The sequence below is a fragment of the Mustela nigripes genome, chromosome 6 (assembly GCF_022355385.1).
Source record: "Mustela nigripes isolate SB6536 chromosome 6, MUSNIG.SB6536, whole genome shotgun sequence".
NCBI lineage: Eukaryota > Metazoa > Chordata > Mammalia > Carnivora > Mustelidae > Mustela > Mustela nigripes.
In genome coordinates, this window is record NC_081562.1 from 6,192,893 (window position 1) to 6,259,474 (window position 66,582).

At 50.1% G+C, this 66,582-nt stretch overlaps 1 long non-coding RNA gene across 2 annotated transcripts; it reads left to right on the forward strand.

The window, feature by feature from the left end:
- Positions 1-6,743: 6,743 nt before the first annotated feature.
- LOC132020447 (uncharacterized) lies at positions 6,744-57,950 on the forward strand. 2 transcript variants are annotated; one of them, XR_009404970.1, is made up of 5 exons: positions 6,744-7,320; positions 15,945-16,392; positions 34,714-35,014; positions 35,935-36,062; positions 57,778-57,950. It is a non-coding gene; the product is annotated as an uncharacterized LOC132020447 (long non-coding RNA). The 2 variants fall into 2 exon arrangements; XR_009404969.1 differs by lacking the exon at positions 57,778-57,950 and adding an exon at positions 36,543-37,719.
- The last annotated feature ends 8,632 nt before the right edge of the window (positions 57,951-66,582 follow it).

Sequence of the window (66,582 nt, forward strand, 5' to 3'; positions counted from 1 at the left end):
TTCTGGAAGTTAGGCTATTGAAAAGAATTTTTTTTTTTTTTCATGTCAATTGCTAAGACAATTTGTAGACTAGGGAGACTCAAGTCTTACTGGACGTGATCTCTATCAGTGAACCATTTGGTGTTTTTGGTTTTTTCCCTTGCCTTAGTTTTAAGGCAACCGGGGGTGCCTGAGGAATGTCACACAGATCCCACCTGGGATTACGGGCGGGGGGACTGCTGCGTGTCAGCTTCTGCTCTGTCCTCCACTTGCCTTCTGCTCAGGGTCCATCCACCATATTTCTTTAGTCTCTTCTGCAACAACTCCCGGCCTGACGTAGGAAAGACATTGGAGTTTGGAGCTGACGGCCGAGAAAGGATTCCTGAGATGTCTTGGATGCAAAGACGCGTTTTCTTAAAGCCTGCGGACAGGACTGGTGGGCAGAAAGAGCGGCACGGGGGTTGTGAGGAGGGGCTGATGATCCGCTTTCAGGTTGGGAGGGGGTTAGCGATAGCCTAAGTCTCTAAGGAATTTGGAAGCAAGGTTTCCAGGACCTTGAGGAGTGAGCTGTTATTAGGAAAAGATCATTTACTGCTGTAAAACCCCAGTCCATGAGACCCTTCCGAAATATATCAGTGGGTCATATGCTTGGGGGATGATGGCCAACAGATATCTTGTGTGAGGGGAGCTAGAGATAAAGGAAGTTTCCAAAGGGAATTCTGCCTGTTAAAGTAGACTCCTAGGATCCCGGAGGTTGGGAGGTTAAGTCAAGGTCAAGTTGCCCTTGGCCCTTAGCAAAGTGTTAACATCGAAGTAGCTGAACTCCCAGAGGAAGGTCACTCTGCCGGTTTCAAGGACTTGTCAGTGGGCTGTAGGCAATAAGGAAACTTAAATTTTTTTCTTTTGCTTTTATTTCCCACTTCCCAGCCCACCCTCCTATCCCACAGAAAGCCCAAGGGCTGCCCACAGCGCTCAAGGTCACGTGGGATCTGGCCCTGCCCCGTGGTGACCCCATTCCTCCCCTCCAGCCCCACTCCCAGTGTGGCAGCGCTTCTGCCCCACCTCAGGCACACCAGGGCCACTCCCTGCCCCCCGCTCCAGTGTTTGTTCAAAAGTGAAGGTGACACCTGTAGAAAGAGCAGCCCCCATGCTCACCTGCCCTGGCCAGTGATCTCTTTCTGGCTTTGCGTATCTCTGTGGGACTTCTTCTTCTTTTTTTTTTTTTTAAAGATTTTATTTATATATTTGACAGAGAGATCATAAGTAGGCAGAGAGGCAGGCAGAGAGAGAGAGGGAAGCAGGCTCCCCGCTGAGCAGAGAGCCCAAGGCGGGGCTCGACTTGAGCTGAAGGCAGAGGCTTAACCCACTGAGCCACCCAGGCACCCCTCTGTGGGACTTCTGACCACCTCAGGCACCTGCATGTTTGTTCAGGGCCTGTCCTCTTCCCTCAGAATGTCAGCCCCATCATGGCGGGAGCTGTTTTCCTCACAGTTGTAACTAGCAGGTGCTTAGTCAATATTTATTGAATAAACAAGTGTGCGAATTTCCACAAATGTCACACTTTCGCCCTCCCAAGCCCAAACCTCTGTTATGACATCGGTGCAAAGGCTCTTACTCATTGTAGGAGCTCCTAATTTTAGGCCTGACATAGTAATTCTCCTTGGGGGGAATCCGTCCCTCTCCCCACCATGCAGTCACAGGGTAGGCTGTCGGCAGCTATATTTGTATTTTGGACTCTGTTCCCAGGCCAGAATCAATAACTGGTCTGGGCAATCTGACCCAAGGGGGGCCACGGTCTCTACTCCAGAAATTTGGAATTACATTTGACACTTTAGCCTTACTCTGGGCTCGTCTTTAGAATGCAACGTTCTTATTACTATTGTTGTTTTAAATTAGGCGCTGTGGTATGACCATCACCCACCCCTGCAGCCTAGGTGGCGGGAGAAAGAGAAGAGGTACAGAGAGCAGGGGGAGTCCATCAGGCTGCTCTCAGGGAGGGTAGCGGGTGTTATGGTGTGCCACCCACAATCCCAAGGGCGCAGAGGCACCAACCTCCACCTGCTCCAGTCCCATGTTGGCTGTGATGGCTCAGCTAGCTGAGTTCTTCTCTGAGACTTGCCCTCCCCAGGGCAGTTCAGGGCCAGTGACTGGTCCACACAGGGTTACAAAGGGCACCCCCCACCCTTACCTTATTCAGGACCAGCTCTAAAGGACTATCTTGGCTCCTGAGTTCCCTACAGAATTGGGTAAGCCCTGCCCCCCTCCCACTGCAGAACAGCTCCCCTTCGGCCCAGGCCCAGGCCCAGGCCCAGGCCCTGCCCTGCCCTGCCTCCTGGGAGCACTGCCCCATAGGGCTTGCTGGATGCACATCTCAGACATGCAGATTCCCTTTCGCAGGAAGCCTATAGCCCAAGACAAGAGGCGCACAGCAGAAAGGTGCTGGTGGTTTAACAGCCATGGTCATTGTGGATGTGGTTTGAAGGGGTGGGGTTCACAACAAATGGTCAAAAAATGGTCTTTGGTGCAAAAAAGTGGTTTTATTAAAGTACTGGGACAGGACCCATGGGCAGGAAAAGTGGCACTGGGGTCATGAGTAGTGGCCCGTTATATACTTCCAAGTTGGCAGGGGGTTAGGGAGAGTGTAAGTCTCTAAGGAACTTTGGAAGCAAGGTTTCTAGGACCTTGAGGGACCTAGCTATCATTAGGAAAAGGTCATTCATTATTGTCTTAAAAAACCTTAGGACACCCTTCAGATGTATATTGGTGGGACATATGATTTCCAACATATATCTTGGGAGGTTTAGAGATAAATTTTTTAAAGGAATTTTTATATTTTCATTTTTTAAAAAAGATTTTGCTTATTTGACAGAGAGCAAGAGAGCACAAGCAGGGGGAGCTGCAGAGGGAGAGGGAGAAGTAGGCTCCCCGCTAAGCAGGGAACCTGATGTGGGGTCTATCCCAGGATGCCAAGATCATGACCTGAGCTAAGGCAGACACTTAACTGACTGAGCCACCCAGCTGCCCTCCAAAGGAGTTTTTTTTTTGTTTTTTTTTTTTAAAGATTTATTTATTTCACAGAGAGACAAATCACAAGTAGGCAGAGAGGCAGAGAGAGAGGGGGAAGCAGGCTCCCCGCCGAGCAGAGAGCCCCACACGGGACTTGATCCCAGGACCCTAGGATCACGACCTGAGCCAAAGGCAGAGGCTTGAACTCACTGAGCCACCTAGGTGCCCTCCAAAGGAGTTTTTATATGTTGAAGTGGACTCACAGGATCCTGGGGGCTGGGCTAAGGTTGCCTTTTGCCCTTAAACTTTATTATTATGGTCAGTTAGCCAAAGTATAGTACATCATAGGTCATTGTTGTAACGTCCACTGATTGATTAGTTGCGTATGAGACCCAGTGCTCATTCCAACATATGACCTCCTTAATACCCCTCAGCCAGTTACCCCAGCAACCCGCCCACCTCCCTTCTGTAACTCTCAGTTTGTTCCCCTCCCTGATTTCTTCCCATTCACTTTTCCCTCCCTTGCCCTGGGGTCTTCCACGCTATTCCTTATGTTCCACACAGGAGTGAAACCACATGAGAACTGTCTTTCTCTGCTTAACTTACTTCATTTAGCATAATCCCCTCTAGCTCTGTTCATGCCGATGCAAATGGGCGGGCATTCATCCTTTCTGAGGGCTGAGTCATATTCCATTGTATATATTGATGAAGTTCTAGAACCTAGGTGAGGTTCGGTGGGCTGAGGTCCAGAACCGATGACCAAGAAAGAATTCTTGAGACATCTTTGGTGCAAAATGGTGGTTTATTAAAGCACGGGGATAGGACCCATGGGCAGAAGAGCTGCTGCCCCGCGTTGTGAGGGATGGCGGGTTCTGTACCCTGCGGTTATGGAAGGTGAGAGGAGGGGAGGGTTCAACGGAGTTTTCATATGTTAAGGAGGGCCTACAAGGTGCCAAGATACCGAAGGCCTTCCCCGTGTGGCTTGATCAATATTGTCTTTAGACCAGCCATTAACATCAAGATAGTTGGGAGGTTTTTGGTGGGATGTCACAATCCTGTTATCAATCATCTTTATTAGTGAGATTTAGGTTTAGAAGAGATTTAACTTTATTTAGGGCTGAGGAACTGAGTTTATTTGCCTCTAGACATTTGTGCTATTGATAAGGTCAGGGGTGCCTGAGGAATGCTACACATATTACTGAGGGGGAGCAGATGGAGAGGGGGTGCAAGGTACCAGCTTTTGCTTTGTCCTCAGCCAGCCTCCTGCTCCCTCATCATTCCCCCCTGAACAATTTTGACCCTTAAATCTTTAAGGTGGTTGAAGGTGGAAGGTCTCATCTTCTGTAACTTCTTCCTGCTAAATAGGGGCGTAGAGCTGTCCCTACCTACTGGGGTCAACATTGATCAGTGGAGGAACATATAGGGGAGTTACAAAAGGTGGAGGCAGCTGAATCCAGCGCTTGACAGTGAAGAAGTGTCTCTGCGTGATCAGGATCATCTGTCATGGTGAAAGTCATTGCTGCAATGAGTCTTTACCAAGTAGAGAAACATTGAACAAAGCAACATATTAAGATTAATAAGGCAATAAGAATGAGAATCCTGAAAAGGAGATTTTTAATCGTTGGCCATAGTCCTCCTCCAAACCAGGAGGCTAACCAATCACTGAGAGAGAGAAGGATCTTATAGAGCCTTAATCTGGGTATTCGTATCTTTTGTTAGTCCTGTGACATTTTTTTTTTAAGATTTTATTTATTTGACAGACAGAAATCACAAGTAGACAGAGAGGCAGGCAGAGAGAGAGGAGGAAGCAGGCTCCCCGCTGAGCAGAGAGCCCGATGCGGGACTCGATCCCAGGATGCTGGAATCATGACCTGAGCCGAAGGCAGCGGCCCAACCCACTGAGCCACCCAGGCGCCCCGTCCTGTGACATTTTTGTGAGAGTCTGGGATGTACACGCAACATTCTGTTTTGTTAATTGCGCATGTGCCAACCTGTGCTGCTGTCAGGACACCTAAGGCCATCCTAGATGTCATGTGTTATTTGCCCAAGTATCATATATTTGATTTCTTTGTTCCCAGCAAAAACTGCCTTTTGACTGAGCTGTCCAATAGTGGGTGTGAGCCACAAATATGTATCCCAGATTTGATATATATCATCCTTAGTATAGCGATAAAGAGGGTTTTGTAACTTAGGCCAATATTTGATTGGGGAGTTATGGCTTGACAGCAATCCCCTTTCCTTCCAAATAGCTCCATGGGCATGTAGTACCAGGAAGGCATATTTGGAGTCAGTGTTAATGTTTATTTTGGGGCTTTGGCAATTGCAAAGTGCTAGTGAGCACTATCGCATACCTAGCTTTTCTTATTCTTTTTATGAAAACTACTGTCATCAGTAAACCAACTGTCATTTGTATTTTTAACAGGGGCATCTTAAATCTGGCCATATCGAGTAAGCAAGATCGATAACCTCTGAACAGTTTTTGCTCTATAGAGAAAGAAGCACAGTGGTCAGGTTCAGGCATACAGGTAACTAGGTTTAAAGTTTGCCAAGTTTTAAGTATTATTTCTGGCATATCTGTAAGTATGACCCAATATTTAATTAGTTGGCCTCCATCATCCATTAATGGCCTTTGGCTTCTAAGACCAATCTGGACCTGATGTGAAGTGATTACATCAGGGACTGTCCCATAGTGAGATTTAAGGTTCTTTTTTTTTTTTTTTTAAAGGCTCTTTTTATGAGGAGGGCTGTTCTATGCTTAGCTAAAGCATCTATTTGCAATTGTACTTCAACAGAAGTGGCTTCTAGCATAAATTTGACTAAGGGATGAAACCATTAAGTAGCCCTTTGAGTGGTACAGCAAGTGGGAGAAACTTGTCAAGAGGCATGGGGAGTCCCCCATGCATCATCCGATCCAATCATGAAGAAAGTGGGGTCATCCATTATCTCCACAAGTCCATAGTTAATCCTATAGAGTGCGGTATGCTGGCTGTTAGGCAATTTCATTATCCCAGCCACACACAGGGTGTTAGTTAAGTTATACAATTGTTGGGGAATCAATCCCATTTTTCCAGTTGTTTAATCATGTGCCATGGGGTTCTAATATCCCCACAAAATAATAAGATCGACTAAAGAGGCTATTGTGCAACTTCTCTGAAGTTTACCTCAAATCGTTTAGCTTAGGTAAACAAACATTTAAAGACCATCAAATCTAGAATTTAACATCCATAAAGGTGTGTTACTAAAACCAATTTTTCTCTCTAAAATAACCCTCATTTCCAGAGATAACCAAGTCAGGACTAATTCACTTGAGAAACAAGTCCAGTTTTAACAAACTTTGCCTATTATTTACATAAGCTCAGCAAGAACAGTGAGTGTGATCATACAGATCTTTTAGAATCTGCTTTGCTGGAACTTCTTAGAAGGAATTTCTAGGTTGAAGGCAGAGGTCCAACCCACTGAGCCACCCAGGCACCCCCAAGTTTGTTTGTTTTTTTTAAGACTTAAAAAATTTATTTGACACAGAGAGAGCACACAAGCAGGGGGAGCAGCAGAGGGAGGGAAGGAAGCAGGCTCTCCACTGAGCAGAGCAGAGCCCTGGGATCAGGACCTGAGCTGAAGGCAGTTGCTTAAGCAACTGACCGCCCCAGGCGTCCCTTGTTAGCTAAATATTAACATCCAGGCCGCTGAGTTCCTAGAGGAATGTCACTCTGCCTGTTTCAAGGATTTGTCAATGGGCTGTAGGGAGTAAAGAAATTTAATTCTTCTTCGGCCTCTGTTTCCCACGTCACTGTGAGGGCCGCAGCAGGAACTACCAGGGCGCACATCTCAGCTTCCTGGACGGTCCTAGCCATGGTCCTCGCTAAACTGACATTTACTGAGTGAACAGTTGGGCTGAGGTCAGGGTGGTGACCACCTCCGCCTCCCAAAGCCGGTGAGGGGGCAGGAACCTGGAGAGGGAGGTAGTTCTTCGGCCCTAGCACGCGGTCCTTTCTTGGACTCTCCCAAACGCAGAGGTCCGGCCTGCCCCCACTGTCCCGCAGCGGAGACGGGAGGGACCCCTGCCAGCCCACCAGGTGCAGGCTTGGTTTCCTCGTGGGTCTCCGGCCACACGGCTCTGAACTGGGTCCAACCCGGCCGCGTCACATACGTGCATTAACTACCACCGGCTGCATGCTCGCCAAGGACCATTACCTCCCCTGCGGAGACTGCGGCTCCGTCGCCACGCAGTCGGCCAAAGCCCCAGGCTCAAGGCGGTCTGGACACTTAGAAGCCCTCAGCTGGGCCCCAGGAAAAAACCGCCCCCAAGGCCCTCAGGTTGCAGCGGAGGAAGCAGGGGTGAGTATTTTAACCTCATCCCGCAGCCCGGGGCGGGCTGGTGGGGGAGAGGCTTTCCCCCTGGCAGAGGTCCGATTCAAGGCGGTTCAGTTCGATTTGATTTTCCCCGCCACTTGCCACCACCCGCCTCCCGCCCTTTGGTTGGTTTTGTGGCGCTGATTTGCTTTCAAGGGATCCGGGAAGGCGTGGGGGGGGGGGGCGAGGTTACCGCGGATGCGCGCGCGGGGAAGCGTGGCGAGAGCGCGCGGGCGGGCACGCGCCCCGGGGGTCGATGGGGGCGGCGACGGGGGAGGAGAGCGCGCGGGCGGGCGGGGGTGGGGGATCGTTGGAAGAGGCGAGCGGCGAGAGCGCGCGGGCAGACTGGGGGTGCGAGAGCTGGGGGTGCGGGGTCCGTGGTGCGCGCGCGCGCGCGTGTGTTGGCGCCCTCACTGCGCCGCCCCCGGGGTGTGTGTGTGTGCGGGGGCGTGTGTGTGTGTCTTTCTTGTTGGCGAAGGAGAACTTCTGAAAGTTGCCCTTGGCGGGTGGGTGGTAGGTAGAGGGAGACCCGCTCCTGAAGACCCCGATTCGGTCCTATTAAGCGGCTCGGGCAGGGCAGGCGGTTCAGGAGGGCAAGGACGGAAGCGGGCGCTGCGGAGTTGAGGGTGACCGGGAGCCAAAGGGGGAAGGACGCAGGTGCAAGGGGCCGCTGGATGGCCCGTACCGGCTTGGGGGCACCGCGCGGAGCTCGGGCGGCGGGGACCCAGGGCGCTGGGTTTGACCCCCGCCCCAGGCAGACCAACACCTCCGCCCGGGCCTCCCACCTTACTGCAGCCCCTGCGGGTCTTGGGATCGGGTCATTCTAGAGCTATGACCAAGTGGGATAAATAGTTGCTAGATGAAACTTCATCAGGATAATGGAAGACAGAATGGGACCCTTTTAGCGGTAAAACCCACCTTACGTTACCTGTGTGAGAACACAGTTGCTGGTTGATCCATAAAGGGCTGGATAGAAATAGATTCCTATTTCCTTGGCTTCGCGCATCCAGTCTGTTGTTATGCAAAGTGCCAGATAGAAAAGGAGAGTATATAGCTTCTCTTGCCCGTAGGACTTGATTATATGACATTTAATAGGAAAACTCTAAGAAACTGCTTTCGGCACATCTGAAGTTGTAACTCTAGTCCCTGGCTCAGCACCTTGTCAGTTTTCTTCACTTACCCCAGTTTGCCTTACTTTGTACTGTCAGGTGTCTGTTATGTTAGCTCTTCAGGGCAGTCCCCAACCCCTCAGATCTCCAGCCGCCCGTACTGTGCCTGCTGCAGGCTCTGAGCAAATAGGGAGGCGCAAGCCCTCTTGGAGGCTGTGTGCAAGGTAGGGTCGGTGTTCATGGGTTTTCTGGCAGTCTCTGCACCCCGTGTCCCCCGTCCCCTATCACTTCCCAATTCCCAGAGGGAATGAGTTCTTCAGACCTCATGGGATCTACATTGTGTCATGTGTCTGAACGAGACTTAAATGTATGTATTTTAAGGATATTTTATTGTCAGAGAGAGAGAGAAGGAAGATGCACAAACAGGGCGAGCGGCAGGCAGACAGAGAAGCAGGCTCCCCACTGAGCAAGGAGCCTGATGTAGTACTTGGTCCCAGGACCCTGGGATCATGACCTGAGCCGAAGGCTGACGCTTAACCAACTGAGCCAGCCAGGTGTCCTGGCTGGACTTATATTTAATGCATACATTTCTTGATGCACCAGCAAGTGTAAGAACAGACAAACCTGACTTCTGCTGGGCTCTGCCATTGACCAGCTGGGTCAGTCTGGACACAGCACCAGGCCCTCCTTTGTGGTGGGGCATAATAATCCTTCCCTCATTAGGAATTAGTAGGCATGGGAAGACTGAGATCACAGCAGCCAACAGGTACCGAGCTCGCGCTAGGTCCAGCACGGTTCTTAGAACTTTTTATGTACTGAATTGTTAAATCAATGTAATAAGGTCAGTAGGGTGCCTGGCTCGGTGTCCAACATAGAATAAATGATAGATACAAATAGATTTTCTAAAAAATTACTCAATGAGGGGCGCCTGGGTGGCTTAGTCAGTTAAACGTCTGACTTTGGCTCAAATCATGATCTCAGGGTCCTGGGATCGAGCCCCACATCTGGCTCCGGATTCAGTGGGAACCTGTTTCTCCCTTTCCCTCTGCTGCTCCCCCTGCTTGTGCTTTCTCTCTGTCAGATAAATGAAAAATCTTATTTTTTTAAGATTTTGTTTATGTATTTGACAGACAGCTAAGGAGGGAATGCAAATGGGGGGAGGGGAAGAGAGGAAGCAGGCACCCCGCTGAGCAAGGAGCCCAACAGGTGCTTGATAACTCCCGGAATCATGACCTGAGCCCAAGGCAGACACGAACAACTGAACTACCCAGGTGCCCCATCAATGAAAAATCTTTTTTTTTTTTTAATATTTTAAAGATTTTATTTATTTGTCAGAGAGATAGAGAGAGTACAGGCAGGCAGAGAAGCAGGCAGAGAGAGGGGTGGGGGGAAGCAGGCTCCCCGCAGAGTAAGGATCCGAATGTGGGACTCCATTCCAGGACGCTGGGATCATGTCCTGAGCCGAAGGAAGGCAGCCTCTCAACTGACTGAGCCACCCAGGCATCCCTGAAAAATCTTTTTTCCTTTTTTTTTTTTTTTTAAGATTTTATTTATTTATTTGACAGACAGAGATCACAAGTAGGCAGAGAGGCAGGCAGAGAGAGAGAGAGAGAGAGAGGAGGAAGCAGGCTCCCCGCCGAGCAGAGAGCCCGACGCGGGGCTGGATCCCAAGACCCTGGGATCATGACCTGAGCTGAAGGCAGAGGCTTTAACCCACTGAGCCACCCAGGCGCCCCCTTGAAAAATCTTTTTAAAAAGTTGTTCAATGAGAAAGATTTCAGATAGAAAACTTTTTTATTGCACTTAAGCCTATCGGCAGCACTACATCTATGCAGGGTCAAAACACTCCTGTTCTACTATGTAGATGAAAACTGGCTTAAGTGTTCAAAATGCATTTTTAACTGCTTTTTGAGTGTCTTGGTGTGATGTATTTTAAGAATGTCAAGTTTTTAAGCTGTATACCTTTCATTTAAATATTTATATTTTGGTGTAATTGATTTAAATGCATAGGTATTTTCCTTTTTTTTTTTTAAGGTTTTATTTATTTGTTTTTTAAAAGATTTTATTTATTTATTTGACAGAGAGAGAGATATCACAAGTAGACAGAGGCAAGCAGGGGGAGGGGGAAGCAGGCTCCCTGCTGAGCAGAAAGCCCGACGCGGGGCTCGATCCAAGGACCCCCCCCCCAGATCATGACCTGAGCCAAAGGCAGAGGCTTAACCCACTGAACCACCCAGGCGCTCCTACAATACATAGGTATTTTCTTTTTTTTTTTTAAGATTTTATTTATTTATTTGACAGAGAGAAATTACAAGTACACTGAGAGGCAGGCAGAGAGAGAGAGAAGGAAGCAGGCTCCCTGCTGAGCAGAGAGCCCGATGTGGGACTCGATCCCAGGACTCTGAGATCATGACCTGAGCCGAAGGCAGCGGCTTAACCCACTGAGCCACCCAGGCGCCCACATAGGTATTTTCTAAATAAAGCTAAATACCAGGGCTGGTTGACTCGGTCAGTAGAGCATGTGATTTTTTAAATTTTTATTTTTTAAGATTTATTTATTTAACAGAGAGAGAGAGGGAACGCAAGCAGGGGGAGCTGGAGAAGCAGGCTTCCCGCTGAGCAGAGAGCCTGATGTGGGGCTTGATCCCAGAACCCCAGGATCATGACTTGAGCTGAAGGCAGGCGCCTAAGGACTGAGCCACCCAGGCACCCCAGCATGGGACTCTCAATTTCAGGGTTGGGCGTTTAAGCCCCATGTTGGGTGTGGAGTCAACTCTAAAAAGATAATAATATGCTACCTACTTAAAACCTGTTGTGGGATTAAATAAAGTACTTACTTAATTTGTATTGATTTATTTTAATATGCAGTAATTTTCATATATATGTATATATTTACATACACAATATTTAGCAGTTTTGCTGTCCTATGTGCTCACTATGTGGCAGCTGTTATTAGTGATCAATTATTAGTTTGACTTCTGAACTAAACAGTCGAAATAAAAATACCTATGAGAGAGACCGCTTTCTCAGAAATAGTCTTGAGTTACGCAAGGCCCGAAGTCAGTGGTGAAACATGAACTAGGAGTCACTGGCTTGCTGGGCATTCAGGCTAAGACTTCTGAGGGAGGGGCTTCTGGGTCGTTCAGTGGGTTAAAGCCTCTGCCTTCGCCTCAGGTCATGATCTCAGGGTCCTGGGATGGAGTCCCACATGGCATCTCGCATCTGGGGCTTTCTGCTCAGCAGGGAGCCTCCTTCCTCCTCTCTCTCTGCTTGCCTCTCTGCCTACTTGTGATCTGTCTGTCAAATAAATAAGTAAAATCTTAAAAAGAAAAAAGGACTATTCTGAGAGAGGTGCGTCTAACTGCTTTATAAAGGCAATAGGGTCCAGCTGGGCATGTGGGCAGAGACCCTCTGTAACTCCGATGCCCCTTGGGAAGGGTTTGCGTGTTTCATCTTGGTCCAGGTTCTATGAAATAAAGTTTGTTTTGGAGGCTGGAGTGACTTGGGTTTATGGCTGCTTTACTTACATTAATAAATACGTTTCATCCACAAAGAGAAACCCACTTCGGACAAAGGAAACATGGTTCCTTAAATACCAAGTGCATCCAGTTTCCATGAATTTGGGTTTTTGTTTCACTTTCTTTTGGTAGAACAAGAAATTGAAATCTTCCAGCAGGAAGCGGGTGAGGGAAAAACCTTTGTGTGGTTTGGCTGTCTGCCTCCTCCCACTTCCTTATCTTTTTGTTTGTTCTCTTTGTTTGAAATGTTTCTAGAGAAGCTTAAGCAATGGAAGTTTTTACATTTGGTTTAAAATTACAATGCACTTGGGCACCTGGATGGCTCCGTTGTTCAGTGTCTGCCTTTGCGTCTCTCTCTGTGTGTCCAAAAAAAAAAAAACAAAAAACTTAAAAAAATAATAAATACAATAAAATTACTATGCGCTCCTTACTTTATTTTTTCAAACATAACAGATTTGTTACCAAGTGGATGTAGATGCTTATCCATGTCCTTAGAACAGACTTGCTCTGCTAGAGACAACGTGGGGTGTGGCTCAGCCTCTCACTAGTTTTGTGATTTTTTTTTTAAGATTTTATTTATTTATTTGAGGGATAGAGAGTGCCCGCCCCCGCAGAAGCTGGGAGAGGGACAGAGTAGGAGCTAGATTCTGACCCTGGGGCTTAATCCCAGGACCCTGAGATCATGACGTGAGCTGAAACCAAGAGTTGGAGGCTCAACTTACTTTGCCACTTAGGCACCCCTCTGTGGCTTTGAGTCTTATCTGTAAAATGGGTTTGATAAAAGTAGCACTTTATGGGAGCCATGAAAATGGGATGAATTAAACTGGTTGAACCTAACATTCAATAAATATTACCTAAATTAAAAAAATTTTTTTTAAGATTTTATTTTTATTTATTTGACAGAAAGGGACACAGCGAGAGAGGGAGCATAAGCTGGGGGAGGGGGAGAGGGAGACGCAGGCTCCTCGCGGACTGAAGAGCCCGATGTGGGGCTCCATCCCAGGACCTTGAGATCATGACCTGAGCTGAAGGCAGAGGCTTAACCCACTGAGCCACCCAGGTGCCCAATATTACCTAAAATTATTGTAGGGTTTGTGCCTTGACTTTGAAAACCATGACTAAGCATGATGCTTTAAAATTGACAAGGAAGAGGGGGCGCTTGGGGAGGTGTGGCCTCGCCCACGCTGTCCCGGGTCACCATCCCACACCTTGCGCTTTCCAGTCAACAGCGTATCTTGGTGATCCCTTATAAAGCCAGACTGCCAGGGAGGGAAGAGCCAAGCTGCATTCCAACTTGTGCAAGGCTGGTGGGGTGTTTCAAAGGGAGAATAAGGGGGCGGGGCGCCTGGGTGGCTCAGTCAGTTAAGGGTCTGCCTTTGGCTTGGGTCATGATCCCAGAGTCCTGGGATCAAGCCCTGCTTTGGGCTCCCTGCTCAATGGGGAGTCTGCTTCTCACTCGGCCTCTGCCCCTCCCCTCTGCTCATGCTGTCTCTCACTCTCTCAAAATAAATAAAATCTTTTAAAAATAAATAAATAAAATCTTTTTAAAAAATTGAGAATGAGGGAGTAGAGCGAGGGGGAGAGTCAGATACATGGAAAATTACACAGTGAGTACGAGGGTCGGTCAGTGTCAAGGCCAGCAGGCCCGATGACCAGTGACTGTCCAAGTGGGGCTCCTGCCCTCCCACAGAGACCAGGAGACAGGGGGCCTGTCCCTCTGATGGTAATCCTCTCAAAGGGAATGGCCTTGGAGCATGTGGGCCTTTGAGAATGACACTCTGGGGTGGGGGTGGGGGATACATGTCTGTCTGAGAGAGACAGAGGAGGGACTTAAATCCTAAACTTTCTCAAGTAACTGCTCTCGGGGGGTTCAGAGGCCTCGCTTCAGGGATTGCCTGGAATGGGCAGCCTGAGCTTGGTCAGTTAGGCATTTGAAGAGGGCTGAGTCCACGTTCCTAGGGACAGCTGTGGGCAGCTGGAAACCACGCCAGGGTTTGTTCAAGTCTCTTGTGGGGTGGGTGAAAGGGACAGCCCTGCAAAGTGCAGGATTTGTAGGCTGCGGTGGAGGACCACGGTTTGGCCAAGGGCAGAGTCTTCCTCACATGCTGCGGCAACCAGCAGCGACACCTTGGTCCTTCTCATGGCTGGTGGCCCCCCGTTGACGGACATTTTAGGATGGTGTGTTGAAGCTTTTATAAACCCAAGCTATTTTCAAGAAAACAGATACTTAAATGGAAATTGATTTTTCAAAGAATGATGAATGCAGCATGTCAAGACATAGTATGGGGGCCCCTGGGTGGCTTAGTCGTGAAGCCTCTGCCTTCAGCTCAGGTCATGATCCCAGGGTCTTGGGATCGAGTCCCACATCAGGCTCCCTGCTCAGTGGAGAGCCTGCTTCTCCCTCTCCTGCTCCCCCTGCTTGTGTTCCCTCTCGCCGTGTCTCTCTGTCAAATATATAAATAAGATCTTTAAGGGAAAAAAAATAGTATGATAATCAATTTGAGGTTGAGTTCTGTCGAAAGCTCCCGACCCGTGCTCCCTGCCCCACGACTAACCTCATATGTGTGGTGGGTCAGTTTTTACAGCAGCCTCTGCACTCCGCTGTTCTGGGCTTAAATCCAGGTTCTGACACTGACAACCTGTGACGTGGTGACATGTTACTCTTACCCTTGTTACCTGAGCCTGGGTTCTCCTCTTCTGGCTATTAGCCAAAAACGACATACTCCTGGAGAGCACCTGGGTGCCTGAGCTGGTGAAGTGTCCGTCTCTTGGTTTCAGCTCAGGTCAGGATTGCTCATGTGTTGTGAGATCAAGCCCCGGTCTGGCGCCCGGCTCTGCCCCTCTCCCCCACTAGCACGAAGGTGTGCCTGCTCTCTCAAAGAAATAAATAACATCTTTAAAATAAATGATCTTAGGGGCACCTAGGTGGCTCAGTGGGTTAAAGCCTCTACCTTCAGCTCAGGTCATGGTTTCAGGGTCCTGGGATTGAGCCCCGCTCTGCTGGGAGCCTGCTACCCCACCCTCCCCCACCGCCCCCTGCCTCTCTGCCTACTTGTGATCTCTGTCTGTCAAATAAATAAATAAAATCTTGGGGCGCCTGGGTGGCTCAGTGGGTTAAGCCGCTGCCTTCGGCTCAGGTCGTGGTCTCGGAGTCCTGGGATTGAGCCCCACATCAGGCTCTCTGCTCGGCAGGGAGCCTGCTTGCTCCTCTCTCTCTGCCTGCCTCTCTGCCTGCTTGTGATCTCTCTCTGTCAAATAACTAAATAAAATCTTTAATAAATAAATAAATAAATAAAATCTTAAAAACAAACAAACAAACAAACAAGGAAGGAGAACCCTGGGGATAGTTCCCAAAGCAGTGTCTCCCCGAACAACAAAACTGGGGATGTTTGAAGCTAAGAGCACACGAATCACGAAGGGTCTCTTGCAGTGGGGAAGACAGCATCGGATTGCAGCAAAAGTCATCTAAGGTGACGGAGAGCAGATCAGAGTGCCGAGGGCAGGCAAGAGTTGGCATCATTAATTCTCTGGCTTTGGTCAGCCTGGTATTTGGGCGCTCAGAGGGTTTAGATCCTGTGAAGACTGCTCAGAGATTGCTTGAGTGGCACATCAGTCTTCACTTTCTAAAAAAAAATTTTAAGGATTTTACTTATTTGAGGGAGAATCGTTGGGGGGTGTGTGTGTGTCTGTCCTCCGGAGGGGCAGAGGGAGACACAGACGCCCCATGGAGATCTCACATTCTTTCCCAAGATGGCCAGGGACCTACCGTGACTTTTCTTATGTTCAAAAAGGTATGGTTTGGCTTTCTTTTTCTGGGGATCCCTAGCTCTTTCTGCCTACACCCTCTCCGTGCCTCCGTGTCCGCGACGGTAAAAGGGGGAATGATATCATAGGGTTGCTGGGAAACTTAAGTTAGTCATCGATGTCCAACCCTTAATAATTGTTAACCAGCTCAATCTGATTTTTTTCTCATCTCCCACAGCCCGGCCTGGAAGAGGGTCTGGATTACTTTCCCGTTCCTTGTGTTCCTGCATCTCAAAGGCCTCCCCAGCATTCCCTGGTGGTTATTTCGAGTGCACCTGTTCCTGAAACGGCTTGAGAATCCCACGGACTTGTCGTTAGCAGGCAGGTGCATCTACATTGCCAAGTTTAGTTCTCCACCTACTGCGGATCTGGTGTTCTTGTCTGCTCTCGGCTCCTCCTCTTTTCAGGAAACCGTTCAGCATTCGCCGAGGGTCTAGGCCTGTGTGGGACACACCGACGGGGTGCGACGGAGTTTTTCTGCAAAGTACACACTTGCGTTGTGGCTACTAGATTGCAGAACTCTGTCCGGTGCCAAAACGTAGAGCACAGGCAATGGCTTTGGTTCTAATACATGGCCTGCAGATCTAGAGGAGTCCGAATCTTCAAGGAAGGAGGAGTGTTTGTTGGTTGGTTTTACGATTTATCTATTTATTTTGGAGAGAGGGGCATGTGCACGTGCTCATGGGAGTGGGGGGCTGTTGAGGGAGAGAAACTCAAGCAGACTCCCTGCTGAGCCACCCAGGTGGGTGGGGGCCCGAGGAAGCCGGGTTTGGAGGTAGGTCTTTAAGGACACCTGGAGCTGGATAGTGACGTGGGGGACCAAGGCAGAAGGAAATATAGATAAATTTTAATGTCCTGGGTGCCTGGGTGGCTCAGTGGTTGAGCCGCTGCCTTCGGCTCAGGTCATGATCTCAGGGTCCTGGAATCGAGTCCCGCATCGGGCTCTCTGCTCAGCAGGGAGCCTGCTTCCTCCTCTCTCTCTCTCTCTGCCTGCCTCTCTGCCTACGTGTGATCTCTCTCTCTCTCTCTGTCAAATAAATAAATAAATAAATCTTTAAAAAAAAATTTTTAATGTCCTTATAACCTGCAGCCCATTGATAAGTGCTGGAGATAGGCTCATGAAAACGTTCCTCCGGATCCTGAGGCTTTAACGCAGGAAAGTCCTCTTGGAACTTCCCCTCATCTTCACTTTTCCTAGCCCCAAGGTGTATAATCACTTGTTCTTCACAATCCCAGGGCCGCAGGGATCCCACAGCCACAGCAGCTCCTTCTGCCCCCCATGCCCTGTCCCCGTGCCCTGTCCCTACGCCCTGTCCCCACCATTTTGCATCAAAGATGTCTCGAGAATTCTTTCTCGGCTGTCCGCTCTGGACTGCACCAACTTTCCAAAACTGCGTGCATAGTCGACCTTGGCAGGAGACAGGCTCCCTGGGAGAGTGAGAGGCCGTGCTTGCCTGTGGGGCAGAATTCCTGTTTGGTGGAAGTAAGTTATGGGGGACTTTGGCAACTGAACACCTCTTTAGGGGCGCCTGGGTGGCTCCGTGGGTTAGAGCCTCTGCCTTTGGCTCAGGTCATGATCTCAGGGTCCAGGGATCGAGCCCCGCATCGGGCTCTCTGCTCAGCAGGGAGCCTGCTTCCTCCTCTCACTCTGCCAGAGATCTTGGGATCTCCGTCAAATAAATAAATAAAATCTTTTTTAAAAACCACCTCTTTAGATATGGCAAAGAGAGGAAAGAGCATCTATGTCTCTTAAGCCCCGTCTAGCCTAATGATAGCCCCCTTTGGCAAGCACCTGTGTGAGGTTAATAAGATCCACAGAACTGGGGGGTCTGGGGGTTTCTCGCGAGAAGCAATCTATCTTTTAAGTGTCGACTTAGGTCTCCGTTTTTGTCCTCAGTCCAGAGGAATCGTGAGCGGAACTGAGGCTGTAACATGTTTTACTCTTTTCCTGGGGAGAAAAAAATGCTGACCCCCGACCCCGGGGATGTCTGACATTGACCTTTCTTTTATGGCCGTGTTTCCTCCACAAATCAGGAAGCCGCTGCATTTTCCCTTTCAAGAACACATTGCTGGGGCACCTGGGTGGCTCAGTGGGTTAAGCCTCTGCCTTCAGCTTGGGTCATGATCTCAGGGTCCTGGGATCGAGCCTCACATCGGGCTCTCTGCTTGGCAGGGAGCCTGCTTCCCCTCTCTCTCTGCCTGCCTCTCTGCCTACTTGTGATCTCTCTCTCTCTGCGTCAAATAAATAAATAAAATCTTAAAAAAAAAACCCATCACATCGCCATGACTGAGCAGCTAGGCATCTGTTCCATACGTGCTGAGATCCCCCGTCACGCGGGCTACAGTAATAAGCCGCAACAGATCAACGGGGAAGTGTAATCTGATCTTGTGGATCTGAACATCGACGTGTAAATACATAAGGAGAGCGGGCCAGGAGTCGGCAAACTCTGTAAAAGACCAGACAGTAAATACTTTAGGCTCTGGGGTCATTTATCTCTGTCATCGGAGGGTGAAAAGCAGCCATATATTTTTTTTATATACCTTAAGTGTGGCCTTCTTTATCAGTATCATTTTCACATAATTCAGTATACGTTTCTTTTTAAGATCTTATTTATTTATTTATTTGAGAGTGAGCATAAGCGAAGGGAGGTGCAGAGGGAGAGGGAGAAGCAGACGCCCCGCTGAGCAGGGAGCCCAACGCGGGGCAGGATCCCAGGACTCTGGGATCATGACCTGAGCGAAAGGCAGACGATCAAAGGACTGAGCCACCCAGGCGCCCCTTGGTACACATTTCATACAACAGTCAAGTGTCATGAAACACCCTCCTTTTGGTTTTTGTTCAACCATTTAGCCATGTATAAACCATGCTTAGCTCCCAGGTCCGGTGGAAACCAGTGGCAGAGCAGACGGGGGCGCCATGGGCTGTAGTGGATGTGTTGAGTCCTAAAAGGACTGTTCCAGATGGAGGCCCAGAATCCAGGGAAACAGGGCGGGCAGAGGTCAGCCACTCCTGCAGGACCCAGCCAGGTTCAGGGGATGCTTCCTGGACCAGGGGAATTGCACACGGGTTTTGAAGGTTAAGTACTTGTTTGCCAGGGGGTCTGTTGAAGGGGATGGGAAGCAGAGCTGCTGCGTTCCAGGCTGCTTGAGCAAAGGCACAAAGGCAAGCCGACCTGGATGGAGGGTGTGGTGTGTTTGGAACTGGGACGGTTTGGCCTGGCTCCAGCACGGAAGCAGGGGAGCCATGGAATGGTTGGAAGTGGGCAGGGAACTTGAGCCAAGTTTTGCAAAAGCCCTTTATTGCGGTGCCAGAGTGGATTTTATTTCCAGGCATTGGAAGCCTTAGAAGTTTCTCAGTAGGGAAGTGATTCAAAGCTGCAGATAATGGAGGCCAGGTTTGAGAAGGGGCGTGGGAATACTTAGCGGGAGGCTGGCCTGGCAGGGTAGGAACTGGCCTGAGGGTTTGTCCCCACAGGGGGTTGTGGGCTCTGCCAGCAACCAGAAGAGAGGCTTCTTCAGGTGCAGTCCAGGGAGGGAAACCAAAAGCTCGGAGCCAGCGATAGTCTGCAGGGCACAGAGTGGCAGGACCTGGCACAGCACTCTGAGGACTGAGAGCAGGAGATGGGGCTGGGGGCGGGGTTTGCATGTGGAGAGGAGATGGGGGGTGCCGGTGGAGGGGATGGCGGCTTCCCCAGCACCTGTGAGGGCCAGGTGGGATCTTGGGAAAAGATGGCATTTTTTATTATAAAAATGACACTGAATCATTGTAAAAACCTAAGACAGAGATAGAGATGGGGCCCCATGCCTGGGGGTACTTACCATGCAGGATTTGGTGTGTGTCCTAACTCTTCTCTGCCCGTGCAAATATGCATATCAAGTCTTTTCAAATAAAAAATGGAAAGCATACATATTTTCATGCAATGTACTCTTCTAAAGATTTTTTAAAAAGTATTTATTTATTTTTCAGAGAGAGAGCTAGCTTGAGTCCTGGGAAGGGCAGAGGGAGAAGCAGGCTCCCCACTGAGCATGGAGCTTATGCGGGACTGGATCCCAGGCCTCTGGGCCTGTGACCTGAAGTGAAGGCAGATGCTTAACCAACTGAGCCACCCAGGCGCCCCCTTTTAAAGATTTTTTTTTTTAAGATTTTATTTATTTATTTGACCGAGATCACAAGTAGAGAGAGGTAGGCAGAGAGAGAGAGGGAAGCAGGCTCCCTGCTGAGCAGAGAGCCCGATGCGGGGCTCGATCCCAGGACCCTGAGATCATGACCTGAGCCGAAGGCAGCGGCTTAACCCACTGAGCCACCCAGGCGCCCCCTTTTAAAGATTTTATTTATTTGACAGACAGAGACCACAAGTAGGCAGAGAGGCAGGCAGAGAGAGGAGGAAGCAGGCTCCCCGCTGAGCAGAGAGCCCAATGTGGGGCTCGATCCCGGGACTCCGAGACCACGACCTGAGCCGAAGGCAGCGGTTTAACCCACTGAGCCAACCAGGCACCCCTCCCTTTTAAAGATTTTTATTATTATTTTTATTTATTTGACAGAGAGTACGAGTTGGGGGGACAAGCAGACTCCCCGCTGAGCAGGGAGCCCGACTGGGGCTCAATCCCAGGACCCCAAGATCACAACCTGAGCTGAAGGCAGACATGTGTCCGACTGAGCCACCCAGAGGCCCCTGCAATTTACTCCTACTGAAAATATGTAAGTTGCAGACCTCTTTCCTATCAGTACGCAAAGATCTACTTCAACCTTTGTAACAAACAGTTCTGTAGTTCCTTGGAGCATAGGTGTACCATGATTTATGGACTCCTTCCCCTACTGCTGAGAATTTGAGTTGTCAACATCGATACGTCTTTTATTTATTTTTTTTTAAGATTTTATTTTTTATTTATTTGACAGAGAGCCCAAGCCGGGGGAGCTGCAGGCAGAGGGAGAAGCAAGCTCCCCGCTGAGCAGGGAGCCCTATGTGGGACTTGATCTGAGGATCTCTGGATCGTGACCTGAGCCAAAGGCAGACGTTTAACCGACTGAGCCACGCAGGCGCCCCCCAATTCATCTTTTAAACAATGCTTCAGTAAACACACAGTGGGCACACAGTGGCCCCTGGAAGGCTGGCAGGCTCAGAACTTGGCTCACAGGAGTGCTGCCTGATGAGGGCCAGAGAGGGGAGCCAGTGGGGGGTGGGGTGCCCTGACCACTCACAGGAGGGCCGGAACATGGGATTTGACTTGAGTCCTGAAGAAGAATCTGCAGAACTTGGTAGGGCAGATAAGGCAGGGGCAGGACTCAAACACGGCATAAGCGGGTTCTAGTCCCATCAGCAGATCCCACTGGCCTGATCGTCTAAGTGGATCCCAGAGTGAGTCCATTCTGATCCCCCCAACCACTACCCCAGCCTGGCCCCTGGGCCAGGGAAGTGGCCTCTCACCGGTCTCTGTACTTCTAGCCTATTCTCCCCAGAGCAGATGGAATGATCCTTATAAAAGGTAAGACCAGGGACGCTGGGTGGCTCAGTGGGTTAAGCCTCTGCTTTCAGCTCAGCATGATCTCAGGGTCCTGGGATCGAGCCCCCCTCCCCCGGGCCCCTGGGTCAGGCTGCCTGCTCAGCGGGGAGTCTGCTTCTCCCTCTGGCCCTGCCCCTAGCCGTGCACTTACTCTCTCTCCAATAAATAAAATCTTTAAAAATTAAATACATAAAAGGTAAGACAAGGTTCCACTTCACCTCAGGATCCCTCCCTGGCTCCCCAGCTACTCAGAATTGAGTCCAGGCCTCCGGGGCTCTGTGGAAGCTTGCCGTTTTGATCCTGGACCGGTCCATCTCCGGAGGTCCCCCTGCATCCGCATCTCCCTTCCCAGCACTTGCCCCATGCGAGGGCCCTTTTTCCTGCTTCCTGGATTTACAGTCGGTCTCCCTGCTGGCGGGGAAGCTTCCTGAGCCGGAGTACTTGGTCCCCTTCACTACTACAGCCTCTGCACCTACGACCACGCCTGGCACTGCCAGGAGCTCAGTAAATACTTGTTTTCTGCAGTTATTCCCAGTGGGCTGAGCTGATGAGACGGAGCTGGGTGAAGACAGCCAGCAGGTAGGGTGTCTCACTGCCCCCACGACAGTCAGGAATGCCGCCGCCGCCGGCGCCGGTGTGTTGCATTTTGCTGATTCCATGGGCTTACTTAAAAACGGCGCAGTTTAAATAAACTTAACAAAAGGTGGGTTGGGGGCGGTGCCTGGCGGCTCATTTGGAGGAGTGCAGAGCTCCCGAAGTCTTGATCTTGATATCTCGAGGCTGTGAGTTCAAAGCCCTCCTTGAGTGTAGCCACTAGTTGAAAAATCAATCACCCCCCCCCCCCGCACTATTGTGTTTATTAACACATTCATTCCCATAGCGAACAGCTACTGGGTATCGCGGTGGGGGGGGGGGGGAGGCTGATTTTAGCCAGAAATTCTAGGCTGTATCCTGCAACCGCTGCTACCTCAGACAGATGCTTCACCACTCTGTCCCTCAGTTTCCTCATCAGGAAAGTGGGCCCAAGAATCTCATTTACATCCCATTTTGTTGTAAGGACTGAGTAAGTTCATGTATGTGGAGCGTCGGGAACCGTGCCCAGCGCAGAATTCACCAGCATGACTGTCTGCTGCATGTGACTTTCCCGGGTAGTGCAGGGACAGGGGTGACAGTGTAGGTCTCACTGCCCCCCCACTGCCTGCCCCAGTAGGGGAGTTGGGTAGCAGATACAGCTCTGGGATAATCCTCTGCCCCATGGTGCACTCAGGGAATCCTGGGCCGCAGCGCTCCCTGGAGGGCGGAGCTCCCCGGTAAGGAAAGATCCAAGGGGGTGGTGGCTGGCCCCTGTGCCCCTCTCCTCCCATCCCAACTCAGGCCCCATCTACAATCTGCGCTTCCCGCTCAGTGTCCTGGCTACATGGCGCCTTCTAGAATATTCTCCACAAAGCAGCCATGACGTTGTCTGTCCGTTCCAGACCCCGGTCTGCATGATCCGCGCTGTGTGCTGTTCCTCTCTGGCTTACAACCACGCGGTTTCACAGGACTGGCATTTTTGGGTGTTTTGTTTTTTTGTTAATCCGGCCTAAGGAAATGCCAGCCTCTCTCCTGCGACTGTGCTTGACCTCTGGGCTTTGCAGCCCAGGCTCCTTGCTACCCTCAGGGCTCTGCTTCTTGGAGAGACCCCCTTTCTGTCCACATTCATGCCGGTGGCACTGGGCACTTCCTGATTTCTTGGTCACCCATTTGCCTGTCTGTCTCTCCCACTGAGCCAGTGTCCCAGGCATGTGGGTATCAGGACCCTTATGCGCTTGTAAATATCAAGGACCCTTTATGTAGATTACATCTGTTGATATTAAAGCTGAGAAATGTTAAAGATAGGCATTAGTGCATTTGAAAATTACAATAAGCCCATTAAAGAGGAACACAAACGGCATATTTTTATGAAGAACAACTATTTTTCCCCAAACAAAAAACACGTAGAGTGGAATTTTACATTTTGTAAAATCCCTGGTTGGCTCTGGAAACACAAGGTTGTTAAGACATATTACTTACCCCTCAGTGCCTTTGCTCATGGTGTTTTTTTTTTTTAATAGTTTTTCTTTTTTAATAATATCCATAACATAAAATGTACCATGTTAACCATTTTCAAGCATACACTTAAGTGGCACCAGGTGCATTCCCACTGCTGTGTGACTGCCACCTCCGTCCCTCTCCAGGACATTCATCCTTCCAAACTGAATTTCTGGCCCCAACTACACACCAGCTCCCCATTTTCCTGCCCCTCCTTTGTTTGTAGTTTTGGCCAAACAATAGGGATGGCTGTCCACTTTTTGGAATAGTGTTCTCTTCCCCCTAGTATATCCGAGTACCTACCGTTGGCCTCCCCAACGGCAAGCGTTTTGAACACCTTCCATGTGAGGCCTCGTGTAGGTACACCAGACACAGAGGACACACTCTGCCCTCAGGTAGTCAAAAAGAACCATAAGAAATAGAGAACTGGGCCCAGAGTCAGGGAGCCTGGCTGGAGCCTTTCGAGGCTACGGGGGCAGGTCCCTGAATCCTCCGGGTTCACATACCGCGCCCAGGAAAGTGGGTCAGGCATTCAGCAAATAATGCTTCCTTATTTGCCTCACGGAGGTTTTCATCCTCACATCGGATCCTGGGTATAAGCTATGAAATGCTACAAGAATGCAAGTTCTGAAATAAGATGTCTAGTGACCTTCAGAACTCAATTTTTATCTTTTTGTTGTTGTTGTTAAGACAAAAACTATTTTTTTTTAGGTTTTATTTATTTATTTGACAGACAGATCACAAGTAGGCAGAGAGGCAGGCAGAGAGAGACAGGAGGAGGAAGCAGGCTCCCTGCTGAGCAGAGAGCCCGATGCGGGCTCAATCCCAGGACTCTGAGATCATGACCTGAGCCGAAGGCAGCGGCTTAACCCACTGAGCCACCCAGGCGCCCCCCCCCCCATCGCCCTTTTTGACTTCAAACTTCCTTTGCCAAAATTAAGTAGTATGATACCCACATTTCCTCTATAATCTGCATCTAGGGTGCCAGCTCCTGCATCAGTGAAGTATTTTGCAGCCAAACCAGAATGGGGAGCTACTCTTCCATAGTACGCAGAAGGAAAAGTTACCTGAATGTCCATTTTTTTTTTTTTTAAGATTTTATTTATTTATTTGTCAGAGAGAGAGAGAGAGAGAGAGAGAGCGAGCACAGGCAGGCAGAGAGGCAGGCAGAGGCAGAGGGAGAACCAGGCTCCCTGTGGAGCAAGGAGCCCGATGTGGGACTCAATCCCAGGACACTGGGATCATGACCTGAGCCGAGGGCAGCCGCTTAACCAACTGAGCCACCCAGGTGTCCCATGAATGTCCATTTTTACAAGGGCCTCTTCCACAGGGGGTAGTGTTTAATCATAGGTGAGGTACAAGTCGTGGCCTGCATGGACCCCTTGGTCAGGGTGGTGGCGTGCTCTGAGAGCCGGACAAAGCAAAACCCCGTGCTGTCCTCTGCAGGCCCACGAGTCTTGCGGGGGGAGATGGCGGGTGTTGCTTCAGAGCAGGGCATGGCAGAGCAGAACGAGAGAAAAGACAGCAGCAGAGCGAACAAATGGACACCCCCAATTTTTATCTTAAAATAGATGATATTCTTCCTCCCTAATTCGATGTCAGAAATGTACAGTCTTTTTGGTCCCTTGGAGAGGCCGGCATCATCGTAAATGGCATAAGGTGGACAGATAATCCCAGTACAGGACAATCTAAGTGATGCATAAGGTTTTATACTTTTTTTCCTAAAGGTTTTATTTTATTTATTTGTCAGAGAGAGGGAGCAGAAGCAGGGGGGAAACAGGCAGAGAGAGAAGCAGACTCCCCGATGAGCCCCATGTGGGACTCAGTTCCAGGACCCTGGAATCAGGACGGGAGTGGAAAGCAGTCGCTTAACTGAGCCATCCAGGCATCCCCAGGTTTTACTTTTTTTTTTTTTTTTTAAGCTTTTGTTTATTTTATTTATTTGAGAGATCACAAGTAGGCAGAGAGGTAGGCAGAGAGGGAGAATCAAGCTCCCCACTGAGCAGAAAGCCTGATGCGGGGCTCCATCCCAGGATCCTGGGATCATGACCCCAGCGGAAGCCAGAGGTTTTAACCCACTGAGCCACCCAGGCGCCCCAGGTTTTACACTTTTTAAACACTGATAAGAATAGGATCAAGGGGAGAGGTGCCTGGGTGGCTCAGTCCCTTGAGCTCCCGAATCCTGGTTTCCCCTCAGGTCATGAGGTCAGGGTGGTGGGATCCAACCCCGTCGCAGGGTCCACGGTCAGCATGGCGACTGCTTGTCCCTCTCCCTCTGCTCCTCCCCCCGCTCCTCCCCCTGCCCTTTGTTCTCCCACTCTCTTGAATAAAAAGATTTTTTAATCCAAAAAAAGGGGGGGGGGCGCCTGGGTGGCTTAGTGGGTTAAGCCGCTGCCTTCGGCTCAGGTCATGATCTCAGGGTCCTGGGATCGAGTCCCGCATCGGGCTCTCTGCTTGGAAGGGAGCCTGCTTCCTCCTCTCTCTCTGCCTGCTTCTCTACCTACTTGTGATCTCTGTCAAATAAATAAATAAAATCTTAAAAATAAATAAATAAGGATCTAAGAGGCCCAAGAAAGTGCTGGAAGAATCATCCACTCCATGACAGCTTGAACCAAATCTGTGCGTGATCGCTGGATTTCCCCCAAAGTCCTGATGAACGTGTTTGGGGCCTTCTCTTTCTTTGGGTGAAATTAACATTTCTGCTTGAGCCAGAAACTAATTTTTTCTTTTACTTTTTTCTCTCCCGCACTTTCTCAGGGCTTTGCCACCCATGCCCTATGCCCCCCCCCCCCCCACCCTTTTCTGTCTCCGGCACCTTCCCAGCCGCCCTGCTTGTTGCGCATGCGCATCTCCAGCGGCCCCACTCCCCTTGCCTCCTCTCACACGCGGGAGGCTCACCTCTCAGACTGGCTGACCCCGCGCAGCTGGCCGCAGCTCTCCCCGCGCCCGAGCCCTACAGCCGTCCATTCCTCCTTCTCCTTCACCGCCGAGCGGAGCTGCCCCGAGCTGCCATGGGCTCTGCGTCAAAATAGATGCAGAGTCCGTCTGTCCGTCCGTCTGTCCGTGGGCGTGTGGGTGCGGCCGGACCTGTGGAGCCACACTCCGGCTCCCCTCTGCACCGGTGCTGTAGCCCCCCCAGAGGTCAGCCTGCTCCTCCCTCGTCCCTCCAGGAAGCCCGCGCTCTTCCGGCGACCTCTCGAGTCCCGCTGGAGGGGCCCCAGGCCCCAGGCCCCGTCGGAGCTCATCCGCTGCCCTTGATCTTGTTTGTTGTTCTCCAGCCCCTCGGGCCTCGGGGAACGCGCGCGGCATGTGCCCTCCTTACCCAGGTCGACCCCGTGAGCAGGAGGGTGTCCTTGCAAGTTATCCACGGGACCGGCTCTGCCATCTCGTTCAAGGCTTTACCCGAAGGTCACCTCCTGGGCCAGGTCCGCTCGGACCACCTGACTCAGAATTGCTCCGACATCTGGGTCCCCCGCATCCCTGTCGAACTTCTCCTTTTTCTTCCCGGTACCACTTTGTCCTCTACCAGACAGCGAGTGGAATTGCTTTTCCCGTCTAGTATTGTTTGTCTCCCTCTGCCGGAACCGGGGCTCTGCAAGGGGAAGGCGCGGCTTGTTTCCCTTCCAGGGCATCCCAAGCACCCGGCACCCAGGAGCCCTTACTCAGCTGAGTGAACAAATGAGTGCGGCTCAGGGCCAGGCACGCGGGCTCTGCCTACCTGCTTGCAGCACTAGCTCCCGACTGGGATCGAACTTGGGGTTTCGGGCAGATTTATTCTGGAATTTCAGCGTGGTTTTGTATTGGGGGTGGGGGTGGGGAATAGGAGGAGGCAAGGGTGTCCAGGACATTTGATCTTGAGGAAAACAGGGACTTTATTATTCCAAATCCATTTCAGGTATGGGAATGAGTGAATCAAAAATTCTAAAACTTTGGGGTGCCTGGGTGGTTCAGCCGCTTAAGGGTCTGACCCTTGCTTTCGGCTCCCGTCATGATCTCAAGGGCATGGATTGAAGCCAGTCTCTGTCTCTGGGCTCAGCATGGAGTCTGCTTGTCCCTCTCCCTCTGCTCCACCCCCCATGATCTCTCTCTGTCTTTCAAATAAATAAAAAAAATTTTTTAATTAAAAAAAAATAAAAAATATATTTTTTAATTAAAAAAATAAATAAATTTAAATAATAAAAAAGAAAAAGCCTTGGATGAGGAGAAGGGAAGAGGGGAGCAGGACGTACCCCTAATGGGAATGAGCTTGTGGACTGTGTGAAGTTTCATGTGTGTACGTGGGTGTACCCATGCGCATGTTTGTGGGGAATGTTCCAGAGCCCTCCCTAGAGTCTCAGAGGACCTGTCACCCACAGAGCATTAGGAGCCCCAAGTCAGGACAGACCCAGATGTGTCTACTGAGGGCCTCAGACCCCCCAGCCACCGTGATATTGGGGAATGTCACTGCTGTGGCTCTTTCTGCCCCTGGGTCCCCACTTTGAGAGAGTTTAGTAACTTTATTGAAAGCTGTTTCATGCTCATGCAGCAAGGGTGCACACCCAGGATCTGAAGCTGGACTGCCTGGGTTGGGATCCTAGCCCAGCGGGGCGGTGGGGCCCTGAATGAATCATCTCCCCTCTGGAAACCTCACTTTCTTCATTGAAGACTGGGGATGAGTCATGCGGAGCAAGTGAATCCACGTCGAGATTTAGGCTGTCCCGTAGCACGTGGCCAGTGTGAATATACACATCCGGGCTTTCGTTACTGAGAGTGGGATCCTGGGCAAATACTCCTATAAAAGTTTTTGTGTTTCGGGGTGCTGGGTGGCTCAGTGGGTTAAGCCTCTGCCTTCGGCTCAGGTCATGGTCTCAGGGTACTGGGATCGAGCCCCACATCGGGCTCTCTGCTCAACAGGGAGCCTGCTTCCCCCTCTCTCCCTGCCTGCCTCCCTGCTACTTGTGATCTCTCTCTGCCTGTCTCAAATAAATAAATAAAATATTAAAAAAAATTTTTGTGTTTCAACTGGAAAGGTGATTGGCTATTTCATGATAGCCCTGAGTGTGAAGGGTTAGCTCGGAACACATGGGCCTCAGTTCTGGAAACTTTACACCTAATCTTCTCTGTCCCAGAGAATGGGACTGTGCCAAGTGTCTAACTCCAGGAATTTACACTTCTTTAAGTAGCTGATTTGGAAGGCTTGGTTCCTGGAAGTCTGTTAAAAATTAGATAGAAGAATGTGTAAAATATAAACCTTGATAAGCCTTTTCCAGCTGATTTGGAAATACTTACACTGGTCATTATCACGGATGAGAAAATACTTTTGGAACTTCTCTTAAAAAGAAACCTCAGAAGGAGTCCAGACTACACAACAAATTACTTTGCTTGTGGCCATATATGCACTTTTTGTTTTTGATCTTAAATGATGCGAGTTGTTTTGGTCAGTGCGCTTCTCCATCCGGCTAGGTCACCATGACTTTCGCATGTTCCCATCCTCTGCTTCCTTCCGAAGGGGCTTACTGTTGTCTGACCACCTGCCTGGGGAGACTTCTGGAAAGGGTTATGGGGGCCACTCAAAACAGCTGTCTCGACAGAGCTGGGGGCATAGATGGGCACCATGCGTGCAGGGGTGGGGGGATGGTGAAGGCGGGGGCAGAGCCTGGGCTGCAGGAGGAGGACCAGACGCTAAACCAAGCTGCCTCAGGCCATCTGTGTGGGGGCAGGGGCCCACTGACCTAAGACCAGGCTCCCATGCAGAGAGGGCACCTGAGACAAGCTTCTTTGTCTTAACCATCAACCGCTCGGTGGCTTAGGGCCCCTTGTTTTTGACTATTACTATATTTCTAAATGGTGGCGGTGCATAGAGGATTCTAGAAGGAGGCTGAAGCCGTCTGTTTGATCCTAATAGACCATCCTGGGCCCTTCCTGCCATCCCCATTGAGGGTTTATGACTCCACTTTCAGCGTAATTAATTCCTTTTCTCCTTTATAGCTTTCGACAGGCTGAGAGGGGGGTTTTGTGAGTGCTGGTATAGTTTTCTAATACCTACCCGCAGAATTAGACACAGACCAGGAACAGCGGGGAAGGAACTTTCATGTAAGACTTGGTCAGTGGTTGGTACACCCCATTTTCCTATTAAAGACAGCTCCCCAGGTGCGTTTCTCAGACCGACCGAGCAGGTGTGCACTTCCTAATCCTTGCGGCAAGCTGCGAGCGGGCTGCGAGTCCATCTCTGAGTAAACCTTTGGTGTCAGTAGAAACACGCGCACGGCTCTACGGGGGTCTCACCTCCTACCCTCCCTCTCTCCTTTGCTTTTAGCAAACTCGGCAAGTCCTCCCCAAGTAGGATATTGCAAGATATCTTAACAGGTGGATGAGCAATAGGAAAGGGGAAATGCTTTACAAGTCTGGCAAGCGTTCTCTTTAATGGCAGTGCAGAAAGCAGATGCCAGTCCCTCCTTCCTCACGAGACCACATGGCCTCATCATAGTAATGTGTGTGTGTTTTCTCGGGTTATTGATTCATTTAGCAAACATGCCTTGAGCCCCACGTGGAGGAGCCTGGGTCCGGTGGAGGAGCCCCATAGCATGAGACTGACCCTAAACAAAAGAGGGAAAGTGATTTTGAACGAGCTTTCTCAAGGAAGGCTTGGGGTTTGGACAGAAAGGCTCAGCGAAAGGTAAGGTCCTAGATCCGGGTGTAAGCTGAACCTGGGACCCTGGGGAGCAGGAAGTTAAGGCCTGGAGAAGTGAAATGATCTACCCAGGGTCTCCTGACTTCAGCCTGAAGGCTTTTCTCTTAGATTATACCCACTGTATTTTATTTTATTTTTTTTCATTTCATTTCATTTCTTTTCAGTGTTCCAGCATTCACTGTTTATGCACCACACCCAGGGCTCCATGCAATCCGTGCCCTCCTGAATGCCCACCACCAGGCTCCCCCATCCCCCCACCTCCCTCCCATCCAAGCCCCTCAGCTTGTTTCTCAGAGTCCACAGTCTCTCATGGTTTGTCTCTCCTCCGATTTTCCCAACTCCCTTTTCTTCTCCATCTCCCCATGTCCTCCGTGTTATTCCTTATGCTCCACAAGTAAGTGAAACCGTATGATAATTGACTCTCTGCTTGACTTATTTCACTCAGCATCATCTCCTCCCGTCCCATCCATGTTGATACAAAAGTTGAGTATTTGCTGCCTCGGGCTGTTTTTGTTTTTCCGTTGTTTAAAGATTTTATTCATTGATTTGAGAGAGAGAACGTGAGCAGGGGGAGGAGAAGAGGGAGAGGGACAGACAGACTCTGGGCAGAGTGTGGAGCCCCATGCAGGGCTGGATCCCATGACCCTGAGATCATGACCTGAGCCGAAATCCAGAGTCCGACGCCTCATCTACTGAGCCCCCCAGGCGCCCCGCCCACTCTATTCTTGATTTTTTTTTTAATTTGGAGAAGAGGGAAAAATTTTCATACTCTCCCTCTCTTTTTTTTAAAGGTTTTATTTATTTATTTGACAGAGAGAGAGCGAGCATAGCAGGGGGAGCAGCAGGCAGAGGGGAAAGAGAGAAGCAGGCTCACAGAGCAGGGACCTGGGATCGAGTCCCACAATGGGCTCCTGGGATGGAGCCCTGCATCGGGCTCTCTCTCTGTCAAATAAATAAATAAAACCTTTGAAAAAGGTTTGATCCCAGGACTCTGAGATCATGACTTGAGCCGAAGGCAGATGCTCAATGGACAGAGCCACCCAGGTGCCCCGCCCTTAAAGGTGTTTGATAAATACTTAGCAACTCATAGGGGGAGCTCAGTCTTGGTAAGAGTCTTGGTGTTAATTCAGGATTGATTTTTGCCTTAGCGAGCTTTTCTGCAAACTTCCGAATGGCACAAGTTAAGTGCAGAGTAAAGCATTCTCAGAAAGTCCTACCTGCAAAGAACATTAAGATGGTCAAAGATCACGGTTAAAATGATTTCTCTGGTGTTAGGAACCTTATATTCTGGGGATCAAAGGATACTTTGGTTCCTAAATAGCCAAATATTAATTGGAAAAAAAAAATGCTGATCATTTGGTCACATTCTCCCAGATCTTTTGTTATACTGTTTTATAAGTTAATGAAAGAAAAGCTTTCTTACTTGACTGTCTTATTTGGTGACAAATACTGCACTTTCATTCCTCCAGGGCGATAGAAACCGTATGAAGTTGAAATGACTTACTTCGGTCCTCGACTGTATTTATAGCATGCGTCAAAACATCATTTCTTTCACTTCTGAGAGTTAGGTACCGGCCTTATCAATTTGCCTTCACAGACCCTTTCTTTATGGTATGCACCAATAGTCTAAAATAAGGTTGGAAAGGCATCGCTTACAGTGGTTACGGTCTGGGGCCCCTGGCTGGTGCAGTGTGTTAAGCATCAGACTCTCCTTTGGTCATGATCCCAGATGGTGAGTTGGAGCCCAGCACCCGCCCCTCTCCCTCCTCCCTGCTCAAGGCGAGTCTGTTTGAGATTCTCTCCCCCCCCTTCCAGCTTGCACATGCGTGGTGCGCGTGCACGCGCGTGCACGCTCTCTCTCCAATAAATAGGTAAATCTTTAGGGAAAAAATGGTTACATTTTTATACACACTTTGTTTGATTCAGACTTTTCACCCATTCAGCCCGGCCCTTTCCCCAAGTGCGCCAAATTGCCACATCATCGGACACCGCTGTCATCAGCGTTCCGTACCAGTGTTAATTCCTGACCCAGCTGGTTCGCAGATCAGTGATCAGAATGGCCTTGCTGGTTTAGCAGTACATTTAAAGCAAATTATTTGAAGCTTTCCGTTTCTAAAGTTCCTGCTGGCGGAATCTTTGCTGACTTTCCCCCTCCCCACCAAGAGGAATTTATAAAGCATGAGAAAGGGACACGTTGCCTTGGGAACTGCACGCTGGAGACAGCCTAGGGATCCCTCCGTCAAGCACGAGTCGGAGGGTCCCTGCTGCGTCAGGTCCTCTGCTGTGCGCCAAAGGGACACAGAGCCTTCGGGACCTGTCCAGTGGGGAAGAAAGGGAGTGAAATACAGTGTTCTAGGGATTCTGTAATTGTGTCCGTCTTCTGTGGAGCGCAGGTTCAGTGGGCATAAGCAGAGGTGCCTTCGAAGCAGAAAGGGACAGGAGCCACTGCAGAGGACAACTGGGTTTTGTGGGCGCCCAACCACGCAACCACTGGGAGCCTGCGTTCCGCTGGCCTCTGCGACCTCGGGTGCTGGGGACCTCGGACATCGGACCTGGAATCTTGGGGTGGGAGTGCACACAGCACCCAAGGCAGGTCAGGAGCCCATTTCTGTTCTAGAGGCTGGGAAGTTCAAGATCAAGGCGCTGGCAGATTTGGCATGGGGGAAGGGCTCTTTCCCTGGTTTTCAGACGGCTGTGTTCTTGCTGCCTTCTCAACAGACCTCACGTCTTTTCTCATAAGGGCACAAATCTCATCATGGGCTTCCAGCCCCTTTTCTGTCTTCATCTAAACCTAGACTCTTCCCAGAGGCCCCACCTCCTAAGACCATCACATTGGGGGTTAGGCTGTCAACCACATGGACTGGGGTGGGGGGACATTGGGTCCATAACAGCCAGGAACCACCAGAAGCTAGAAGAAGCAAGGAAGGACCCTCCCCCAGAGACGTCAGAGGGAGCGTGGCCATCGTGCTCCCTTGATTTTGAACTCTGGCCTCCAAAACTGTGAGAGAAGGAGCGTCTCTTGTTTTCGGCCTCCCAGTTCGTGGCCATCGGCCCAGCGGCGCGGCTGGAGGAAGCGGACACGGTGAGAGGAATCTTCAGAGCAAGCTGGGGGAGGTCTGTGTCTCACTGATGCCCACTGCTGGGCACTGCAGGGAGCCCCGTCCTCTTTCCTCTTCCACAGACTCTGGGGCGCCACCTAAGGGCAGCCTCCCCACATGGAAGGGGACCCCTTCCCAGGACCTCACCTGCTTTCTGGACACAAGTTCCCAAACTCCAGTTACTCACAGGGAAAGGGGGCACCACGCCCGGGGGGGCGCCTGGGTGGCTCGGTGGGTTGGGCCTCTGCCTTCGGCTGGGGTCATGATCCCGGGGTCCTGGGATCGAGCCCCGCGTTGGGCTCTCTGCTCGGCGGGGAGCCTGCTTCCTCCTCTCTCTCTCTGCCTGCCTCTCAATAAAAAATCTTTAAAGTCGACGCCCGATGGGGGTGCCCGGGGGGCTCAGTCGGTTAAGGGTTGGACTCTTGCTTTCGGCTCAGGTCATGATCCCCGTGGGGTGGGCCCCATCCCTGCGTTGGCTCCGCGCTCTCGGTAGGAAGCCTGCTTGAGAATCTCTCTCTCCCCCTACTCGCTCGTTCTCTCCAATAAATAAATCTTTAAAATAAATAAATAAGGTCAATGCCTGATAGAAACCTCCTCATGCCGAGTGAGTGAGCATTACAGGCCATGGGAACAGGGCTATGGCCATTTTCTCAAGAGCCTCCTGCTGCCCCGTGCTTCGGTGTGATCCAATAAAAGTCCCCAACATCAACCCTGATCTGTTGGCTTCCCTGCATCCCAGTAGTCTGAAAATAAACCGACCCCTTCTCTTGGAAGGGCACATCTGTCCATTTAGCCAGTGTAAAAGGTGGCCTCCTCAACGAATAGCAGTTATCTGCTTTACGCAGTCAGATCACAAACAGCTGCGTACAAACCCACAAGAATCCCACATTATGAAATGCAGCTGCTGGAGTCCCAAGACCCCAGTCCGGGAATCGTACGTGACTTAGATGGGGAGAGAGAGCCAAGTGTCTGCACCATCCAGTTCCTGCCTTTCTCCCCAGCCTCAGCCGGGACTGTTGTCCCCTTTAGTCAAAATACTGTAACCACCCTGGGAGACCTTCTGCCTCTTGATACGCCAAGTTCTCCCTGCCCCTGGGTCTTTGCACATGCTACTCCCTCTGTCTGAAAAGCTCTTCTGGCTTTTCACATGGATGGCTCCTTCTTGTCCTTCATACCTTGCCTTCGAGGTCAACTCCTCAGAGAAGCCCTCCCTGACCACTGTATCCAAAGTAGCTTACTGGGGCGCCTGGGTGGCTCAGTGGGTTAAAGCCTCTGCCTTCGGCTCGGGTCATGATCCCAGGGTCCTGAGATCGAGCCCCGCATAGGGCTCTCTGCTCCGCAGGGAGCCTGCTTCCTCCCCTCTCTGCCTGCCTCTCTGCCTACTTGTGATCTCTCTCTGTCAAACAGATAAATAAAATCTTAAAAAAAAAAACAACGACAACAAAAACCAAAAACCAAAGTAGCTTCCCCACTGCGGTTGGCAGAGTAATGCCCCTTTCCAAAGATGTCCAGATCCTAATCCTTGGAACCTGGGACTACTTTATGTTCCATACAAGGGGGAATTAAGTTTGCGATGGAATAAAGTTTGTTAATTGATGGACTTTCAGATAATGAGATGACCCTGGGTTTTCTCGATGGGCCCGGCATCATCACAAGGGTCCTCACGTGGGGATGAGAAGAGCTGAAGATTCAGAACCAGAGAGACGGTGTCCTGTGGGAGATTTGCAGACTTTGACCAGGGAGGCAGGGGCCATGAGCCAAGGAATGGGGACAGCCTCTCCAAGCTCGAGAAGGCGGGGATACCTGTTTCCCTCCTCCAGAGCCTCCAGAAAGGAATGCATTTCTGCCAACACCTTCGTTTTAGCTCAGTGAGGCTCAGTTTGGACTTCTGACCCACAGAACTCTCAGGTAATAAATTCATATTGTTCTAAGCCATTGTGCTTATAGTACTTCGTTACACCAGCCCAGGGAAAGTAATACAGATTGTAATTTCTCTGCCAACCCCTCAGAGAAACCGTCCCTGACCGTCTTACCTAAAGCAGCACCCCACACTCAGCCGGTTCCTCTCTCGGGCCCCCCGCTGCAGGCTAAGCACTGTTTTAGTACTGGCGATCCAGCATCAGACCTGGAGGACGTCCGCCCTCACAGAGCTTGCGTGCTGGGAAGTGGGGGGCCCATAGTCAACATGGGAGAGAAGTGAGGGGGGAGCTGTGCCACAGGAACGGCACGGTCACAGATGTGTCCCTGAAGGTGACGTGTGGACAGAGACCCCAGGCAGGGGAGGGAAGGCAGCGGCTATCTGAGGAGAGAGCAGGCCAGGCAGAGGAGAGAAAACAGCAACTGCAGAGGCCAGCACGGCCATCTAATTCCTCATCCCAGCCAGGGCCCCCGAGAGGGGAAGTGGCGCCATCAATAATCGTGCCAGCCCAGTGGCCACATTCCTGGACACACGTCACCTCGTAACAGCAGGGTCCCTGGGCTGGGAGGCATGGGCAGGCTGGACCACAAGGAAGGGAGGAGGGAGGAGAATGAGGTCTGAGAGGCTGGGGGTGTGTCTGGGAGGACCTTGCGGGTCACCTTGAGAATGTTGGCGGTCGCTCTGGGGGAGCTGGGAGACTGTGCAAAGATTTTGAGCAGAATCATGTGATGGGGCTTATGCTGTCAAAGGATTGTCCTCGGGGTGCCTGGGTGGCTCAGTGGGTTAAGCATCTGCCTTCAGTTCAGGTTATGATCTCAGGGTCCTGAGATCGAGCCCCGCGTCAGGCTCCTTGCTTCCAGACTGCAATTTGCTGATTTGCTTATGTGCTTTGTCATCTGCCTCTCTGTAGCTGGAAGGTCCTCAGGGTGGGAACCCTGTGTGTCTTCACGGCCCCAGCCCGTGATGCCCGGCCCGGAGCGGGCATCTGAGTGAAAGAACGGGTGGAAACCAACTGGTCTCTTCACTGTCAACGTGCCGGTAAGAAATCTGAAACGAAATGCATTGAACAACGGGTTTGCCCAAAGTCATTATTGACTCGGGGTCCAGCGGTCCCCTGATGCTATCTCTGTGACCCCCGCCCGGGGCCTCTTTGCTCCACCTCCTGGACCCCTTCTGTTGCCTTTGTTTGGTGCCTCAGTGAAGTAATGGCCTTGGGAGCACCCAGGTTCAGAGGCAGAGGCACGAAGGATGGAGAGTTGCTCCCAGAGAAGAGTTCTAAGAGCCCCTGGCGGGAGAAAGGGCACCAGCCTCAGGAGCATCGCCTCGGCTGCCTCCGTCCGGATGGGCAGGAGACCGAGGACCGATCTTCCGAAGTTACCTCCTTCATCCCCACCACCCGAGGGCAGTCTGGCTGGGTTATTTGTCCCAGTCACTTAGGAGGAAAGAAAGCATGAGGTTTTTTGAACTGTATCAACAAGCTCCTTTTCCTCCCTCCTTAATTCTCTGTCCTTCCACCAGGACTCCTTCAGGCGCCCGCCTGCTGAGACCCTGCGTGGAGCCCAGGCGGGGAGGGCGGGAAGTCGGGAGCTGCCCGCAGGGTCGGGAAGAGTCGCCATCCTTTTGCTGCCAGCCCCAGGTCCAGTATGATCTCCAGGCTGTCGCCAAATACAAGCTTGGCTCTGTGTGGGAGGCGGCTACCCTTTAGTGATGCGTATTTCCAGGGAATTTGCGCCAAGACATTGTTCGTTGTTCGAGGTCTGATGGAATCAAGCAGATACCTGCTTCTCTTCAAAAGGTCACCTTTTCAACCTGCTGAGTGGACGGATTTACACTTTAGAGAGAAGGGATGGACTTAGCTGACCAGTTCTTACATAATCAGCCTGAGAGTCTGAATATAAAAATGACCAACGCCAAAGCAAATGTAAAGATGGAACTTTGACCCACAGCTGCCTGCCTAGGACATCAGCACCGCCCCGCCCCTCCCCTACAGTAAACAGTCAACAACCCGGGAGGCCAGGCAGCTGTAAATCAGACTTGCAGGAAGCCTCAGTGGGGTTCCTTGCTCCCGTGAGGATCTACGAAGCTAAACGGCTTCCGTGACAATGGACCCAGAATGACCAGCTCGTGATTAAGAACTGACAGTGATTAGGAACTGACAGTGATTAGGAACTGACAGCTTCCCTAATTTCTGTCCTCTCTTCCAATTTAGGACTAGCCAGAGAAAACCAAGTAGGTCCCCCTGAACAATCACATAGGACAGCCCCTTGCAGTCAGCCCCCTGCAGCTTCCCGGGGCCAACAGCTTCCAATCAGGGCACCCCCCCCCCAAGTCTTCCCTTCTTCCAGTGCAAGCCTTCCCCACCCTGACTGCCTTGAATCTTGGCCCAAATGCAAGTGACCCTGGCCCCTCTCCTTGGCTCTAGCATATTCGCAAGGAACGGCCTTTGCTTTTCTCTGTTGGTGGGTCTTTATTTCCACATCGAACCTAGAAGACTGGTGAGGTTTAAGTACGTGTGCCCATGTGCATGGGAGGCACTGAATTCAATGTTATTTTAAAAATCAGGGCGCTTGGGTGGCTCAGTTGGTTGTGTCCGCCTTCAGCTCAAGGGGTGATCCCAGGGTCCTGGGATCAAGTCCCGCATCCTAGCTCAGTGGGGAGCCTGCTTCTCCCTCTCCCACTCCCCCTGCTTATGTTCCCTCTCTCACTGTATCTCTCTCTGTTAAATAAATAAACAAATCTTAAATACATACAAACATACATACCACTTTCATTTTGCAGCTGACCGAATTTTAAATCCCGGATTCTTTGGCAAAGATCTCAGGAAAAGTTGTGTCTGAGCAAAGGCAGGCACTTTCCCAGAAAGAGCTATACTCCCAAAGGGCACGGTTGAAACTTTGCAGCGTGATCTTCAAAGCGTGGCCTCTGCTTTTGTTCGCACACATGTGGCCCAGAAGGAGGGGCAGCGCCTGCTTCCAGGGGTGAGCCGAGGGCTGACCGCGGCCCCCCACTGCAGGCTTCAAGCTGGGGAGGCCACAGGTCTTTATCTGTTCCTAGAAAGCTCTGTGACAGTGACAAACCGTGCAAGGCTCCTAACGAAACCCCAGAGGCTCCTGGTGCCACACGGGAGAAACGCAGAGAGGGGTCTGGGGTCTGATGGGGAAGGCGAAGTCTCTGAGACGTGGTAGTTGCTGGGAAGGAGGGGGGAGGGGGCGGGTAGTCAACCTCCAAAATGGAATCTGGGCACCCGTGACCGGAAGAAATAAAGACAGCCTTCCAATAAATCAGCTGTGGCCAAGTACGTAAGATTTTTATTAAAAATTTAAAATCTCACCGTGGCCTTTAAGCCAACCAGATTTAGAGTTATGACTTCCTGCACGAGGCCTTGTTAACCTAGAGTTGGGGGTCCGGCTATGTAGGCATTGGAGACCCGGCCGCTCCCTGGCCTGGGAATCCTGAGGGCCTGGGACCCCGGTGAGTGATCCGATCCCGGCTTTCCGGAGGGGGGGGGGTCCGCGCCCCCAGCCATAGGAGCCGTCCCCACCCCACTGTGGTCCCACCCTGTGTTCCTGGGTCCCAGACGCCCTCCCTGCTCTTCTCCATCCCAGGGAGGCTGCCCAACCTCACCAAAGCTCTCCGAGCTGAAGGCTCTGTCATTGTCACATTAGTGACTCCGCGTTTCCCTTCGGCTGGGCAAATTTTTTCAGGCAGGTGAAGCTCCAAGTTCAGCCCCTGCGCTCAGGTTTCCAGCACGGGCGCCACTTCAGGCGTCTGTCAACTCCTGTGTTTTATCATTAAGACTGCCATTTTCCCGGCTGGGGTTCAAGTCCTAACTCCCCATCCCCCGCTTACTCACGCACGCCCTCCATGTGCAGAGGGGCAGGGCTAAGCTCGTACTTCTTTGGGGTGATGAGAGATTTAAATGAGTCCGTGTACAGTGGGGCGCCCAGCACCGAGCAGGCCCGCAGGCATCTTTGCTGTGAGTACACCAGTCTGTTCGTGCTGGGGAGGACAGAGGCGCGCAGTGGTGGAAAGTTCTCTTGGACTTTGAGGGCTGCAGACAGAGCCTAACGTGGCCCTCCCAGGTCAAAGAGAAGCAAGATGGCAACAATTATGCAGTAGCTGAGAAAACTGTGCCTGAGAATCAGTGAGATGCCCCTGGACAGCCTTGGTGGAACTTGGAGATGTCTCGAGTGGTGGCAGAGTCCAGCCTTGGGTTTTCTTTTTTTTTTTTTTTTTCATTTTTTTTTAAGATTTTATTTATTTATTTGATAGAAAGAGAGATCACAAGTAGGCAGAGAGGCAGGCAGAGAGAGGGGGGGGAAGCAGGCACCCCGCTGAGCAGAGAGCCCACTGCGGGGCTCGATCCCAGGACCCTGAGACTGTGACCTGAGCCAAAGGCAGAGGCTTAACCCACTGAGCCACCCAGGCAACTGCCGGCCTTGGGTTTTCTGAAACTGTGGCCCCACTTTGATGGTGGCCCCACTGGACAGCAGGGCAATGCCTTTAGGGTTCCGGCCATCAAGGAGGCCTTCGAGGGATGCGCCAGCCCCGCCGAAGGCCCAGCTGCCCTCCTTCCTGGCAGAGCCTCCCTGATGCCAGCGCTGGCTGCGCGGTTTGGGGGGCCCCCGTGTACAATGGAAAAACGGGCCTCTTGTTCAGAAAGGAGGAAAAAGTGCCATTACAGACACTCACAAAGCTTTTCTCTACCTTCTAGAGCCTGACTGGACGCTTTTGGTTTGTTACTTAATGCTGTGTCCCCTTGGGCCTGAGGATACTCAGAGGACAAGTATGGACTGTCAGATCCCCCTCTTGCCATAGTGGGGACCACGGTGCCCTGGCTGGGGGCCAGAAGTCAATCTCTCCTTCCCGTGGGCCTGCTGCCCCAGCCCACAGTGGATGGGGAACCCCAAGGGAATGCAACTTGGTGCCTGGATAGGGGGGTAGGCAAAGGGACGCCCCCACCGAGTCAAGCACACCATGGCTTAGGCAGCCCAGGGCAAAGACAGTTGCCACTGTGTCCCCCCTTAGACCTCTGCTGGGAACAGAGGGTTATAGCAACATACTAGCCTCCCCTACATCCCCCTGCCATCAGCATGACTGAGTCACCAGCCTGGGCTGAGGGCAGAGCAGGCTGGGGTGGGGAGGGGGAGGTCAGGGGGCAGGTAGCTGAGAACCTTCTAGTCCAGAGGCGGGGACTGCCTACGGCCCACACTTCCATTGTCCCATCGGACTTCACTTATAAAACACAGACTCGTAGGTGAAATTATTAAGAATTTCAAGATAGTGACCTTGGAGCATGAAACTAGATACAGGCCCTTCTGAGTTGACCTGGCTGCCCTGGGTATGTGCCCATGAAGCTGACCCTGACACCCAGCCCCTCGGGCTCCTTCGCCCTCTGTGCACCCCTCCGTCATGGGCTACAAGTCTTTATGCTGTGAGCAGAGCTGCACAGAAGTGGAACTGAAAATGGCCTACTGATTCCGTCTTACTCCCAAGTCCCCACTCTCATGAGGACCAGAAAAAGAAAAAAAGAATTAAAACACCGTGAACTTGCTAATAAAAGCTAACTGTCTTTTCAGGCTTCAAAAACTCACACTTTAATGCAAATGCATCAAGATAGTAGTTCAAGTACATTCAAGGTTCAGGTTCCCTGTCAGGGCAGCTTCTCCTGCTTCTTCCCCAGAATTGGTCCAGGCTCCTGGCTCCTGCCTCTGAGGCATGGGGCTGAGGTAGTTCCTGGTGGCCTGTCCTGGGGCTCACTGAGCAGGCTGTCCGGCCAGGGTCTCAGGTTCCCACCCGTGTGCTTTGAAACCATAGCTTGGGCATTTCTCAGTTCTGGTCCCATGTACATGCTGGGCCTTCCCACCAGTGTTCTGACCGGGACGAAGGAGCTGGGGCCTCCTCTCAGATCTTCTGTCTCTTCCTACCTCCTGGGAACTTCCCCAAATCATATACATCCTCTGGTCCTGCACCCTGCTTACGTCCATGTCCACTAGACTCAATTATCACTTCTTAAATCGATGCCTTTAGAATTTAGAAAGTCCCTTTCTTCTCTGAAACAAGCTCAGTTTCGAGGCTGTTGTCTCATGGACTCAGAGTTGGTCTTAATACTCAAAAGGCAAAAAAGGTCATTTTTTTTTTCACTTGCTACATTATTCTTATGGAAATCACATCCTCCTGAGGCAAACAGCTCCCTCTGGCTGAATAAGAGAAGGAAAAAGTATCAATATATTAAAAAATATATTCCCCTTTTACCTCTAGCACAGCATTTACCATGAATGAATATTGTTTTCTTATCTGTCTGTACAATAGAGTGTAATTACATAAGGCAGGAGACAAATATCACTCATTTTCTGTATGAAGTGTCTAAATATTGTACCTGGCACTTTATAGGCTCGTAGAAATGGATAGATGGACGGATAAATGGATGGACGGATGGACGGATGGATGGTTGGTTGGTTGGGTGGCTGGCTGGCTGTATAGATGGATGGGTAGATAGATTAAAAAACTTTAAAACATATGCCTAGCAAATATCTACTTATATCTCATTGGCCAACATCATGTCGTGCACCACCAAGAGATGCAGGGGAGCCTAGGAATATAGTATTGTAGATGTGGTCATTTTCAGTGGAGCATATTATCATCTCCTGAACAAAATTACGGTTCTCTTGGTAAGGAAGAGGGGTACAGTGACTAAGGGGCATGCTACTGGCAGGAACAGTTAGAGGATTTGCATTTCAGCCCAACCTTGAAGGAGACGTAAAAGGAAAAGGGTGGGTTTTTTTTTTTAATCTTTTTTTTTTTTTTTAAGATTTTATTTATTTATTTGACAGTCAGAGATCACAAGTAGGCAGAGAGGCAGGCAGAGAGAGAGGAGGAAGCAGGCTCCCCGCTGAGCAGAGAGCCCGATGCGGGACTCGATCCCAGGACCCTGAGATCATGACCTGAGCCGAAGGCAGCGGCCTAACCCACTGAGCCACCCAGGCTCCCGGAAAAGGGTGTTTTAAGCGGAGGAAACAGCCTGGCCAAAGGTAGGGAGGCCAGAGAGAACAGGGCAGGTGCAGGGAATGGCTCGCAGTAAGTCCTCTGTAAGTGTTAGTCCATCGCTGCTACTACGGGCAAGGGATTTGTGTTTTAGCCTAAACTAAATAAATACTGTCCTGTAGAATGAGGTGTGAAAGACGAACTGTGCGTGCGAGCTCTCCCCTTATTTTTGAACCTCGGCTCTAGCTGTGTTGCGTTCTTTTTGCTCCTTCTGGACATGCCTCGTGGGTTCTCCTTTCCGTCCGTCTTGCCCGAGATCGGCCTGGTTGGCCTGTCTTCTCCAAGATCCAGCTGTGTTTCCTCCCTTCTACTTTTCTTTCTTTCTTTTTAAGATTTCATTTATTTATTTGACACAGCGAGAGAGGGAGCACAAGCAGGGGAAGTGGGAGAGACAGAAGCAGGCTTCCCGCTCAGCAGGGAGCCCGATGCAGGGCTCCCTCCCAGGATCCTAGGACTCTGGGATCATGACCGGAGCCAAAGGCAGATGCTTAACCGACTGAGCCATTCAAACACCCTCCAAAGCTTTACGATTTAATTCTAATTTTATTTTATATGACCAACTCTCAGTTCTTTGTATGGGTTGAAAGTGGCTTTGTGACCTACAACGCGTGTGATTTTTATAAAAGTCCCATGTGTGCTTTGCAAGGTCTGTTCTCTAATTTCTGGATAGAGGTGTTGATTATTGTCTGTTACTCTTCAGGAGGAGATCTTGAATGTTGCTTGCCTGATCTATCAGTCACTGAGGGCTGTGTCTGGTGTATATTACGATACTCTACTGTGATGGCACCTGTGGCAGCTGTGGACGGGTGCAACTCAGAGTCCCCATTAGAGGAACCAGCTGTGGGGAGTATATAGTCCCCTCGAGCTTCCAACCGGGACACCTTCAGACCTGTTGTGACACTCACACCCAAACCACCTTCCCACCTCCTGCATCCCTGAGCTGCTCCCGGGGGAGAGGGGTTGCTAATCTCCACATAGCCAAGCAGGACCATTTCTGCCTCAGTCTTTGCTTGGGGACAGCCCACCTGGCTGGCCAGAGCTTCCTCTCAGTCATACTGCAGTGTGAGGCTTCCTCCTTCTCTCTCAGGTGTCACACCTGCCCGAGTGGGCTGAGGCTCTCCGACCTGCTCCCGTACCTTTTCCCCATGGTCCCTCATGGACGCTTCCCCCAATAAATCTCTTGTGTATCTCACTCCATCCGGGCATGTTTCTTGGACGATCCAAACCAGCACAATGGGTTTGTCAACTTCTGCGTGTAATTCGGACCACCCTTGACACGTTGTTGGGTCCCTAAGAGTTCAGACCTCTTATGTCTTCTTCATGTTCCTTTTTACCATAGGTAACAATCCTGTTTATTCCTAACAGTACATTTTATCATTTTATTAAGAGGGTCTGTAGCCCTAAACAATATGTAGCATTGTTTTATATTTTTAAGCTTTACCTAAAAGTTATGATTCTGAAGTATGCTTCTGCAAGTTATGGTTTTAAGAAATATCCAAGGAGATACATTAGCTGAAGGTTCTTATTTTTATTTTTTATTAAGATATAATGTATTATTTGCCCCAGGGGTACAGGTCTGTGAATTGTCAGGCTTACACACTTCACAGCACTCACCATAGCACATACCCTCCCCAATGTCCAAAACCCAACCACCCTCTCCCTACCCCCATGGCCCCCAGCAACCCTCAGTTTATTTTATGAGATTAAGAGTTTCTTATGGTTTGTCTCCCTCCTGATCCCATCTTGTTTCATTTTTTCCTTCCCTATCCTCTACGACCCCCACCCCACCCTGCCTCTCAAATTCCTCATATCAGAGAGATCATATGATAATTGTCTTTCTCTGATTGACTTATTTTGCTCAGCATAATACCCCCCAGTTCCATCCACGTCATTGCAAATGGCAAGATTTTGTTTCTTTTGATGGCTGCATAGTATTCCGTTGTGTATATATACCACCTCCTCTTTATCCATTTACCTGTTGATGGACATCTAGGTTCTTTCCATAGTTTGGCTATTGTGGACATTGCTGCTATAAACATTGGGGTGCATGTGCCCCTTCGGATCACTACATTTGTATCTTTAGGATAAATACCCAGTAGTGTGATTACTGGGTCATAGGGTAGCTCTATTTTCAACTTTTTGAGAAACCTCCATACTGTTTTCCAGATGGCTGTACCAGCTTGCGTTCCCACCAACAGTGTAGGAGGGCTCCCCTTTCTCCGCATCAACAGAAACATCTGTCGTTTCCTGACTTGTTAATTTTAGCCATTCTGACTGGTGTGAGGTGGTGTCTCACTGTGGTTCTGATTTGTATTTCCCTGATGCCCATGGGTCTTTTGGCCATCTGGATGTCTTCTTTGCAGAATTGTCTGCTCATGTCTTCTGCCCATTTCTTGCTTGGATTATTTGTTCTTTGGGTGTTGAGTTTGATAAGTTCTTTATAGATTTTGGATACCAGCCCTTTATCTGATATGTCATTTAGCTGCAGGTTATTTTTACTGCTCCATAGTCGTGGGTTATATGAATAAAATGCAATCAGTGGATCTTCTCTGCCACTGAAGGGCATTTAGCTCATCCCCATCTTTTCTCGATTACACATAGTGCTGCTGTGAACATTCTCACATGTGGCATAGTGCTCCTGTGTACGTTTCCTTAGGATACTTGCCTAGAAGTAAAACAGGAGGGTCCTAGAGTGTCACTACATGATGTCAAACTGCTCTCTAACTGGCTGGTCTCTCCTCTGTGTCTTTTAATCTCTCTGGAAGGTTCTCATCTATTTATCCCTCTACTTTGCATTCTGGATATTTTTTTACACCTTCTCGTTCATCATTTCTCTCTTCATCCGTGTACCCTGCCATCAGACCTGTCTGTCCTGACGTTTACATCTATGTCTATGGTGCCTTTCTAGAAGTTCTGTCTGGAGACCTGTTTGTTTTTTGATCTTCCATATGGACATGTTCAAATGTATGTGAAATTAGAGACAATAGGACAAAAGGCCCCAAGACACTTCTTCTTCTTCACCCTCACCAAATATCCACCCACGGCCATTCCTATTGCACACATACTGCTCCCCAACTCTCAGACACCACGTCATTCCCAATGTAAATGTTGTCCAGATCTGTTTGTTCTCACCTCCGTGATGTGTTGTTGTCTCCTTAAGCGTCTGACTCTTTCATCTCGGCCTTCTATCACGAGAAACATTCTGCATGTATGCTCTCCTGTGCAGGCTCTTCTGTCCTCTCGGTCTGAGCACGCCATCCTCATGTTTGCGGCACCTGCTGCCATGCCAAGATGACCTCTTTCTTCACACATCCTGGGATTCGACATTGTGAGCTCATCTTTGGAGGAGCATGTTTCTTCTGGGGGATTTGGAGACTGCCACCTGAGTTGAAAGAGTGTCTCTCTACAGCCATTTTGCATCTGCTTTACCAGGTGGTCTGGGATTATCACCAGCTCGGGATCAATTTTTTTCTCTTGATGTATGAATCCCAGACCATGCATGCAATATAAATTTAGACTTCCAACCCACTCAGAGCTCAGACAGGCAGTTTTCAGTTTCCAGAGGACGCTTTTTGAAGACCCTCACTACTCTTGCCCATGCTGTGGCAGACAAGCTTCCTTGTGTTGGTGATGGGGTTTTCCTAGCCTGGCCTTTCCCTGGGTGATCAGCCATTGGAGGGTCTCTAAGGAGCCTGGCTTCCCAAAGAGTCACAGTTTCAAGTTTCTATGTGCTGTCAGCTGGCGATCTTACTTTCAATCTCTACGTTCATCTCGACGTGGCCAAAGCTGAGGGCCCTGGGTTATCAGCTCTGACATCCTCCCGCCCCTCTCTGGCCTCCCTCCTGGATTCAGCTGTGGGTCAAATCACACCCCACACACTTACAATCTGTGTGTATGGTTATACCTTATCACACATTTCTGTTTCGGTAGGGAGAGGTTTTTGTTTTTTTTTTTTTTTTACATGATCCTAGGCAAGATTTTCTCAGAACTGAGTTCCCTTTATTGTGAAAACTAGTTTCATTTCCTTTTTTTGTTTGTTTCTTTTTTTTTTTTAAGGATTTTATTTATTTATTTGACAGACAGAGATCACAAGTTGGCAGAGAGGCAAGTAGAGAGAGAGGAGGGGGGAAACAGGCTCCCCGCCGAGCAGAGAGCCTGATGCAGGGCTTGATCCCAGGACCCTGGGAAGATTTTATTTATTTATTTGAGAGAGCATGAGCACGGAGAGGGAGAAGCAGACTCCCTGCTGAGTAGGGAGCCCTGTTCTGGGCTCAACGCAGGGCTCAATCCCAAGATGCTGAGATCATGACCTGAGCAGAAGGCAGAGGCTCAACCCACTGAGCCACCGAGGCTCCCCAAGGCTATTTATTTTTTAAGTGCCTGAAATTATATGAGAGGGGAAGCCCTGCACCCAAGCCCTGCTGTGGCGGGTCCTCCACATGACCTTAACCTTCAGCCCAATCAAGCTCGCACCATTCCTCTCGTGCACTCTGCTATTCCATGCGCCCATGATTTTGCACAGACTGTCCCCTCCATGGGGGCCACCCCTCCCACCCTAGTTAATCTGTGCAGTGGTCCTGTGGCTTCGCCTTCTCCAGAGCAGCTCTCTGACCCTCTGAGTCTCTGGTACCCCAGCTCACCTCTGCCACGGCTCTGGTCACATCGAACCAATGCCTCCAGTCTATGAGTCTGCCTCTCAGAGTCCCGCCTTGGAGCCTGGCCTCTCAAACGTGCTCCATGGAGGCTTCAGCTAGATGCAACAGGCCTCATGGGTCTGCCCATGAAATCTGAGTCCTCTGCGCAGCGGGTGATGGGCTGAGCTCACAGGCAGTTACTGAGGACGGGGGTAAAACTCCCTCTGCACCTTCCTGTTTAGCTTCCCCTAAACCTCTGCTTTAGCAGTTTGAAAAGAACCACCTTCCTCGTCTTCCTGGGAGGCTCCTCTGCTTGAGGTAGGGACTAGGGGATGGTGTGGAGTAACTGAATGAGAGAGGGGAAAGGCCAATTAACATTCAGCTAAGAGAGGAAATGATTTCTCCTATCAGCAATAAAAACCGACAGCTCTATCAGAAAATGAGCCAGGGGAGCCGCAGAGCCCGGTGAGGCAGGTGGGGAGGGGAGGCGGCGGTGGGCCTAGCCCCCCTGGTAAGGATGGCTGAGGGCAGAGACCACTGCAGGGGGTCAGGGAAGGGTTTGGGCGTCCAGGGGAGCTGCCTTGGGAGGTGCACCGTGTGCTGGCTCCTCGCCTCCCCACTCTGATCCAGCCCCCAGGCAAGAAGACGAGCAGTGTTCGGGTTTTATAGGGAAACTCTTAGCTCTGGCTCTCCTAGCACCTTCTCCCTGTGCACTCGTTTCTTCTGACCTTATCATAAAAGGAAGCCACGTGATGTCTATTTATGGTAGCGGTGTGGTCCGGGGAGAGGAGGCTGGCAGTCCGTGAATTCCAAGGGCTGATGAAATTGCTCCAGCCCTCTCGATCTCTCCATGCCAGGAATGAATAAATGGGCGTGGGGGCAGGGCGATGGGCTCCGGCCCCGGTGGTAGCCGACAGAAAAGTTCCTTTCCGAGCGCTACATTGGTAATTTGTCCTATAAATCAGAGCTTATAAACCAGAGAGGAGTTAATAGGACTCAAGTTCAGTAGCTTTCATGGGAGAGGAAGTGCAGAGAGCAAAGATGGGGAAAAGCACCCTCCTTTGGCCTGGGAGGGAAGATGTTTCTCATTGAAAGGTACAACCATGTCAACTTCCTATTTTGAATGTAATGCATTGGTCAGTGGAACAGATACAGATACAGCGACACAGAGGAGATCTAAGACGAGAGCAGGTCGTTTTAATTGCGAGCTGGACAGAGCAGATGTTTGGGGTTGTGTTTTGTGTATGGCTCTGGATCCGGTCCTCCCTGATATACAAAAATGAAGCACAAAGACCAGAGAATGAGACTCCGGGCCATGGAGCATGAGCTTCTTCCCAGGGCATTCAAGTGCCCATGGCGGGAAGGTAGGAAGCAGAAACAGTCTGGGGAGACCGTTCAGGGATTCTCCGTCCTCCAGATGTTTGCCTTCAGCAGACGTCAGTGGGGAGAGAGCCAAGGTCCGGGCAGGAACCGTCAGAACCGGGAGCTCTGAAGTGTGCTTGTCCGCGTCACTCCCCAGGGCTTTTGAACTGGGAGTTTTGATCAGCCCTCGTGTCCAGAATGTTCTTCTCCTCCTTCTCTTTTAAAGTGTTCTCAGTGTAGTAGGTATAACAAGACAATAAACTTAGAGCCTTTAATACCCAAGAATGGCTTCTGGATAAAATCAACAAGTTCAAGTATGTTCATTGATACGTATGATTACCAGGCATCGCTGAAGGTGCACTGGCTGATTTGGGGGTTAATGGCAAAGACATACTAGCTGCTGTTACCACGTGCATTCCAAACTATTAATGGCTTAATTCAAAAGGCATGAGTCTTGTCCATCTAAGCCATCTTTTGGCTCTACCCCTGTAGGATTTGTCATCATTGGTTGCCTCTGTCAGTGGAAAGGGAGAGTATGGACAAAGAATATTTCTTTCTTCTTCTTCTTCTTTTTTTTTTTTTAGATTTTATTTATTTATTTGACAGAGGGAAAGAGAGATCGATCCCAAGTGGGCAGAGAGGCAGGCGGAGAGAGAGGGGGAGGCAGGCTTCCCACCGAGCAGAGAGCCCGATGCGGGGCTCAATCCCAGGACCATGAGATCATGACCTGAGCCAAAGGTAGAGGCTGAACCCACTGAGCCACCCAGGCGCCCCCAAGAATATTTATTTCTTAACTGCATTGGCTTGGAAGAAACACACAGTGCGTCTCACACTCCATTGGCAAGAACTGTTCATCTTGCCAAGGGCAAGGACAACGTGGAAAAATGGCTGGACAGCCACTCCCTGGCAGCACCTCTGTGCTGTTGAGGGCTGCGGTGTGACTTTTGGTAGATCCTGTCTTTGTCTTCTCGAGACATCTCTCGGTACCACCTCCCAAAATCATCTGCTACGCAGTACTGAAAATGAAAATATAGAGCCGTTTGTGGGATGCAGGTAAAGTAGAGCTGGAAGGGAAATACAGAGCACCAGAATACAGAAGGGAAATACAGAGTTTACGTCTGAAAAGAAGAAGGTCTCAAATCAATAACCTAAATTCCCACTGCAAGAAACCGGATTAAAAAAAAAAAAAGAATAAAATAAATCCAAGGCAAGCAGTACGATGGAAAGATAAAGAGGAGAAATCAATGAAATTGACAACAGGAAAACAGACAAAATCAATGAAACAAAAACTGGTTCTTTGGGAAAAAAAATAAAATTTGATAAACCTCCAAAATGACCACAATGTGAAAAGAGAGAAAACATAAATCACCAATATCAGGAACGAAATAAGGAGTATCGGGGCGCCTGGGTGGCTCAGTTAGTCAAGTGTCTGCCTTTGGCTCAGGTCATGATCCTAGAGCCCTGGGATCAAAAGTCTCTGCCCCAGCCCTGCTCGTGCCCTCTCACTCACCTTCTCGCTCTCTCAAAAAGGAAAAAAAGAAAGAAAGAAAGAAAGAAAGAGTATCACTACAGATCCTACAGCCATTAAAAAGATAATAAAAGAATGCTATGAAAAACTTGACTTGATCATTTAAATGGAATGAACCAACTCCTTAAAGTCACAGACCACCAAAACTCAATCATGATGAGATACATAATCTGAAAAGTCCTATAACTACTATGGAAATTGAATTCATAATTTCAGATCTCCCATAAAAAATGTCTACAGAGTCACCTGGCTGGCTCAGTTGGAAGAACATATGATTCTTGATCTGAGGTCAGGAGTTGGAGCACCATGTAGGTTGTAGAGATAACTAAAAAAATAATAAACTTTAAAAGATCTCTTTAGGGGCGCCTGGGTGGCTCAGTGGGTTAAGCCGCTGCCTTCGGCTCAGGTCATGATCTCAGGGTCCTGGGATCGAGTCCCGCATCGGGCTCTCTGCTCGGCAGGGAGCCTGCTTCCCTCTCTCTCTCTCTCTCTGCCTGCCTCTCCGTCTACTTGTGATCTCTCTCTGTCAAATAAATAAATAAAATCTTAAAAAAAAAAAAAAAGGTCTCTTTAGGGGCACCTGGGTGGCTCAGTCGATTAAGCGTCTGCCTTTGGCTCAGGTCATGGTCCCAGGACCTTGGGGTGAGCCGCACTGCCTGCTCAGTGGGGAGTCTGCTTCTCCCTCTGCCCCTCCCCGTGTTTGTGTTCTCTTTCTTTCTCTCTCAAATATCTAAATAAAATATTTTTTTTTAAAGAGTCTATGTCCAGGGGCACCTAGGTGGCTCAATGGGTTAAAGCCTCTGCCTTCAGCTCAGGTCATTGATCCCAGGGTCCTGGGATTGAGCCCCACATTGGGATCTCTGCTCAGCAGGGAGCCTGCTTCCTCCTCTCTCTCTCTCTCTCTGCCTGCCTCTCTGCCTACTTGTGATCTCTGTCTGTCAAACAAATAAATAAATTCTTTTTTAAAAAAAGTCTATGTCCAGGGTGGGTTCAAAGAGAATCATACCAAACATTTAGGGAAAAATTGGCGCCTATATTACACAATCTGTTCCCAAAAATGAGAGGGAAGGATACTTCTCAACTTATTTTATGAAGCCAGTATTACCCTGATATCAAAATCAGAAAAGACAGTGTGAAGAAAACCGTAGACTGATAGTTCTCATGAACTTGAAAAGATCCTCAGTGAAATTCTGACAAATCAAATTCAGCAGTACATAAGAAAGAATTACATACCGTACATAACCAGGTGGGTCACAATCTACGTGTGTGAGGCTGCGTCAATATTCAAAAATCGATTAATGTAACTCAACCAGATCAACAGGCTAAAGAAGAAAAAGGATATGATCCTATCACTTAATACAGAAAAAGAATTTTTTACAAAATCTAACACCCATTCATGGTTTAAAATAACCCCCAAACTTTCAACAACCTGAGAATAGGAGGAATAATTTGATAAAGAGCATCTACAAAAAATCAATAGCTAGGGGCGCCTGGGTGGCTCAGTGGGTTAAAGCCTCTGCCTTCAGCTCAGGTCATGATCCCAGGGTCCTGGGATCCAGCCTCACATTGGGCTCTCCACTCAGTGGGGAGCCTGCTTCCCCACCCTGCCACCTACCCCTCTGTCTACTTGTGATCTCTGTCTGTCAAATAAATCAATAAAATTTTAAAAAATCGATAGCTAATACTCCCACAAGTTTTGATATGTCACATTTTCCTTTTCAGTCAATTCACAATACTTTTTAATTTCCTTTTGACTTTCTTTTTGATCCTTGGGTTATCTAGAAGTGTGTTATTTAATTTTCAGACTTTTATTTTTAAGATTTTATTTATTTATTTGGCAGACACAGAGAGAGAGAGAGGGGGAACACAAGCAAGGGGTATGGGAGAAGGAGAAACAGGCTTCCTGCCGACCTGGGAGCCTGATGTGGGGCTCGATCCCAGGACTCTGAGACCATGACCTGAGTGGAAGGCAGAAGCTCAACCCCCTGAGCCACCCAGGTGCCCCAACTTACTGGTTTTCTTTCTTTTTTAAATATTTATTAATTTATTTATTTGACAGAGATCACCAGTAGGCAGACGCAGACAGAGGAAGAGGAGGAAGAAGGCTCCCTGCAGAGCAGAGAGTGTGATTCGGGGCTCGATCCCAGGATCCTGGGATCATGACCTGAGCTGAAGGCAGAGGCTTTAACCCACTGAGCCACCCAGGTGCCCCCAACTTACTGGTTTTCTGTCCACTTGTTTTATCAATTATTGAAGGAAGGATATTGAAATCTTCCACTATAATTGTCAATTCGTGTATTTCTTTTTGCAGATCAGGTTTTGCTTTAAGCATTTTGAAGCTGTTATTACGTGCTTAACCATTTAGAATTGTTATGTCCTCTCTTTTAAAAATATTTTACTTATTATTTGAGAAAGAGAGTGGGAGTGCATGAGTGGGGAGTAGGGGCAGAGGAAGAGGAAGAAGCAGAAGCAGACTTCCTGCTGAGCAGGGAGCCTGATGTGGGGCTTGATCCCAAGATCCCAAGATCAGGACCTGAGCTGAAGGCAGGTGCTTAAACTGAGATACCCAGGTGCCCCCTGTTATGTCCTCTTGATGAATTGGCCCCTTTGTCATTATTATATACCCTTTTTATCATTATAATATATTTTATTGTAAAATTTACTAGGTCTGATATTAATATAGTCTCTCCAGCTTTTTGTTTTGATTAATGATAGCTCCATCTTTTTCCATTCTTCTCCTTGTAATCTATTTGTGTCTTTATTTTGAAGTGTGTGTTACAGGGTGTGCATGCATGTGCAAGCAGAGTGGGGGGGGAGAGGAAGAGAAAGAATCCTTTTTAAAAAATTATTTTTATTAACATATAATGTATTATTTGCCCCAGGGGTACAGGTCTGTGAATCATCAGGCTTACACATTTCACAGCACTCACCATATCCCATACCCTCCCCAATGTCCATAAACCAACCACCCTATCCCTCCCCACCTCCCCCCAACAACCCTCAGTTTGTTTTGTGAGATTTAGAGTGAGAGAGAGAGAATCTTAAGTAGGCTCCACACCCAGCATGGAACCCAACTTGGGGCTCAGTTTCACAACCCTGAGATCATGACCTAAGTCAAAATCAAGAGTCAGATGCTTTTTTTTTTTTTTTTAAGAGCTCTTTCTTTCTTTCTTTCTTTTAAATTTGTTTATTTATTTATTTGAGAGAGAGAAAGAGCAGGAGCAGAGGGAGAGGCAGAGGGAGAAGCAGACTCCTCGCTGAGCTGGGAGCCCGATGTGGGACTCAGTCTCAGGAACTGGGGATCATGACCTGAGCCAAAGGCAGACACTTAACCATCTGAACCATCAAGGTGCCCCTGAAGTGTGTTTCTTATAGACAGCATGCAGCTGAGTCTTGCTTTTTTATTCAGTCTGACACTCACTGCCTTTAAATTTGAATATTTAAGCCACTTATATTTAATATGGCCATTGTTATAAAGGTTTAAATCTAACATTTTGCTATTAATTTTCTATTTATCTTATTGTTTTCTTCCTTTTGGCCTAATTGAATATTTTGAAATTTCTATTGTATCTCATTTGTTGGCTTATTATAACTTTTATTATTGTAATGGTTGCTGTAGGGTTTATAGTACAACTTAAATTAATCAGTCTATCTTGGGGCACCTGGGATGATTAGTCAGAGGAGTGTGTGACATTTGGTCTTGGGGTCATGAGTTTGAGCCCCATGATTGGTGTAAAGGTTACTAAAAAATATAAATAAACAAGAAGGAAATCACAATCTACCTTTAAGTGATAATATACTGCTTGGTGGAAACTATAAAAACCTTACAATAGTTCCTACATTTCTCCCCTCCTATCTATTAAAAACACCTTGAGTCTCAGCATTACTGACAATTCCAGGAGTGCTAACGCTGTTCTAGACTTCCCCCTTCCCATATTTGTATGTCCCTTCTCTGATAGACAGAAATTGGCTTCCTTATTTCCTCTGTTTGACATTTACCTCCAGACCTTGTGGGCTGCCATTCACCTGAGTGTGTGACCCCACAAACTCATTAGGGGTCTACCAGGTCCTAACAGCCTACAAAAAAGGGGAAAAACCAGTGAGTATTTTCTAAAGCAGAGAAGAAAAGAAAAGAGGAAGAGCTACAGTAGTCTATCAGACCTCTCTTGCTTGCTTGACCAGATTTTCCTGGCTCATCCTGTCCTTTTTGCCTCGACTTGGAATCAACCAAGAAGCCCTAGCTCCTTTTAGTGGAAAATGGTGTTTAAAGACCACAATCTTGGAGTCAAGTGTTTTGTCACTGCTTGATTATTAGTTTTTAAGTGCCTTTAGTGGCTAGAGCTGGGAAATACCTTTCATTTTAAAGAGAAAATGTGGAGTGCCTGGCTGGCTCAGTCAGTAGAGTGTGGAATTCCTGATCTCAGGGTTGTGAGTTTGAGCCCCACGTTGGGTGTAGACATTAGTTAAAAATAAAATATATTTGGGAGGTAAGTGGAGGGATGGGGTAGTTGGGTGATGGGCATTAAGGTGGGTACTTGTAGTGAGCTCTGGGTATTATATGCAACTGATGAGTTACAAAATTCTACCTCTGAAACTAATAATATACTATATGTTAATTAATTAAATTTAATTTTTAAAAAGAAATAAAATATTTTTAAATTAAATAAATAAATAAGAGATGCACCATGTGTTTACGTTCATATTGCCAGCTTAAATTTAGGATTATAGGGTTTTTACTTATCTTCTTTGATTTGATTCTTTTTTCTTTTTTTTTTTTAATATTTTATTTATTTATCTGACAGAGAGATCACAACGAGGCAGAGAGGCAGGCAGAGAGAGAAAGAGGAGGAAGCAGGCTCCTGGCTGAGCAGAGAGCCCCATGTGGGGCTCGATCCCAGGACCCTGAGACCATGACCCGAGCCGAAGGCAGAGGCTTTAACCCACTGAGCCACCCAGGTGCCCCTGATTCTTTTTTCTTTTCTTTTTTCTCTTCTGCTGAAAATCTTGGTTCCTAAGAACATTAACATATGACTTATTTGTTTTATCCCTATGCATAATTATATTGTTATAAACATCATATAGTGTATATTAAATTATATTATGTATTTTGGAAAAATACCAATAGTGTTGCTAACAATATAACTACTAAAAGATTTATTTCCTCTTTTTATTTATTTGTATATATATATATTTTTTTAAAGATTTTTATTTATTTATTTGACAGACAGAGATCACAAGTAGGCAGAGCAGCAGGCCGGGGGGTGGGGAGCAAGCTCCCTGCTGAGCAGAGAGCCCGATGTGGGGCTCGATCCCAGGACCCTGAGATCGTGACCTGGACCGAAGGCAGAGGCTTAACCCACTGAGCCATGCAGGCGCCCCTATTTAATTTTTTTTTAAAGATTTTATTTATTTGACAGACGGGGATAACAAGTAGGCAGAGAGGGAGTAGGGGAAGCAGGCTCTCTGCTGAGCAGGGAGCCCGACGTGGTGCTCCATCCCGGGACCCTGAGATCACGACCTGAGCTGCCCAGGTGCCCCTATTTATTTAATTTTTTGATTTTATTTATTTATTTGTCAGAGAGAGAGAAAGAGAGAGAGAGAGCACAAGCATGGGGGGCAGCAGGCAGAGGGAGAAGCAGGCTCCCCGCTGAGCGAGGAGCCTGATGTGGGACTTGGGATCATGACCTAAGCCAAAGGCAGATGTTTAACCGACTGAGGCACCCATGTGGCCCTGATCCTTTTATTTTAAATTTTTCTTTATTTAATTTATTTTTAAGTTTATTTATTTAGTTTTAGTAATCTCTATACCCATTGTGGCTTGAACTCTGAGATCAAGAGTCTCACACTCTTCCAACAGCCAACCAGGCACCCCCCATTTATTTGCTCCTTTAAAAAAAAAATATTTAGGGATTTAGGGTATCTCATTCTGGAATGTATGATAAAATTACTTACTCTTTTTTTTTTTACTAAATAACTTTTTTTTGTTGTTAAGATATTATTTATTTATTTGACAGAGAGACACCACAAGTACGTAGAGAGACAGGCAGAGAGAGAGAGAGAGGAGGAAGCAGGCTCCCTGCGGAGCAGAGAGTCCAATGTGGGGCTCGATCCCAGGACCCTGAGATCATGACCTGAGCTGAAGGCAGAGGCTTTAACCCACTGAGCCACCCAGGCACCCCATGGTAAAATTACTTAGTCTTGAAATAGTTCCTCTGGGTGGGTGACCCACCAACTTTACATACAGTTACATCTATTTGTTTCATTTGCTTCTATTTTTTAGGGGATTATTTCCATTTCAGTTTAATTAGGTTTATAATCGAATAAAGCATTTCCATGGTTCCAGAGTCAAAAGTACAAAACAGTGTCTTTGGAGAAGTCTAGCTCTACCCATGTTCTCTCTACACTGTTCCCTCTCAATCCATCTGTCTGATATTGGCTTTTAGGTTTTCCTTTCTTTGTTTAATATAAACAAATACTTTTATATGCTTGGGCCACTTCTCCTTCTTAAAAAGTAGGATACAATATACATTTTTCTCCTCTGGATTCAGTGCACCTGTTCGATGGATTTAAAAAATTTTTTTTTCTTAAGATTTTATTTATTATTTGACAGAGAGAGACACAGTGAAAGAGGTAACACAAGCACGGGGAGTGGGAGTGGGAGAAGCAGGCTTCCTGTAGAGCAGGGAGCCCAAGCTGGGGCTTGATCCTAGGATCCTGGGATCATGACCTGAACCAAAGGCAGATGCTTAACAACTGAGACACCCAGGTGCCCCATTTGATGGCTTTAAAAAGTGGCAAAGGACATGGGTTCCTTGTTCGAAGGCCATATCAATGACCTGATGACTAGGTTTATATTCTATGTATTTTGAATTCCCCTTGAACACACAGCATGGTCATTACAAGTCATTTATTGAATGTATGCCCTGAACCAGTCATTGTACTAGGCATTTTATTTTTATTTTTTAAAAAGATTTTACCCTTTTTTTATGTATTTTTTTAAGTAGGCTCCACGCTCAGTGTGGAGCCCAACATGGGGCTTGAACTCACAACCCTGAGATCAAGACCTGAACTGAGATCAAGAGTCAGATGCTTAACTGACTGACCTGGCCAGGAGCCCCAAGATTTTTTTTTTAATGTAACCTCTACACCCAACATGGGGCTCAAACTCCCAACCCCAAAATCAAAAGCCACACGTTCTTGCGACTGAGCCAGGCTGGTGTCCCATGCTGAGCGTTTTCTAGGCTGTATGAATTAGCTCTTGCTGTGTAACAAAAAAAAAAAAAACAAAAAAAAACAAAGATCTTAGCTTAAAGCAACAGACATTTTTATCTCATAGTTTCTGCAGGTCAGTAGTCTGGGCACAGTTTAGTTGGGTCTTCTGACTCCCGAGTGTTCCATGAGGTTGCCATCGAAGTGTCGCCAAGGCTGTGGTCATCTCCAGGCTTGGCCGGGGAAGGACGGGTGGCCGAGCTCACTCATGGGGTTGTTGGCGGGATTTCCTGGCAGATGGGTGGCTTGTGGCTGTCCTCAGTTTCTTGCTGTGTGGGCCTCCCCATAGAGCAGCTCATGATATAGAATCATGATATAGAATCAGCTCATGATACAGAATCAGAGAGCAAGTGAGCGCAGGAGGGCAAGGGAAGGGAGGGGAGAAGGAGGGAGGGTCCGCCAGTCACTGTCGTTCAGAGCCTGATCTCAGCTGCCACAGCGCATCAGTTCTGCTGTTGGGCGGAAGTAGGCAGTTAAGTCCAACTCTACAGGAGGGAAGGGGTTACACGCGGCTGTGCATGGGGGAAACGGGGGTGGGGAGGAATCGAGTGCCTTTTAGAAGCTGCCTCTTAGCCTGCCCCAGGCTTTACCCGTTTAACTCTCACAACAGCCTTGTGAAGGATGGATTACCGTCCCCACTTTATAGATGAGAAAAATGAGGCGGGGACATCGTAGGCGATCCATGCAGCGTCCCAGAGCCAGGAGGGCCGGGGCTGGGTGTGAAAGGCAGCCCGGCTCCAGGGGCCGTGTCTGCGAGGATCCGGCAGGTGGTCCCCGCACCGGTTCTACGGTGTGAACCCGCCACTGGAATAAAAGCATCTTGGAATTTCGACCCAGATCACGTATCTCAAAGTATCTGACTCAGCGGAGCTCCCACGCAAGTCTTGATTTTTCTGTGCTTTTTGCTCGGTTCTAGATTTCCATCGGAACCCTCAGTCCCCACCATCCCCAGCAAGGCTGTGGAGAGTTGCAGCTGGATGGTGTTTTCTGGAGAACACGAATGTCCGAGTTAATCTGAAAAGACAAAACTCTGTTCTTTCCACATGCCCTGCAGAGACGCCTGGCGTTTAAACTTTTTAATCATTTACATTAAATCCTCAAGTACAATCGTAGTCATTTTTTCTCATCCAGGACATCTCTGGGAGAACTTGCCATGTACTAGATACTGCTCTGCTAGTGAACAAAGGAGATGGCATTCTGGCACTTTCTAGTTGCGGGGGGGGGGGGGGGGGGGACAGACGGTCCCTCACTCAACCGATCAGCCAATCACATGTATAGTGTGAGAGAGAGTGACAGCCTGCCAAGGAGGAAATATATCCAGGAGGGGGTAGGAACAAATCGTGCAGAGATAGGTGGGGGTCGTGGGGAGAACATTCCAGAAATGGGGAACAGCAAGGATCGGGCAGGTGGTCCCCGCACGGGTTCTACGGTGTGAACCGGCCACTGGAAGAAAGTGGAGGAAAGTGTGAGGCGGAGGCCCCAGAGTTTAGGGCTGGGGGTGGAGGGGTGGGGGTGGGGTGGGGAGGAAGACCTCATCCTTTGCTGGGGAGGGGTGATGGTGGGGAGGAGCAGGTTGGTGGGGGAGGGGCTTGACAATGGGCTTGACCGTGGAAGGTCAGAGGAGCCCACTGGACCCCAAGTGGAGGCTTTGAGGAGGATGCTGGGCATTGGAGTCTGGAGTCAGGGTTAAGGGGTTGGCCAGAGGGCTGAAGCTGAGAGTCCAAGCCCTCCAGTGACTTATCACGCCGGTGAGCGTGAGCAGGGAGGAGATTTGAAGACAGCCTTGGACTTGGCCAGGGGAAACCAGGCGGGAGCGGATCCCAGAGCCAAGGGGGTGTGGCCTGGGATTACAGCCCCAAGATCATTGGACCTCGATAAGGGCCACTCAGAGAGAGGAGGGGACGTTAGCTTATCCGAAAGAGATCTGGAGGGAGTGGGAGGAGGGGGAGGGACACAGACAATGCAGACATTCTTTGAAGGAATCTTCTAGATCAGAGGACCGGCACGCTTCTTGGAAAGTGATGCTGGGCCAAGAGAGGCTTTTGTGGGGTTTGTGATGGTTTTGTAAGAAGGGAGAAATGACAGTGTGTTTGCATGTTGGCACACTGCTGGGAAGGAGTGGGTAGTGAGGGGGAAATGGTGCAGGGGTGGGGGCTGCTGAAACATCGGGCTGGGGTCAGCAAGAAGGGCTCGGATCTGGACCCAAGTAGGGGTGCCAGGTGGGGGCGGACACGGAAGGACTGCAGAGTCTTACTGAGTTCCTAGCATGAACCAGCATCACTGCTGTAGATGGGGGTGGGGGTGGAGGTGTGGTGGGGGAGAGGATCGGGGCTTGGGGAGGGGTGTCAGCAGCAAATAACAGAACTGCCGGCCCCCACGGAGCTTCCAATACCCTACGGAGAGGTGGGCGCAAAACCAGGTAAAGAAAGATTTAACAAAAGACAGGGCACTGGGCGCCTGGGTGGCTCAGTGGGTTAAACCTCTGCCTTCGGCTCAGGTCATGATCTTAGGGTCCTGGGATGGAGCCCCGCATCGGGCTCTCTGCTCAATGGGGAGCCTGCTTCCTCCTTTCTCTCTCTCTCTCTCTCTCTCTCTGCCTGCCTCTCCACCTACTGGAGATTGAAATAAATGATATCTTTAAAAAAAAAAAAAAAAAAAAAGGGCACTAAGCGCCGCGTGGAACCCAGGGCAGGGAGGGAGATGCTGGGTTTGGGGAGGGATGCATCTTAGGTGGGGTGGCCCGGAAAGGCCTGGCTAGGAGAGTAACATTTTATACAAGCGAGGCAAACAGGGACAGGAGGGACAGTCCTGGGTGTGAGTGTGGGGCAGGGCTCCAGGCAGGGGCACAGCAAGGCTCCAGTGGGAGCAGGTGGCTGGTCAGCCCGGAAGGAGGCTGGCAGGTGGGTGAGATCAAGAGAGAAGGGGCGGAGACTGGGCAGAAGGTAACCTGGTCCAGGCATCAGCCGGGCATTGGCTAAGCCCCAGGGAGCTTCGACCCAGAGAGAGAGAGAGAAAGAAAGAGAGAGAAGTGATGAGAAGCTGTCGCAGGTGTTTGCGGATGTGGTGTGATCCCATCTGGCTTTTGTGTTTAACTCCATCTCTCTGGCTACTGGGTTGAGCCCAGGCTGGGGAAGGACACAGAGGCAGCGACTGGGAGCCTCGCAGGAGGCGGGAGGCAGGGGCCAGAGGGGCCTCTATCCTGGTGACATTTCGCAGGTAGAGGCGACTGTGGGTGTGAGAGACGGGCCCAGGGCTCACCCGAACAATCAGAAGAGCGTAGCCAGGAGAGCCTGAGGGAGGTCTTGGTTGGCAGGTCCCCATTCCTTCAGTGAGAGGGAAGCAGCCTGGGCAGGTGGGAGTCCCCCCCGGGGAGCAGGGCAGGGACTGGGTCAGGTGGCCGTGGGTTACAGGAAGGAGGCCCGGGGCCCCATCCAGCAGAGCACCTTTGACTGTGAATGAGACTGGTTAGCGGGAACGTGCGTGTCCCCAGCCACTTTCAGGAGTGCAGGGCAGGGGGCAGGGTCTGAGCAGAGGCGAGGGGTCCCCGTGCCACCCCGGGGCGGTGGGATGAGGGCGGGAAAGGAGTCCGGGAGCGAGGATTGGGGAAGAGCGCCAGAGGACCATGGTTCGCGGGTGCTGAGATGGCCAAGGACATCTTGGGGCGCAGGAATCTAGAAGCAAGAAATGGATGGTAGGAGGTGGGGGACTGAAAGGGCTGGAAATTGGGGGTCCGAAGGATCTGGGCGTGCTCGCCCGGCCCAGTGTGTGCCCTCAGGAACCAGCTGTTGAGCCGTGAGGAGGAGCCGCTGGAGGAGAGGAGGTGAGGGATGAGGTGGAAGCCTGTGTGGGGGCTGGAACCCCAGGAAGTGAGCAGGTGCAAAGGGTCAGGAGGCCCAGCACCAGGATCTTCAGGGATGGAGAGCGGGTGGCCTGGAGGTCTGTGGGCGACCGAGGCACGGAGAGGTGGCCGGAGGAAGATCTGACAACAGGAGGTCCAGAGGTCTGCTTCCTGTGGAGAATATTCCAGAAGCGGCATCACGGAGAAAGAAGACACAGATTCCATTCCCAGGCCCGGGCGTACCAAGACTAGGAGGAGGCAGGGGTTCCCGAGAAAGTCTCTGGGGAACCCTGATGACTAACCCGGCGAAGCTGGTGTGTATCCCCGAGTGGCCTGCGCTGGCTACAGAGTTTCTGCCAAGAGGCACCAGTCACTGGCTTACCGCCTCCCTTGTCCCCACCTCGGCCTGCTGTCTCCCGGCCAGACCCGGGCCCCGTGCCGGCAGCCAGGCCTGAGGAAGCAGCCCCCGGTTACATGCTGCGGGGCCGGAGGGGGGGGAGGTGCCATCGATGAGCCTGGGCAGGGAGGGGCCCCCGGTCTCTGTGATCGTCCATTTCACATGTGACTTGACTGAGCCATGGGGTGGGGGCGGGGGGCTCAGATATTTGGTCAAACGTGGTTCTGGGTGTGCCTGGGGGGTGTTTCTCGGGGAGACTCCCATGGGAATCGGGAGACCTGAGGCAAGCAGATGGCTGTCCTTGACGTGGCTGGGCCTCCTCCAATCTATCAAAGGCCTGAACAGAACAAAAAGGCGAGGGGGGGCAGGAGAGGGGTTGTGCTCTCTCTGGCTGTCTTCAAGTTGGGACATTGGTTTTCTCCCGCCTTCGGACTAAGATTCAGGCTGGCACGTACACCGTCGGCTCTTCTGGGCCCCCGGCTTACTGGCTGCGGGTCTGTCTTAGGACTTCTCAGCCTCCGCAGTCTTGTGGGACAGTGTTTGTAATACATCTCCGTACACATACACATGCACACACACACACACACACGCACACACACCCTATCTGTTCTGTTTCTCTGGGGAACCCTGATGAATGCAGCTCCCATGACTCTTCTAACAAGAGGTCGAGGGAGACCCACAAGTCAGGGAGGCCAGGCGCCCCCGCCTTGAGCCAGGCCAGGTCGTGTTTGGGTAGAATCGGGGCTCGGGGCTCAGGGCAATGGCATAGACAGCTGTGGCTTCCCAGCTGCAGTTCTGGAACGAGTCCTGCAGACCGAGGGTCCTGGTCCTAGAGCCCCGAGCAGGGTGGGCCCAGCCGAGTCCTAAGACAGTCCTAAGACAGACCCGCAGCTAGCTGTCCTCTGATGGGGGGCACGGCCTTGTCGCCGTTAGACAGCCTCCCTGCTGTCACATTCAGGGCAAGTTGGAAATATATATAATGTTTTGTGATAAAGAAAAAAATCGGAATATTTTTTTTTTTTTTTAAAAAGACTGTTGGTTTTTTTTGGCTTTTAAGGTTGATTTACCAATTCCTCGAGATTGGGCCATCTTGCTTAGGGGACTATGAACACTTTCCTGGGCTGTTTGGAGCCACTCCTGGTCCTTTCACTGTTCTCGGGCACTTCTTCACATCCGTGGAAATAAAAGGAAATGAAACCAAAACAATGATTTGACATTTGAAGGGAAAAGGCCCGGATGGCAGGAGGCTGAAGTGACCGCGAACGTTCGTCCGCTCCTCAGGGATTGACCTTTGTCGTCCCAGCACCGCTGGCAGGGACCCGGAGCCGACGAGGCCGTGTTCTCCCCAGCCACACCTTTAGGCGAGGCTGACGTGGAAGTCATGCATAGCCTGACTGGTGGTGACAGTCACAACCTGACTGGGCCCCAGGTGTTCACACGGGAGAAATGAAAACGTCTGTTCGCGCAGAAACCCAGACACGGATGTATATAGCAGCTTTGTTCCTCATCGCCGCAATCCGAGGACAGGCCCCATCCTTCGCTGGGCGGAGGGACCAGCCAACCGTGGCGGGCCGCACAGTCACCTCGGCGATGTGACAGAATCATCTAGAATAAGAAGGAATGCATGCAACAGCTTTGGTGAACCTCAGAAGCATCCAGACTCGAAAGGCCACGTGCCATGTGATTCCACTTCTCTGACACTCTGGAAAAATGCAGAAGGAGAACAGATCCGTGGCGGCCAGGGGCCGGGGGAGGAACTGACCGCAAAGGGACAGAGAAGGGAATCTGGCGGGAAGGGGGTGCGCTGGAGTGTTCTTTATATGGACGCTGGTCGGTGGTTGCGTTTATGTCAAAACCCCGAGAACGACACTGAAGAAGAGAGTGCGTTTTACTGCCTGGGAATTTAACAAATTTTTTAAAAAGATTTTATTTATTTATTTGACAGAGATCACAAGTAGGCAGAGAGGCAGGCAGAGAGAGAGGGGGCGGGAAGCAGGCTCTTCACAGAGCAGAGAGCCTGAGGCGGGGCTCCATCCCAGGACCCTGAGATCATGACCTGAGCTGAAGGCAGAGGCTTAACCCACTGAGCCACCCAGGCGCCCCTCATGTGGGCTTTAAATAAAAAGTTACTTATTTCCCTCCAACAACCCATTGCTTGTAAAAGAGTTGCTCCTGTTGTGGCCTCGGAAATAGTTAAAATTACCTATGGCCTCCTCTCTGGGAGAGTCACTGTTTCTTCTGTTGGTGCTTCTCTGGTTTCTTCCCTTTTTTTTTTTTTTAAAGATTTTATTTATTTATCTGAGAGAAAGAGACAGATAGTAACACAGATAGCCAGAGGGAGCACAAGCAGGAAGCAGAGGGAGAAGCAGAGAGCCCGACGCGGGGCTCCATCCCAGGGCCCTGGGATCATGATCCGAGCCCGAGGCAGACGCTTAACCGACAGAGCCGCCCAGGCGCCCACCTTGCCTGGTTTCTTGATTCAGCCAATTAGTTTCCCAAGGCCACCATGACAAAGCTCCCCACACTGGATGATTGCAAGCAGCCAACCTTTTCCCTTACAGTTCTGGGGGCCAGGAGTCTAGGCTCAAGGCGTCGGGAGGGTCACCATCCCACTGAAGGTTCTGGGCAAGAGTCCTTCCTTGCCCGCAGGTGCTCCTTTGCTGAGGCTGCCTCCCCCAGCCTCTGCCACATCTTCCCGGTGCCCTCTTTCCTGCCTCTCTGTGTCCCTCTCTTCCTTTATATATATATATATATTTTTTTTTTTAAGATTTTATTTATTTATTTGACAGACAGAGATCACAAGTAGGCAGAGAGGCAGGCAGAGAGAGGAGGAAGCAGGCTCCCCGCTGAGCAGAGAGCCCGATGCGGGGCTCGATCCCCGGGACCCTGAGATCATGACCTGAGCCAAAGGCAGAGGCTTTAATCCACTGAGCCACCCAGGCGCCCCTATATATTTTTTTAATTTAAATTCAATTAACATATAATGTATGATTGCTTTCAGAGGCACGGGCATGTGGGTCACCGGTCTTCTCTAACACCCGGCGCTCATTGCGTCCTGTGCCTCCTCCATGCCCATCCCCCAGGTACCCCCTCCCCCACTCCCTCCCCTCCAGTAACCCTCAGTTTGTTTCCTACGATGAAGAATCCTTTATGGTTTGTCTCCCTCTCTGGTTTCATCTTGCTTTATTTTTTCCTCTCTTCCCCTAGGATCCTCTGTTTTGTTTCTTAAATTCCATGTATCAGTGAGATCATGTGATAATTCTCTTTCTCCGATTGACTTATTTCACTCAGCGTGATGCCCTCTACTTCCATCCACGTCGTTGCAAATGGCAAGATTACATTTTTTTGATGGCTGAGTAATATCCCATTGTGTACATCCCCCCACTGAACGCGCCGGATCTCGTCTGTCCCTCTGCTCTTAGAAGGACAGCAGCTGTTGGCTTCAGGGCCCACACTAAACCCAAGAGGACTTCACCTCAAGATTCATCTGCCGAGACCCTTTTTCCAAATAAGGTCACGTTCACAGGAGCAGGGCTTAGCACTTGAGCATGTCTTCTGGAAAACACAACTGAGCTTAGCTCCTCCATTCAGTGAGACTTTCTTAGTGAGGGCGGAGGCCAGGCTGAGCCTTGGTGCTCGCTGGGGGGGGGTCTGCAACCCTTCGTGGCCTAGGTCCCTCTCAGGGGCTTGGGGAGGCGCGCTAGAGGTGTCACTCGGCAGCAGAGAATCACAAATGCACCTTCTTCACGGACCCCATTGCTTCCCCTCCTCCCAGCAGTCTCCCCAGCTTAAAGCAAACGGACCCAGCGAAACGAGGGCGGCATCGGGGGAGGCATTCTGGACTAGAAATGTGCTTGACCAAACAGCCTTTTATGAGTGGGGGGTTCTGCCAGTGTTTGCCTGCCCGGCATCCTCCCGCACCCCCAGGAACAGCCTCGATGTTATGGTGGGGACTCCGGTCCTCCCAAGGTCACTTGGCAGGGAGGCCGGGCCCCCACCCTCAGCTCCTAACCCTCTGCCCCTCCTGTCCTTCGCCACTGCCGGGTGGAGCAGATCCTTACCTGGCCGTCCCCATCTGAGTTCGGGACCTGCCAGGCGCAGCCCCAAGCAAGAGGCATTCCAGTAAAGAGAGAAGGACCACCCTCTCGCAGTAGAAACAAACAGGCCCAGATCGCCAGCTGCGGCCTTGTACGTGCGCAGAGTCAGGAGACCCACGGCAGGTGAGCTGGAGACTGTAGACACTTTTGGGGAGAGGGAGTGGGGGTGGGAGCGTGGGGGTGATCCGCTTTCCTCTATAGGCCTTCATGTATTGCACTTTCCCAGCTCTGATGTCATTCTGCCTCGTAGCAACCCATGCTGGGCCCTTGGGGTCCTCCCTGCTCTGCTGGGCCTCCTCCCTCACCCTGAGCCCTGGTCCAGGGCCCTGCCACCCACAGCCCTGCCTTCCAGGACCCCTGGTTCTCTGGCCCTGAGGCCAGCACGCCCCCCAGGTACCCCTGGTCTTCCCATCCCTCGACCAGACCAACGGACCCGTGGCCCTCCTCGACCGTGACTCGTGAACTTGGCAGTTTCTCAGATCCCCGCTCTCTTCTCTGAGAACAGAGGGAAATGCTGCCCAACCCGATTCTTGCTCCGGAAAGCAAGAGAGAAAATGGTTGAAAAAATGCTCAGTAAAACTGGGGTTTGTCAGCAAAGGAGAAAACTTCTTATTATTAAAGATGCAGGATGCAGAGCCCTTAACCCGCACTCTCCCCTTTACAGTCAGGAAGGCTGAGGAGGGCTGCTCTGCATCCAGGATGTCAGGACAGGGAGAGAAGGCTTTATCCTGCGTCACCCAACCCCCCACTCCTACCCCGACCTCACTGACCTCCAGGGGGCACTAGATCTCCGCCCAGTAAGGACAGGTCCCCTGCTTTTCCAGGCTCGCTGGGGCTCCCTCCCAAAGGCTCTGGCAGCGGGGTGGGGAGCCTGGGGGGTGGAGTAGGTGGGGAAGGGCTGGCACAGAGCAGGGTGTTCCCCCATGGCAGGTTGGGGGTACCCAATACCCCAGTCTATTATCAGGCTGCCGCACTTCTAGTCCTGCAAGATTCAGAACATCCCTAAATCCTCCATTTTCGGAAAATGGATGAAAAGCTGATCAAACAGACTTTGATGCCAGGATGAAGGGCCGAGTCCTCCGTGATTGAGTTGGAGGCAAAGTGTGGGCTGGAGTTCTCCTCAGCGGGAGGAGGAGTCTCCCTTCATCTGTCAAGCCTGAAGGGGAGAATGAAACGGGGGCTCTCTGTGTCTTCTCGGAGCCTGGCAGCGAGCATGGCGTAGGCTGGCTGGGCAGAGCACGAAGCGCAGGCAAAGGCAGGCTCAGGCCAGGGCGATGGGGGTTTCTGGACCCGGCTTGCTGGTAAACCGTAGTCCAGCTTGGAATTTGGCTCAGAATCCTGATTCAGAAATACCATCCCTTCTCCACACCTGGGGAGGTAGCTGAGCCC